The sequence below is a fragment of the Rhipicephalus sanguineus genome, chromosome 4 (assembly GCF_013339695.2).
Source record: "Rhipicephalus sanguineus isolate Rsan-2018 chromosome 4, BIME_Rsan_1.4, whole genome shotgun sequence".
Classification (NCBI taxonomy): Eukaryota; Metazoa; Arthropoda; class Arachnida; order Ixodida; family Ixodidae; genus Rhipicephalus; species Rhipicephalus sanguineus.
The window spans coordinates 175,734,434-175,806,522 of NC_051179.1; the positions used below are offsets into that span (position 1 = coordinate 175,734,434).

The 72,089-nt window shown below is 47.6% G+C and overlaps 1 protein-coding gene across 1 annotated transcript; it reads left to right on the plus strand.

Annotated features, from left to right (window-relative positions):
• The first annotated feature begins 11,436 nt into the window (after nt 1–11,436).
• LOC119389133 (uncharacterized) lies at nt 11,437–41,988 on the plus strand. Its single transcript, XM_037656372.2, has 2 exons — nt 11,437–11,552; nt 40,400–41,988. The coding sequence occupies exon 2, from the start codon at nt 40,402–40,404 to the stop codon at nt 41,902–41,904; it is 1,503 nt and encodes a 500-aa protein (XP_037512300.1). The 5' UTR covers nt 11,437–11,552; nt 40,400–40,401; the 3' UTR covers nt 41,905–41,988.
• The last annotated feature ends 30,101 nt before the right edge of the window (nt 41,989–72,089 follow it).

Consider the following 72,089-nt stretch of genomic DNA (forward strand, 5'->3'; position numbering starts at 1 on the left):
ACGGCGAGTGTGGAACACTCTTTTTCTGCCTGTTGGCGTCACGCAGCACGTGAACTTATTACGAGCTGGCAGCTGACCAATAATCCCTCGCATACTACCTGAAAGCATCAAGTCTGCCAGAACAAGACCCTCGCTATGAATGAAGGAAAGAAGTGTTAATTTCAAGGGCTCGTTTTCTTTGTTATACACAATATTAATGAGAACTAACAGACAATAATGCCAAGGAAAGTATAGGGGATGTTTTTAGTAATAAATGTAAGGTAATTGTGAAGAAAGAAAAGTGGACGAAAAGATAGCTTGCCGCGGGCAGGGACCGAACCTGCGACCTTCGAATAACGCGTCCGATGCTCTACCAACTGAGCTACCGCGGCGGCCATCCCCCCGTCCACTTTATAGGGTATATGTGTGCATTTAAACGTGGGAGCGTCAGTCAGCGCCGCCAGTAGCCATGACGGCGAGTGTGGAACACTCTTTTTCTGCCTGTTGGCGTCACGTAGCACGTGGACTTATTACGAGCTGGCAGCTGACCAATAATCCCTCGCAACTACCTGAAAGCATCAAGTCTGCCAGAACGAGACCCTCGCTATGAATGAAGGAAAAAAGTGTTAATTTCAAGGGCTCGTTTTCTTTGTTATACACAATATAAATGAGAACTCGAGCCTGCGTACGCAGGCTTGAGTTCTCATTTCTCAATTTGAACTCGAGCCTGCGTACGCCATCTCGCATTGCGATAAAGAAAGTAACGCGCAAAAGGAGAAAGGCGTGTTGTGTCTAGATTGCATCAGCAATAATGAAGACTTCAAAATTCGTTAACCAGTAAACTTTACGTAATTTACTGTAATTTACTCGCAGTGATAACCGTCTATCTTCCTCACGAAGGCCTTAGCCCTGACTGTATCCATCCGCACGGCTGTTGCTTCCTCATCGGTCATGCGCTCTTTTGCTATATTTCGTGCACGTGTCGTGATTCATGGAGGCTATAAACGCAGCTGTGAAGAAACTATACTTCGGTGCGGGTTAAGCTTGTGGACCCGAATGCAAGTATGTCTCTGTGTAGCGACTGTCACCCTGACTGACGGTTAGAGTCCCGAAAGATTCTCTGCGGAAAAATTCGCTCCTCAGCCTGCGCGCGGGACGCTCTTGCAACTTCCTTTTTTCTATGCTCGAGGGACCGGCGTGGTTACTTTGATGCGCGATTAGTTTTCTGCGGATTTGCGGATACTGTAAAGCACGGGCTTCTGTCATTTTTGAAGGTAAGTTCATTTTTATTGCATTTGCGCGCTGTATTTTAGAACTATGACAAATGAAAAAGCGTGTTCTATTGCATCACGGGCTGCATGTGCGACATGTTTCAGCAGTACGTGATTGCGGACTTTATTCAGCATACATCATAAAGCTGTCGAAACGTAAATGCAGGTCATGGTTTCCGTTCGCGTTCTAGCGAATGTGATCGAAAACCGTATTTATATTTGTTAAGCTAATTTCAGTACAATGACTATGTCTTTTCTTGGCCGCTTGATGAGGTAGTTTCAAGATATGCATTAGCTTAAGCTACGTGTGCCGCGTGAGACGCAGTTTTAGAATGGGGTACGCAAGGATAGCGTTCGTTGGGCGCCTACGCTGTTTCCGCCACTTAACGCAAGAGGATCGCGTACGATGCATACGCAGTAGCCAGCTTTAAAGTGGGATACGCAAAGATAGCATTTGTTGCGTACGTAGCGTATAACGCATGCGCAATGGCGATGAACGCTAACGCAAAGTTTTGCGCACACAATTTTAAAACTGCATTGTTGGAAGTTACGGCATGTGTCATGTTTTATTGTGTGACTGAAGTTTGTGGATGAGACAACCTTTGCAGGGACAGCGTACTGGTTCATAGTTTCTTCCACAGTACTAGCTGCATGTCACAAGAGGCTGGGCACGCTTTTCTGTTAGTTGCGAATTTCTGAGGGCATGAGACTCAAAGACGCGTTTCATGGGGAGGAGTTCGGCATTTTTTCTCAGTGCTACCTTAATTATCTCGATGCGCTTTCGGACTTGTGATTTATGTCTCCCCTACTCTGTTAACTTCCTCCTTTCTCGGTAAAGCCGGCAGCTCTTAGCAGAACCAAAAGGTTCTTTTGCGCGTCTCTTGTGCCTGGTTAAATATAATAGGCTCGCTCTCTGTCGCCATACGGTGTTATCAAGTTTTCAACTTTTCACACCGTCCTATTTTAGGTATAATATTATTAAGGTAATGATCTTTTTTTCCCTATTTATTGCAGGTGGTACTTGCCCTAGATGTTTATAAACAAAGGCTACACCAGCTAAATTATTACTTTCTTCTATTTGATGGGCTGACTGACAGGTTTCAGTATGAAAAAAAGATGGATGTCCAGAGATGGACATCTTTCTCTTTTCCCTGGAAACTTTAAAAAACAAAAAGTCAGAGTTTGTAAAGCAGTTAACTTTTTTGAGCGTCTGTGTTTGTCGGCATCTTCAAGAAACCTCACTAGGGCAATTGTGCTGAAATATCTTTGACGTGGAACGCTGCCCCATGCTGCTAAAGGCACACCAACTTTCGTGTGTATGCCATTTCTAATGTTCTTAGCAGACTTCCGGAAGTGCCTAGTGATTTCCATCAAGTACCTGTTATGAAGCCATGTGTTCAGACTCATTTGCCACACATTGTGATATTTTAACACTGAGCAATGTGATATACGAAGTGCAAAACGCTGACGTGCCTCTGACAATCCTGAGTTTATAGCTGTGTGCTTATTGAGTGAAAAATGAGGAACAGTCACAATTTCTTTAGCTGATGTGTCTTATCGTTATAGTTGTTCTTTTAGCCTGACATTTTTTAACGCTGGGCATCATAAAAGAAATTCGTTTTTTTTTATCAGGCAGGTCTTTTCATATTCCAAAATTTTTAAATTCATTTTAGTAAGTGGCCCATTCATTGTAATTTCTGTGGTCGTTTCCATTAGTTTTCTGTTCATACATTTTGTTTTCGCGTTACAGTTGGTTTAGTTGTACTTTTTTTATATGTTGCTGTAATTTACAGTGTACATATTTTCTGCTAGCCATGGCACATTTAAAGTTAACTGTGTGCTCTCTAGGGATGTCAAACCATAATTCCTGTGATAAGTTTCGTACGCTGCATTTCGAAGCCTGAAACCGCTACTTCTTTAGTGGGTGCAGTTTTAAACATGGACGCTGCATCCACAAATATTTTTAGCTAACGCCCAAAATGCCGCCTTTTGTTCCGAACCTCTAGTCTTCCTTCCGTAATGATGCCAGAGCTCTTTGCCAACATTTTTTCAGTGAGAAATATTCTAAGAGAGTCGTATGTTGTAAGAAAGTTTGTAAAGTTCCATTTTGTGAGCAATGCACTTCAGCAACAGTGATTTCGTAAGCAATTTACGTTCTTTTTTTATTACGCATTCTTGGTTGGGTGGGCCAAATATATTATTTTGCAGTGTTGTTTTGGTATTAGTGATTTTCACACATTGGAGTCGATTTCCACTAACTGTCGTCCTAAGTAGCTCTACTGAATGATTGTTTTGAAACGAAGGAAGTCACACACCAGGTGCTTGATGCATGCCTCCTTTCCTGCTTAGAATGCTGTGTCGGGGCAAGATGGCGAGTCGGGGCTGTTGGTTTACGTTCATGTTTGGAAAATTAGGTTGAAGCACACTGAAAAAAAAAAAAAACGTGAACAGTTGAAGTGGACAGGAGTAAGCGCAGTCCTGTCCACTTCGACTGTCCTCGTCTTTTTGTTGTGTTGCTGTGTTGGCTGTGGCTCGGTGTAGCGTCTTCTAATTAATTCACCTATCGTACTGGTAGGGCAGATTAATCAATGTGCGACAACCGCAACTGTGTAGAGACTACCGATCATCATTTGTGCCGCTGTCCGCAATTTCAAAAACATCGCCGGACTCTCTAAGGTGCCAATGTGCCTTCAGGAGACTTGATGGTCGGCCTTTTACTGAAGGAAAGAACTTGGGAGTCTGTCTTCATAGCACATCAGCCCAAAAAAACCACACGAGCCCTCCTGTAGTACTTGAAGGCAACAAAATTGAGTGACCGCCTGTGATACCCTCCTCGTGTGTGTCTTGTGAAATGTGTCTCTTTCTATTTTTACTCCATCATTATCCTCCCATGCGTAGGGTAGCAAACTGGACGCTAGTCAACCTCCCTGCCTATCCTCTATTCCTTCTCTCTCTCTTTCGTACAAAAAAAACTTAAGCGTAAGATGAAGCGTTGAGGAAACGTTTCATCATGGACGCTTGTCTTCATCAGGGCCCTGACGGAAACTAGTCCCATTGTCGAGTCGTTGGCTTCAGCGGCATTCCCTTTTCGACAATATTTCTTCACTTCATCCTTGCGTTTCGTTCAGTAAAGCTATTTGAGACGACGCTTACATATTGCAGAGTGGCTGTGCCTGATCCTAAATTTTGTCTAATTGCATTGTTGGTTGTTTGACAACAAATTTGCTAATGATAAATCGTTCAACAAAAAGTGTTCTTGAAGGTTGGATACTATATAGCTGCATTTTGATTACCGCGATATTTTGTGTTCTTTTGCAGCTTCTGAATAATGTTACCTAGTCGCATGCTATATCTCAGTTCGTGGTTTTTACGTTTCTACGCTGTACAGGAATCGTTGCTCTTTTACATAATAATTTACGACATGACCACTTTTGTCTGTGAATCTACTGGGCTCTCACTCTGTAATAGTAATTACAGAATAAAGTAACTGTGTTTACTATAACAGGGAGGGCTTCCTAGAAGCGTGCACTATTATAATTGCATGCATAAAAACAAAACAGCTAAAACAAAAGGGATCCTGCATGACGTCTTAAAAACGTTTAGAAAACGTCTTTTCAAAGACAATGCAATGGGATATTTTAATCCGTTTTATAAAATGGGTTTTTTTGTGACGTTTTTAAAACGTTTTCTAGATGGTCTTAAAAACCTTTTCTAGATGGTCTTAAAACGTTTTCTAGATCATCTTAAAAACTTTTTCTAGATGGTCTGAAATACGAATTCTAGCCGGACATTTGACGAGATATAAGACGTTTTCTAGACCTTTCGCTTCTATTCCGTGACGTTTTCTAAACGTTTTTATCGTCTCGGATAAACGTTTATAAAACGTCAATTATCCGTTTTGTGCTACTTGGGAACGTCCGTCTGGTGTGAGGAGATCGAAGATGCAGTGTCCAGGGGCGTGATCTCATCATAATGCACGTCGCTGAGTTGTCGTAACACTTTACAGGGGCCATTGTAACGGCGGAAAAGCTTCTCTGATAAGCCGACCTGGTGGTATGGTGTCAAGAGGAGGACCAGAAATCCCGGCGGGAAGTGAACGTGTCGGTGGCGACTGTCATAACGGTCTTTTTGGTGCTCTTGCGACAAGGATTGTCGGCCACGGGAAAGCTGACGAGCTGCATGGGCTCGAGCAACGATATCGCTGGCGTATTCAGTAGACAAGGGTGCAGCCGAAGGAAGGAGCGTGTCAAACGTTAACGCTGGATGCCGGCCAAATAGCAAATAAAACGGTGAATAACCAGCGGTGTCATGTCGTGAAGAGTTGTACGCAAAGGTGACAAATTGGAGTGCTCTGTCCCAGTCACGGTGATCTGGTAAGACGTACATTGAGAGCATCTGAGTCAGTGTTCTGTTCAGACGCTCGGTCAGTCCGTTCGTCCGTGGATGATAAGAGGTGGTAAGCTTGTGCTCAGTGGAAGCAGGCACGCTGGATGGCATCCACAACACATAACAGGAAGTACTTCCCTGACCAAAGACATGTCTTGTGGAATAACTTGAGTCAACAGACTGACGTTGAGAAGGGGAATAGTCACTGTATTATTGTCACGGAAACAACATTGTGAGCAAGGGCGACCTCTCGGGCCACCAGTACGTCAACAATAGGAGTCACGAGGTAGTCACCATCGGGCACACCGCGTGAAGATGACAGAGTGACGTATGTAGCAGCTTCTAAACTATATATATATATATATAGTTTAGAACTCTGTGAACTCATCCTTGCTGAGAGAGGGAGAGAAAGAGAGGGAAATAAACAGGCGCTGCGCGTGTGTGCTTATTTTCCGTCCGAGTTGTATTTTGCGCTGTACCAGCCAATTCGAGATGAAGACCAACTAGCCCGGCCGTCAATTCAGTCTGCTTTGTCCAGAAAGCCGTGGTCTCTGGTAGGGTAGATCAAGTTGCGGGAAAAGTTTGAAAACCGGGCTTTCCAATATACTCGAGTCCACTGCTTTATTCCTCGCCTTGTTTCTAGCCGCGGCGATCGCTGCAGGCTACCATGTGATAAGCAAGGCGAAGCAGGTTGATCGGACACTGAACCAGAAATCTTCTTTAGTTCTCCCAATGCGGCTCAACCAAATCACTCAACACTTCTGCACACTCATCGACTCATGGCAAGTTGGATATAGAGCAGCGGTGATGCTATCCCTTTCCTTTTAGACGTTATTAAACTGTGCGAAAAGACAAGGAAACGAGTCAAGAACACACAAAACACCACAAGCGAGTAGTGTGCGTGTTCATTACTCGTGTCGTTGTCTTTTCGCGCAGTTTAGTAACGTCTAAAGGCTATAAACTAGCTAGCCCATCAGAACGTCTTACTGAAGTATATTCCTTTCCGATGATTGAAAATGAAGTTGCTGAAACAGGTAGAGCGGTTTATCGGTCCATAAAACGTTTACTGGTTCCTGCCCGTATTTGAGTAGTCGATTATGCAAATTTCAGATCACGCAGAGCAGAATAAAATCACGACAGATTGATCTAACTTTATAGAGCCCCTACTCAGCTGTAGCTTTCCCTGCAATGCTGTAGCGCAAAGCGCGAAAGCGTTGCATAGGCGGCCTGAACCGCAGAGAACCTACAGTACATGGTCGTGAGACATGGGAGACAATGTCCGCAGCAGAAGCGCAGAAAAATTTGAGTTATAAATAAGTGATTGCCGTGTAGAAGTAAAACCTCCTAATTTTATGGTTTCCCAGTGTGCAGCCGACATTGACCACTGACAGAAGTGGAGGGAAGGGGGGCTCCGCCCCCCTAATTTTTTCAGAGGGGGGCTAGCGCCCCCCTTGCCCCCCCTTCCCCGCTAGATACGCCTATGGGCGCGCGCTATCAGCGAGGCCATCACTAGCAGCTGCTCCTTGGATGTATTCACTTGTTCGAGGGTAAATAGCCTGCTAGCGTTGCAGACTTAACTCTCTGTACTAAATTGAAGATAATCTTGCTTTTCACTGACATTTTTTTCTTTTCACCGCGTCCTTCTGGTGTTCTTTGTTATCGTTTGGATGTGTAACTTATTATTACCGATGTGCACTTTATACCTTGAAACCTTGTATAACTATACGAATGCGTGAAATACTGTTTAAACAAATCTGCGTGCTCTATATTGAAGCGATTTGTTTCACGTTCTAAAAAAAGTTGTTTGTAACTAGTGACCATATTTTGAATTTCATACGATGTACAAACTTTTGTAGTTATATTTGCACCGACACTACTGATATCACATACATATATATGTGTCTGTAATTTGTTTACTCAATACTTTATCATTGTTTTTGCCCTTCCTGTTATAATCCCTCAAGGGATTGACAGTATTTGTAAATAAAATAAATAAATAAATAAATAAATAAATAAATAACTGAAACCCGGACAGCGGCAAGCATTCGCAGTGGCATGATGCGCGCAGTCTAGTTATCGACATTGACAAGCGCGCGGATCCAGTTCGGTAGCACTGCGCATATAACGCGCGCCTGTCCATGGTGATAACAGGACGGCGCGCTATAGCACTGCGAATACTTTTCGCTGTTCGGGTTTCATTTGATGGCGATAGTACGTGAGGCGAGTGCATTGTAACCCGGCGCACAGATGGCTCAACGGCAGCGAACGTTGGGAGAGCGCTTGCGGCGAGGAGGATGTGACGTCAATCCACCAGATGTTCACTGTCCTAAAGCGTATTTCAGGCTATGACATGCCTTAATGTCAGCTGTATCATATGTAATCCTTAGCCTAACCCATTCCACCCCTTTACATGTGTTTTCGGAGTTGGTGTGACCTGGTGTATTCCTTAGGTGAACCTTGTTTTACGAGTGCTTCCGAAGCCACGTAAAAAGAAGCGCTTGGTTGAGATCCGTTGCGTCGGGCGCTGCAACGAGCCCGATCACATGGGTTCCCGAGATGTAATTGCTGTTTATACTAATTAATGGCTCCAATTTTGATTAATGACATATCTTAATATCTACTCTATCATATGGAATTCTTCTTGCCATTCCGTTCTTTTGACTGCATATCTTTTCTTATCTAGAAGGGTTTGGATGCGAGCTCGTTGATACGGATTCATCTCAAAAACACAGCGCTTATTTAGACATGGACAGAAGAAGCATCAAACGAGGACGGGTGCTGACTGCCAACAAAGCTTTTATTGTGCGTGTACAAATAGCTTATGAAAGAAAGGACACCAAGGTACTATGACACCAAGGTGCTTCAAGACACTAAGGTACTACGCAAGTACAATGACAATCGTGCTCGAGAAATTTTCGAGACTTTCACGATGATGCGCAAAGGCTCAGTGTGTGTTAGCGCCCCGTCACTCACCCTGTCTGACAAGGAATACAGTTTCCTACAGCAATCTTAACTATCTACACGCTTGTTTTTAGTACCTCGTGCATCAGCGTCCATCTCCCTCCGTCTATCTCCCCCCCCCCCCTCCCCTTCCTTTATTTCATAAGCTATATATTTGTGCACGCACAGTAAAAGCTTTGTTGGCAGTCAGCGCCCGTCCTCGTTTGATGCTTCTTCTGTCCATGTCTAAATAAGCGCTGTGTTTTTAAGATGAATCTTTTTTTATTTTTGTCAGGGCTTTCGGACAACTCGCACTGGCGCTTGACAAGAAGATAGCAAAGAGTGTCATGCGGTGCTCGTATCACTAATAGGCTTTTTCTTAGCAAGTTACGGTACGGTACAACCGTACCACTCCTCCTTTCTCGCTCATTGTGCCGCTCGCCGATCCAGTGACCGCTCGTCCCCTGAATTTTCAGGTTCCTGGTTAACAATACCAGGCAACAATGAGGCGTGACAGCCCCATAGCAATTTTTGAAAAAAGCAGTTCTGGCGTTGGCCTGTCTTCACTGGAATTAAGAGTGGCCCAACGAGCGAAAAAAGGACAGTACGATGTTACCGTAACTTATGCAAAGACTCTAATAATGGTATCTTCAGGGACAACATCAATTCGAGTGGGCTGTGCTACGGAATTTATTTGTCAAAGTTGCATCACGATCTACACGGATGATAATAAAAGCAAGTTTTTTTTTCTTTGATGTATGTGACTGCTGCCACTTGGAAATATCGACTCAAGTGTTGTCAGGCCCTTGAAAAACGATTGCGCACACTCCCGCTAACTGACGTTCATTGTCACACAATTGTTAATGTCGTTTCACTCATCAATCACAAAGAACGCTTTCTTCAGAATGGAGGAAAGAGCGTGAGTACAGTTTCTTCGCTGTTTCCACCAACTGAGAACGCTGGAATGACGTCGTCCGCGAAATGGTTTCTCGTGAAGCGCTCCACATAGAGCGCACACGCCATCGGCCGCAGGCGGTGCCACTGAGCACTTATCCTTCCAAGCAAAGTAGCGGTTGTACAGCTTCGGGTTGTCAGTGAGGGTCCTGAGATACGCCGCCAGTTCACCAGGATTGGGCATCGTAGAAGAGCTTATTACAGACTTGCGAGGCAATTCAAGCGACCGCTTGGATTCGAGCACCACGGGCACCACGTTGTGCTCGAAGGCGTCGTAAATTAGTTCGGAGGCATTCTGGAAACACTCGGGCATGTCGGAGACGATGATGAAATGGTAGTTCTGCGCTATATACCTGACGCAGTCCTGTCGTGAGTCACACTGGTTCGAGCCGCAAGCCGTCAACAAGTGAACCCGGATGGCACCTTTCGTCTCTTGACTTCCGGCACTGTTAGCCACGAATTTGTCCGAGGCCTTAATGAACGTCTTTCGTTCGCAGTCACCGACAATCCATGCTGCGTCCTTTCTGTCTTTCCACTTCTGCGTATTCACCTCCTGTTTTTCTTGATTGTGGTTGATGCGGCCGGAACTGCCACAGTGCCACGTCTTGTAATCAATGGTGACATCAGCATCGTTCCTGTATCCCATAGTCAAATTGAAGAGTCCGGAAATCTGCGAAATTTTTTCATGCGATTTCAGTGGCGGGAGGTCGGCGCTAGCCCAGAACACCCACATCTGTCCAGAACTTCGATATTTCGGCAGGGACGAAGCCGTTATGTTTTCTTCGTAGAACACCAACGCGTCGCTTTCGTGTGCGCGACGGTGCTGCATGGTCACTTCGCACGCGACTGCTTCACTCGAGCCCAAGGTGCAATGGATGGATCTTGAGCTTCCGAAGTACATGACTGGCTGAGACGCACCCCTTTCCACGGCTGACGGCGCTGGGCTCCAAAGCAAGATCCGCGGAACTCTCGAGTCATTGACGCGTCGGCTCCAAGGCAGCCACGCCGACTTGGGGATTCCCGTGGAAGTTTCGCTGGACAGTGCCTTCCTTAGCACAACAATAAAGATGGCGAGGACGATGCTCAGTGTTATGACAGCACTTGCGATGATAATTCCTTTCCTGGAGCGCCACCAGCGACGGCCACTCTGGACCACGAGATCTGGGCTGCGACTGGGCGACGAGCTGCGTCGTAAACGCGTCATGGGAATTGCAGATGGTGGCATCAAGGCTTCCATGCTTCCAGTTTATGGGAAGTCCTCCTGCAAAACATTACACACCGAGAAACTGAGAAAGGAACGCAGAAGTGTCAGCCTGTTAAAAAGAAAACGAATACGTGGGCGAAAGGGCAAAAGAGAATGGCGGTTAACTAAGGATCTTATGGCTCACATAGTGTAAGACTGATAATCGATAAACGGTGGCAAAGGTGTTCCGTAATATATCTACGAATCGCATCAGTTCTGAGGTAAATAGCGACTATTCCAATGTATCTATAGAAGGAAATTGGACTGACCCGCAGAAGGTTGGCTTGTTCTGGCGACGAGCGGGGTATGCACAGTCTCTTTTAAGGATTTCATAAACGGTGCAAGTAAGATGGGATGACATAATAGTTTAGAACGCAATCGCTGTCTTATAGATTGCGTGGTGTGTCATGCCTATCAAGTGCAGCGTGTCGAAGACGGTAATACCAACAGGAAACGTGACATGTGTCGGCGTCATATGAATAAGGCTGAGTTATTTGTACACACAGTAGTATGTCGCACTCCGTTGCCGCCGCTGCTGCTATCAGTTATCAGTATTAGGATTCAAACATCATGTTTTTTTACAGCACACGAACGCAGCAATGTAATAGCGCCCTTTCTCTTTAATGTTCTTTTTTATGGGGAGGGTAGGTCGCGGCATGGACGGACGGACGTACTAAATTTTCGGGACAGCTCGTGAAACAGTGCTACACGCTGAAGTGCTGGCACAGTCATCTTTGATGGCTATTCATGCATAGGCCTACGAGCAGCATTCTTTTGAGGTTGGTACAATGCCTTAATTCTGTGCTTTCTTTTTGGTGTGGACTTTGTAATATTTGTGTGCTTAAATTGCATGTCGAGAATGTTCTGCGGCATTCGCGAGCACGGTTAGCTATAAATGAGCTTACGAGAACGGATAGCTGGGCTCAGGGGCCTAGCCAGAAATTTTTTCGGGGTTGGTTCAGCCATACTTTATGTATGTTCGGGCGTGCCTTTGTATGTGCGCGTATTATATACGCAAGCAATACTGAAACATTTCGAGGGGGGGGGGGGGTTGAACCCCCCCCCCCTGGCTACGCCCCTGGCTGGGCTAGTTTTTGAGAACTGTTCTGTTCTGTTCTTACTGTTTTGCTGTGGAGAGGTTGAGGTCCATATTTTGTGAGAACTCATGAGTTTGATGTTGGCGATTGTCCCGTGTACTCATTCTTCGCTTGTGTCCGTGTTTCTTTGCGCTACCTGCATTACAAATATAAATGAGCTTTTTTTTACGCTAGGGTCCGCGCTGAACTCCGCCATGGTGGTCTAGTAGCTTCTTAGAAGATCTTGCTGGTCGAGTTGGGGCATGACTTATTGTAGGCTTGCAAGTTCAATTACAGGGTGTAGAAAGAAAGCTCTTACCATTTTCTTCACTGCAAAGACGCACAAGGACTCTGTTCCTTTTTGAACTATTGTCAGCGAGAAGGGGTCCTGGCAGTGCCTAATTAGCCAGTTTCTGCTGAAGCACTTGAGTACGTGCCCTGCATGTTGATGATCCATTTGCTACAAAGAGCATCAGTGAACTAGTTGGTTTTCTGAATTCCAGTGTACAGCCTCCAGCATTTTTAATAATATCGCGCGAGCGTCGACCGCACGCAGTATCAGCGCCTTACAACGGCGATAATCTGCGAGACTGGCAGCAGTACGCGCAGGCGCACGAAGCAGCGCCAGCGCAAGCGTCGTCTGCCAGGCTGTTCCTTTCAGGATGAAACACTCCCTTTCTTTGTTAAAGGCGCAGGAGTGCGCACAATCGCAGATAGAAACGTCACGAAAGTCTTGCTTTTTTCGGTAGATCACGGTTTAAGTTGTGCGCATGGTTTTGTTCACACCGCTTTTGTTTTCCTTGTTTTTATCTAAGGAGACTATCACAGTCATTGTGATAGGGCGTGCATCGTCCTGAAAGGAACAGCGTGGCAGACGACGCTTGCGCTAGCGCTGTTTTGTGCGCCTGCGCGTACTGTTGCCGGTCTCGCAGATTATCGCCGTTGTAAGGCGCTGATACTGCGTGCGGTCGACGCTCGCGCGATATTGTCACGTGGTCGTGACGTCGACGAAGACAGCAGTCGGCGTTTGCAGGATGAAACTGTTTATTTGGCCGAACTTGTGGCCGGAAAATGAGAACCAGAACTACAGCAATACACGCTGTACAATGATAGCGGCGAACAGGGCGTCGTCCTTCGATCAACTGACAAGCGGTCAAGCGCGTCGGCTTTTATACAGGCGCTATGGAACTTTCCAGCAATATCGCTGGTGGCGGCGTTATCTCTCGACAAAGCTGGAACATTCGCGTGCGGCGCGCAATCTTAAAAAAAAACGATCTACTAAAATCGTGAAGCTTCTCGAACAATGCTTCGCGGACAGCGTCGAGCGTTGATTTATTTCTTTACCTTTATTTCTTTATTTATTTCTTTACTACCTTTATTTCTTTTAATGATAATTTCTACATCCAACGCAAAGGAATTTGTATAGGGTCTTGTGTTGCCCCGGTACTTTGTGACATATTTTTAGCCGCCATTGACCAGTCACTAGGGCTTGCACTTTCAAATGAAAGGGTACTTAACACCTTCAGATACGTCGACGATTTTTTAATACTTTTATCACGACAGAGCGCCCGGACTTGCACGGATTCAGTCAGCAGTATTCTAAACCTTCTCAGGCTTCATGGGAAAGGTTTGAAATTGACACACGAGATCCCTTCCGATGGTTCGTTACAATTTTTAGATGTTACCTTGTAAATCGGAAGGCGCCATATTTGCTGGAAATATGCACCGAGAGCGCACAAAGGGATTATACAGTTTAATTCTGCGCGATCAAAGATTGTAAAGAGGGGGATAGCAAGTTCGTGCCTTCATTGCGCTCTAAGTACTAAATCGTGTCCGCATACAATGAATGACAGTTTGGATAATCATGTTAGCAGGCTTCTAGCGGCCGGGTCCCCTTTTGAAGTAATCACAGCAGGGGCTGACACTCTTCTTAAGAAGATAAAAAATGACGGAAGACGTGGTGGCAGTACCGAGTGCCCACCGAAAAAGAAGCCCATCGTTGTGCCGTTTATGCACAAGGTCGGCCATAACATGAAAAAGTGGCAAATCAGTATGGCGTCCATACAATTTTTTTTTGGCACCCAGAAAGCTTGCCGGATTATGTTCAAGGACCGGCGGAAATGAATCCCTGCGCAATGGTTGCGGAATTAAGCATGCTGAAAGTTTTGTGAAATGCGCCACGAAAGTGGTGTATGAAATAACGCTCAAATGTGGAAGGTCCTACGTGGGACAAACGGGACGCTGCATACATGAGCGCGCCAAGGAGCATGCCTTGTCGGTTCGAAATAAAGAAGGAGCGCACCTGCCCGCTCATTCCGGCACATGCTTAGGATGCGAGCCTTTGCTCAAAAAGATAAAGATTAAGCAATAAGTAAGCAATACTTCGGTTAGTCTATATAAGACAGAAGGCACTTTCTTGCGCAGGTTTTGCTTGACATGAGGTGGGCATAAATTGTTTGCATTCTCTCCTTAACACCTTTTCTTGTGACGTTTGAAGAAGCTATGTAAGCTGTTTCGAGAACGAATAAAGCAGTTGATAGTTCGCGCTCCTTCTGTCTACATCGTTTTTCCTGTGTTTGTCCGAGCTTTGCGCACATATCCTACAATAAGTCTAGTGGTTATGGCGCTCGACTGCTGACCCGAAGATCGCGGGACCGTATCCCGGACGCGGCGGCCGCATTTTTGATGGAGGCGACAATGCTTCAGGCCCGTGTACTTGGATTTAGGCGCACGTTAAACAACCCCAGGTGGTCGGAATTTCCGGAGTCCTCCACTGCGGCGTCCCTCATGATGATATCATGGTTTCGGGACGTTAAACCCCAAAGATTATTGGGATCCGCGCTGAATGAAGCATATGAATCTTGACATCAGTTATCGCTTGTTGGCGCGGCCAGCAAATACACCGCAAGCTTAGTGACGTGAAAGGTGATGGTGAGTGAACACGGTCTGCAATCATGGGATGACAGGCTGAACGCTACTGTGTTTCACCTGTTCCCGCCATCCCCGCATAAGGTGGCTGCCACCTACAAGTGGTAGATATTCTGGTCTAGAGCCGGAAATGAAACTGGTTCGACAGTTCCAAGAATGATTTTGGCATTCTTTGACAATCATCTTAGGTTATCTCTGCCTGAATGTACAGTGCAATCCATTTATAAAGATATGAACAAAACCGCAAAATGCGGTCGTTAGAACCAGTTATCCTTATATCTAATCCGGCAAGAAAAAATAAAAAAGAAAAACAGCCGATCGCAGGCCTTGTCGAAATGGCTTTCATGCAAAGCAATCAGCGAGTAATAGTCTGTGCTGTATTTATTTTTTTACTCTGAGCCAAGCGTTACGAGGTGGATCGACGCTTTTTGCAAGTGTAGTTGTGTTCACATCGTGGGCTTACCAGGAACGTGGACTATATTAATGGGTAACTCATAGTCTGACGTAACGTCAGCAGTGGCGTTAGAGCACGGACGTGTGTATTATCGAAACGAAGTGCACTCTACGGTGCGATCATGTATTTATCGCACGTACCATTCGTTAGCGTATTCCTCCGGGGTCGCAACGCTTGAATATAGCTTGCCGACTCATAGGGACACAAATGTAATGTTTGAGACTGATTTGAAAGTGCAGCCAACTCTTGAACTACTATTGACGTTAACCCGCCATGACGCCTATATCATAGGAGACTTAGGAGTACATATGTAATGTTTATTGCGTTGTTATAAAATTAGACAGCCAGCAGTGCAACATGAGTTGACGCTGCACCGACATTACGCCTGCATAGGGTCTTTTTCCAAAGCCGTTTCAAGACGTGGCGTGGCTCTGTGACAGGGCACCTGACTGCCACGCAGAATGCTTGGGTTGGATTTCCGATGGGATAGTGATTTTTAGGGGCGAAGCTCCTTAAGGCGGCACCCGTTCGTCCGTCGTAGTCGTAGTAGCGCGTAACCAGTCGTAACGCTAGTACCAGATCTTGACCTCCAAGGTGGTGCCGGTGGGAGATTTTTCCTGTGCGTTGTTGAACAATAAAAAATTCGCAGCGTGCGCGTTAACTAAAAGCCGAATTCTTCTGTCTCTCATTCCCCATTAGCAGCCATTGGCATGTTCCAGTAGGAAACGTTAGAAGAAGTAGAAGTGTAAGTGTTAGCTAAAAGCCGACTTCTGTCTCTCATTCCCATTAGCAGCCATTGTTTACCTCCAAGGTAGTGCCTGGTGAGATTTCTCCTGTGCGTGATTAAACAATAAAAATTTTGTTCAAAACGCCGTTGATTGATGAAATAAACCAACGATAGACGCGAGATGTTTTCTAAAAGCAAAACGAAAGAACGCCAGATGTTTCTAAAGCAAAACGAAAAGACGCCAGCTGCTTAACGAAAGACGCCAGATGTTTTCTAAAGCAATGGTTTTCTAAACAATGAAAATTCACAGCGTACATGTAAAATTAAAGTGAGCTGCAAGTCGTCATAACTCATCGAACCTTTAGTATAAACGCGCCCGATCTCACGTCGGTGATCACGTACTGGGCATAATTCACGGAAGATTCACGGTTTACCGATGAACCTCCGCAGCTTCGCCCACTCATCATCATTCACTCCGTGGATATGCTGTGATTTTTATGCTTTGCATTCGGCGGGTCAGCGCTGCTGATGTCGGTCTTCTTTACGCCCTCGCATTTAAATTATCAATGTCTGTTCTCGCCGTTCCTGGGAAGATATTGTCACGCTCTTTATATGGCCCGACTTGTGGACGGGAAACAGAAAGTCAAACTGTAAGGAAGCGATGCACGCTGTATACTGATAGCGGCGAACAGAGCGTCGGAAATATCGCCTTGCGCTGATTCTACGTAATATTTCACGTACGCGCAAACGGGTTGGAAACTCTTGCTAGAAACCGTTGCCAGGCGTTGCGGAGCTGCGGCGAAAGGAAGCTCTTCCCATCCTCTCTCCAGCCAGTGATTGCGATGATACTAGCGCGACGGTGCCGCATAGAGCGCCCCCTCACAGATTTCTCCACGGCGGGCTGTCTGCGGCATATGTAACTACATTTCACGTCATTCTCTTTTAAGTACTTTATTTTTATCAAACTTGCAGACAAATTTTAACACGAAAGCGTTTTTCGCCGGGGTCCACCAAGACTTTCAAGAAGTACTTCCGTCGCGGAAGTACGTCAGCAAAATGAACGCCATGAAATGGCAAAGAAAAAAGCTATACAAAAAAGTTCCGTTGACGGGAGTCGAACCCATGACGTCTCGGTCCGCGTCGATGGCTGGTGGGCGTTCAGCCCATTGAGCTACCGCTAAACTGTTCTTTTCTTTCATAGTATTTATTACACTGAGTATTACAATGCACAATAAGAGCACAAATAAAGCAAACAAAAGTAGAATCACACAGCGACAATAAGCGATCAAGCGTTACTGAGGACACACTCGATGGCTAACACAACGTGCAGTAGAACAGGAAGAGTTCTTCACATCGTGTTGTATACAAAAGGTGGTGAGGCCGAGCACGTCACCAAGAGGGGGTACCAGTCCGGTCTAAAGAGTAGGTCGTCATAAATGTCCTTTAGGTGAATAGCCATTCGAATGAAGTGTATGCTTGAAGAAATGGTGGGTTCTGCATTACGGTCTTGCATACGTGCCTTCCATAAGCTATGCATACCCATGAGGAAAAACATATCATATGACACTTCATCAAGCGATGTTGGTATAAGATAACGTAGGTTGTGAGAATTAATGACAAATCTTTTCTTCAGTGCTCTCTGAAGGACATCCCAGAACAGAATGGCGTCTTTGCAGCTAATAAAGCAATAAGCACATTGCGGAGGCTACATGAACGCGCCTTTTATCTTTCACACTTTCCTCTTACAGTGCTCTTGGATGGATGGATGCTATGAGCGTCCCCTTTACAACGGGGCGGTGACATCTGTGCCAGCAGGATCGAAAAAAGAAAAAAAAACGCGCTGTTGCTACAACTGTCCGATTCGGTGCGTTTCCAATCCAAGTTTAATTTCTTCATCGCTTTAACACACCGTGAGGTGGCGGCTTTAGGCCAAGCCTCGCCCATAGCATCCTTCCATATCAAAAAGTAGCTCTCCAACGCTCGCCTGGCTGTCGCACCGCGTTCCCCGCTCGCCCTGTGAGAAGTAACGGCCAGGCTAGAGGGAAGACACGACGCGCGTAGCGTTTCTCTTCACATTTGACGACGCTTTGAAGGAGTGCATATCGAGTATCAGTGTTTATTATGTGCGTGTTGATGCCCTTTGCGCGTGATTCACCATATGCGGAGTCCATGTAATGTTAAGAACTTCAGCTACCGCAAGGGTCAAATCATTATCATGGGCATTGGTCGTCGTCGGTACGGAGATGTGCCACTAGGCGTCAACGTGAGTGCGATGCGTCCACATCAAGCGGTGCTGTATCTACCAAACAGTAGAAATTGTACAAGCTCTCATGTACGAAAGCACTATAAACAATAAACTACTTCTGTGACGACACGTTTGATTTTCGTGTCATACCGATTCCAATGACGGAGGAATCAGCCATCTTTTAACACGAAAGTGTTTTATGCTGCGGTCCACCACGGCTCCACTGACGCATCTCCGTCACGGATACGACGTTGTAAAATATATAGACTAACATATGGCAAAGAAAAAACTATAAGAAAAAATCCGGCAGATCCCACGTACCGTGGGAGTCGATGTTATGCGAAGCATGCGGCGGGTAGGAGATTGTGGCGTAACTTTTTTTTACTGAGCGACACGTTACAAAATGACGCTAAAGATTTCAATAAATCTTAAACGCACACATATATATGTTGAAGAGCCGCATATGTGTTATATAACCAGTTGTTTACGGTTGGGTAACGCTGCCAATGGCAACGTGCGTATCGCCAACACCAGAAGCGGTAAGCTGATATGTAGTGCTCATGCGTGTCCCGAGAACGCACGCACCTTTCACGAACCCGTGTGCATGTGCGCAAGAAGTTGTTCGCAGTTCTTGAACAAGGGCATCATCACCGTGATCAGTGAGCACCAGCAGCTGGTCATGACTTGTTATAGGATCCGGTCGTGATCGTGGTGACGAGGGGTCCATGTGTAGTGAAGTATGTGGTATAGTAGAGCTGGTGGAATTCGTGGATGCCTCGGTCATTTCGTCGACAAATTGTCTGTCGACCGAGCCGGCGACATGTCGGAACCTGAAGCCACCGTTCGCGTTGGTGAGGTATAGGCCGTCGAGGCTGGCAGGCCAGGATAGTGCTACGTAGACCAACATCAGTGGATGGTGTTTGTCGTATTCGTAGACTACCTGGGCGTATGTGGCCTACGTAGCTTAGTCTACAAAGCGGCTGTCAATCAATCTGGCATCATCCTCGGTCAGCATGAGGCCATCGCCCAGCCTCGTAAGAAATGAAGAGCACACTGCGTCGTTCTGTCGGACGAAGTGCACTTTACGCTGCGGTGATGTCGATATCATATGTAACTTTCGTTAATGTATTCCTCCAGGGTCGAGCAATGCTTCAATATAGCTTGCTGAATCATAGGAATGCTAACGTAATGTTTATTAGACTGCTATAAAAGCGGAGCCAAGACTGGAACTACACACGTTAATCTGATATGACGCCTGTATCGTAGGAGTGCACATCGTAGGAGCATCATGTAGTGTTTATTTCTTTCTTGTGAAATTAGATAGCCAGCACCACAACCACAATTGACGTTGCACCGATATTACGCCTGCGTAGGCTGTTTTTCCAAACCAGTTTATAGACCTGGCGTGGCTCAGTGGTAGAATACCTGATTGCCACGCAGAATGCTTGGGTTCGATTCCTGCTGGGATCCTAATTTTCATTCTCTCCATTCGGCAAGTCAACGCTGCCGATGTTGGTTTTTCTTAACGCTCTCGCATTTACGTAAGTTACCAATGTCTGTTCTCGCCGTTCCTGGGTAGATACTGTCAATCACCTGTGGCGCATACCCGTACACCGCGGCCCGTGGTAAACGGGTATGTGCCGCAGGTGTATAGTGGAAAGGGTTTGACGACGTACGTGACAGGATTTTAACGTTATTCATGTCATGACCAGGCAATGATATTCGTGAAATCCTCTTACCCTCCCATGCAAATTTTGGTCTACACCAAGTTAAGGAGGCGATCATGAGAGCACCCAGACGTAGGCGGCTAGATAGATAGATAGATAGATAGATACGTAGATAGAAACGCTCAAAGTGCCAGAGGTTCGCTAAGAAATGCTTCGCATTTAAAAGTTCCGTCACCAGGAATGTTCTCTGGTGCATGTTCTCTGCTATGCTAACGGCGAGCTATTTATGTACACCATTTGCCGGTGCCGGTACTCAGACATCGGTAGTACAGTGCTTTCGTTATCACTAGCGAGATGGTGCGAAGGGCTCGAAGAGCGCGCTTTCACAGTCGTCTCCCACGCGGATTAGCGCGCGCCTCGACAGGGCGTGGTCGCTCGTGTGGGCGCTTATCTCGTGATCTCGGTGCTTTGTACGTCTTGCGCTCTGCCCGCAAGTTCCCATTGAGAGCACGGAGGTCACCTCGCTCACTGCAGCGGCCGCTTTTGTGAAAGGAGCGCGCTGCTCACACAAATGTTACAACTGCGACAGTTTGCGCTCATCCTGTGTACGTTTGTTCCGCGCGTCCTTTCTGCTTGAGCAGCGCATTGCAAGTTTCGAGCGGCTTGCCGTTCTTCGCGTAACATTACAACTTGATCCTGTAGCATTCATTCCTTCGCGCTTGGGGCGAAAGAATGCACAACAAACGCTAAACTACGTCTGTGAAGACACGTTTCACTTTCGTGTAATACCGATTCCCATGACAGAGGGATCAGCCATGTTTTTGTAGTAAGCACCTTCCACCTGGCCGCAATTCTATTGTTGTATCCGGTACGTCGCCCATAATTTTATCGTTATTATTGTTTGCATTTACGTGGAGGCAATGGTAAAATTGAGAAATCTGAAATCAAGGCTTCGACGGACACACGTCGAATCGGGAAGAATCAATCAATAAATTTTATTGTGAGCAAGGCTCCCGTTGTGGGGGCCGAAACGTCAATGCATTTTCATTCTCTTGTGGTCGGCGTCCTCTTCCTTTGATTCAATTGAGAAATCTGAAGAATGCGATCGTTGTATACGATATATCACCATAAGTGGTTCAGCACTGCATTAAAGCTCAGCACGTTTGCGACCGACCCATAATTTTGGTAAATAGCTGGACGGAAAGCTCTTTAGACTAGGTCAAAAATCATGTTCGCATAAACTCACAATCAAAATTTTCATGCCCTTACGTAACAGCTTCCTTGTAAAGTTATATATGCAAGGGACATGCACAGGCGTCATCACAACGCACATGCTACCAAATCACCGCAATATGCGGACTATTTTGATGCAAGATGGCTGTTTGAGCTGGTTGGTAATGAGTATTTGATAAGGACAGTATTTTTTAATGCTAAGAACGTTTGAGGAAAACAGTGAGTGCACTCTGTTCTTTCCCTCAAACGTTCTGCGCATTGAAGAAAGGTTTTACTTGTGAAATACTATCTTAACATTTTTCGTCCAGCGGCGTTCTGCAAGCTGTGAAATAGTCAGTCCGGAGTCTTCCGCTATTGCGTGCCTTATAATCATATCGCAATGTTGGCATGTAAAGCCCCAAAGTTTAAGTTTGCCTATATCTTTTTGAGGTCGGTTGAGGCACATGTTGTGAAAGGTATCTGAGATATCGTGTCATTTTCTGCCAAAGTTAGGAAACAAGCTTTACTGAGCGAAAAAAATAAAACAAAATCATGGAAGCCTACGAAGCCTCTTGGCTAAATACAATGAAATCAGAATTACCGCAGGAGCCACGAAACGATGATTGTGAAATTTATGCGCCTAGCATTTGATCACTACGCACAAACACCACTAACCCTGGGAAGAACACCCTGCGCTGTAAACCACTTTGCCCGCTTAAAATGATTTCCAGCAAGCAAAACACTCGTCTGCCTAATAAGAATCTGCAAAAATGGGCTTGTTCGGCTGTTTTGCTTTCCCAATAGCCTTTTGGACTGCGTAAAAGTTCACGTTTGATATAAAACACCCTTTGGGAGCTAAGGAAAGAAGTGGAAATTTTAAGGGCTCGTTTTTCTTTGTTATACACAATATTGATGAGAACTAACAGACAATAATGCCAAGGAAAGTATAGGGGACGTTATTAGTAGTAAATGTAATGTAAATGTGCAGAAAGAAAAGTGGACGAAAAGATAGCTTGCCGCGGGCAGGGACCGAACCTGCGACCTTCGAATCTCAAAACACCATTAGCTTCAGGAGCTATGGGTGTTATGGTATATTGAAACACCTATGTCCCATACGACAGAGGTCATAATTGGAACTCGCCACTTAAAAAAAAAAGCATTGTATAACAGGCGAGTTGAGATGAAGAAATATGTCTGTTTCAGAGCTACGTACATCATGAATTCACGCGTATTCTCGGAAGATGTGTTGTTAACGTTATGCAGAACAGGGAATACCACACCCCCCCGGCATTGAATGGCGGCTCAGGATACCATGGCTATACAGGGTGTTTCAGCTAAAAAGCAACCAAGCATTAAAAAAGTAAGCATAGGCGCTACGCGTCTCCAATTGGCGTAGTATTATTCTGAGTCATAAAGAGCACGCCAGAATATTTTTTCCAATCCGCCAAGCTCGACAATCAACACAGATTGCTTAATGAACCTTTTAAATAGACACTCTAGAGAAACATGTTCAATACGAAAGTTGCAGCGCTTCTTCAGAAACATCGAATTTTTCAACCTATGTTAACATAACTCCCCTGCTTACTGATTACTGGCCTTTCATTAAAGCGTGCGAATTAAAAAAATACCACGTGACTGCCGCCTAACGCGCGGCGCTTTTAGTGCCCTCAAATGTGAGTTGAACGAATTATCAAAGGCATCTTCGCGCACGGACGTTGACTGAACAGGCTATCAGTGGATATATATATATATATATATATATATATATATATTGTAACGAAGAGGAAGTACTCTGGCGCAAACGCTCTTTATTAAAATGCGGTTCAATATATCTAATCTCACCAAATTGTTCTGATCAGGGTAATACGGCTGTCTGAAATACGAGCGCAATAGCATATTTTTTGAAGTATTAATTTGATGTCTTATTTATTATTACCATTTCTACTCTTAATTTTTTTTTAACCATTTTACATTCTTCGAATAACATTTTAAGCTTCAACTACATATTCTTGGCCCATCCCCCAGAGTGGGTACGTGCCATAGAAAAGAAGGCAAAACAAAACAAAACAAAAACAAAACAGAGGCAGCATCATCGAGTGTGCAGCAGAGGCTCGAGCTAGCGAACTGCTCTCGGTGCATTGCGCGACCAGCGACCAGCTACACACTCAATAAATCGCCTTTATATTTGGTGGAGCCGTGCTGGGTAACGTTCCCTCTACCGTCCCCCTACCATCCTGGATCTCCGTTCTCGGCGGCTACCTTCTGCTATGCCGGACGCCAACCAGCAGACGCTTGCATCGCCACCTGCCACCTGTCCTGGCACTGTTCCGCAGCGAGAGCCTCCAATCTTCAGCGGAACAGACGACAACGACGTTGAAGATTGGCTGTCGACCTTTGAACGGGTGAGCGCTCTAAACAAATGGACGGACGCGGACAAGTTGACACGCGTGTCGTTCTATCTCGCGGGCGTGGCCAGTCTTTGGTTCAAGAACCACGAGGGAGACGTCAGAACATGGCCGCTGTTCAAAACGTCAATTACGGCAGTATTCGACCGACCCGCCGTCCGAAAACTCCGAGCCGAGCAGCGTTTGCGCACACGCGCACAAGAGACAGGTGAAACGTTCACCAGCTATATCGAAGACGTTGTCGACCTGTGCAGACGCGTGAACGCTGCCATGACGGAAACTGACAAAATCAAGCACATAATGAAAGGGATTGATGATGACGCTTTTCAGATGCTGCTGGCGAAGAACCCGATCACAGTCAACGACGTTATTAGCTTGTGCCAGAGCTATGATGAATTGCGGAAGCAGCGAGCTCTGACAAGACGTCCTCCCGCACACGATTTGGCATCACTGTCGAGTCTGACCAACGGCCACGACAACACTTCGCTGATAGCTGAAATCAAAGCCTTTGTCCGCGAAGAAGTCGCGCGACAGCTCTCTCTGGTGCCCTTCACTCAGGAACCTACCACGACACTACCATCGTCGCTCCGTGGCGTTATTCAAGGAGAGGTCGCTGAGGCGCTGCCAGCTGCCCGCGAGCAAAACCTTGTGGCTGCTCCACTCACATACGCTGCGGTTGCTGCCATGCCCACTCGCAAAACACCTGCACCACCATTCCAGCATCCTCTGAACTACCACCCACCTCCTGCTCACTGGGTCAGTACAGCCGCCGCCAACCCGTGGCGTACGCTCGACAATCGTCCGATATGCTTCGCATGTAGATGCCCCGGACACGTCGCAAGGTACTGCCGCCGCCGGGTTCAAGCCACTGATGACAACCCCCGAGAGCCCTACTTCCAATTTGACTCGAACTCGCATTACGCTCCCTCCGCACCAGCGCAAGCTCGCTACCAGGCTGATCGCCGCGCCAGAATGGAACATCTTCGCTCGCCCTCTCCCCGCCGCCGCTCGCTTTCTCCTATGCGTCGACGGCCCGCACCTACCGACGAGGGAAACTAGACGACGCAGTTCCCGAGGCAAGAACTGCGCAAGTTTCGGTTTGCCCAAGTCCTCATACTTGTCCTGCCAATGTTATTGATGTATTTGTCGAAGATGTCGCTACAGTCGCTCTTGTAGATACCGGTGCTGCTGTTTCTGTCATCGATGCTGGATTTTGCCGCACAATTCGTAAAGTCACGATGCCTCTCTCCGGACTGTCGCTTCGTACAGCCAGCGCTCAGCCCATTCAACCGACCGCAGTCTGTACAGCCCGTGTGACCATTCAGGACGTTCTGTACACAATAGAGTTCATCGTTCTTCCATCGTGCTCCCATGCCATTATCTTAGGATGGGACTTTCTGTCGCGCCACAACGCCGTAATCGACTGTGCTCGGGCTGAGGTTGAATTATGCTTACTCGATGACACAGCCTCCGTTGACCCTCAATCTACCGCTAAACTTGTCGTGCATGACGACACCTACATCCCTCCGGGCTCTTCGGCATTGGTACCAGTCTCGTGCAGCGCCATATCCGACGGGACGGTCTTCTTCACGCCATCCCACATCTTCGTTACCCGACGAGACCTTCCGTTGCCTTTTGCTGCTCTTGACCTTGTCGAAGGTTTCACCACGATGCCCATTTATAATCATCACTCATCACCGCTGTCCTTGTTTTGTCACGAATGCCTTGGCCACGTCGAGACGGTCAACTCCTCACGAATCATTCCCGTCCCCGACGAGGTGTCTTCTACGGCCGTCTGTGAACTGGGTGCCCTCTCCGCGCCTGACCCAGCATCTACAGATGTATTTCGACCATTCATCGCCGAAGATTTGACACCTTCGCAGCGATCACAGCTTCTCACCATCCTTCACCACTACCGCCCTTCTTTCGACGTTGCACAAACATCTCTAGGTCGTGCCGTAGCAGTCGAACACCACATCAACACTGGTTCTCACTCACCGCTGCGGCAACGTCCATATCGCGTCTCCGCTACGGAACGCCGCGTCATTGCCGACCATGTCGATGACATGCTCCACCGAGGCGTCATTCGACCTTCACAGAGCCTATGGGCGTCTCCGGTAGTACTCGTCACAAAGAAAGACGGTTCTATCCGTTTTTGTGTCGATTTCCGGCGATTGAACAAGATCACGCTGAAGGATGTCTATCCACTACCGCGCATTGACGATGCTCTGGACTGTTTACAGGGTGCCGAATTCTTTTCCTCGTTAGATTTGCGGTCAGGCTACTGGCAGGTGCCGATGGCGGAGGCCGATCGCCCAAAAACCGCTTTTGTTACGCCAGACGGATTGTATGAATTCACCGTCATGCCTTTCGGACTTTGTAACGCGCCTGCTACGTTCGAAAGAATGATGGACAACGTTCTGCGTGGTCTCAAATGGAAGATCTGCCTGTGCTACCTCGATGACATCGTGGTCTTCGCCCCTGACTTCGAAACACACTTGCGCCGCCTTCAGCAAGTCCTTACTTGCTTGACCAACGCCGGTTTGCAATTAAACCTTAAAAAATGTCGATTTGCCATGCGTCAACTCACCATTCTAGGCCACGTTGTATCCAAGGACGGCATTCTCCCGGATCCCGAGAAATTGCGCGCTGTCACTGCGTTTCCTAAACCTACTACAATCAAAGAGCTGCGCAGTTTCATTGGCTTATGCTCTTATTTCCGGCGATTCGTTCGAAACTTTGCCTCCATCATATCACCTCTCACACAACTCCTCGGCGACAGTAAAGATCTATCATCGTGGTCCCCTGCCTGCGACGAAGCTTTCACCACCTTGCGACGGCTTCTCACGACGCCACCCATTCTTCGCCATTTCGACCCTCAAGCTCCAACTGAGCTCCATACCGATGCCAGCGGTGTAGGCCTGGGTGCTGTGCTCGCACAGCGTCAACCTGGTCACACAGAGTACGTTGTGGCATACGCGAGTCGCACACTTAACAAGGCAGAGACCAACTACAGCGTCACAGAAAAGGAGTATTTGGCCATCGTATGGGCGCTTGGCAAGTTTCGCCCATATTTATATGGCCGTTCTTTTGACGTCGTGACCGACCACCATGCGCTGTGCTGGCTTTCGACGTTAAAAGACCCCTCTGGCCGCCTTGCTCGCTGGGCGTTGAAAATCCAAGACTATGACATACGCGTGGTTTATCGTTCAGGACGGAAGCATGCTGACGCGGACGCGCTTTCCCGTTCCCCTCTCTCCCTGACGGCCACTGCTGACTCCGCATGTGAGAGCACATTGTCATCTCTTGACTTCGACAACATTGCTGTGGAGCAACGCAATGACCCGTGGACATCGTCTCTTCTCGACCTTCTTTCCGACCCCTCTAAAGTCCCGACATCACGAACGCTCCGGCGCCAAGTTCCGCACTTTGCGATTCGCGACAAGCTCCTCTATCGACGCAACTATGCACTAGAAGGTCGCAAGTGGCTGCTCGTCGTCCCGCGAGCCTTGAGGTCGGAGATCTGTTCCTCTTTTCACGCTGACCCACAGTGTGGCCACGCAGGAGTCTTCAAAACGTACGAAAGACTGCGACACCGTTACTACTGGCGTGGCATGTATACCTTCGTCCGCAACTTCGTCCGCTCTTGCCGCGAATGTCAGCGCCGAAAATCTCCACCGCACGTCTCCGCCGGTGAACTACAGCCTCTGCCATGCCCTTCCCAACCTTTCGATCGGGTCGGTATAGATTTTTATGGGCCGCTTCAATTGACTCCTACCGGCAACAGGTGGATAATAGCTGCAGTCGACCACTTGACACGCTATGCCGAGACTGCTGCTCTTCAAAGTGCTACAGCACAGGATGTCGCCACTTTCATACTGCGCCGTTTTGTGCTGCGTCATGGAGGTCCTCGAGAACTCCTCAGCGACCGTGGCCGTGCCTTCTTATCCGAGGTCGTTGAAAAACTGCTCGCTGAGTGTGCTATTGTACATCGCACATGCACCGCTTATCATCCCCAAACAAATGGCATTACTGAGCGCTTTAATAGAACTCTTGGTGACATGCTCGCTATGTACGTCACACCTGATCACTCTAATTGGGACCTAGTTCTTCCATTCATAACCTACGCCTACAATACCGCGACGCAAGCTACGACTGGTTTCTCCCCTTTTTACCTCCTCTACGGTCGTCACCCTTCCCACACCATTGACACCATTCTGCCCTATCGACCGGACACGTCCGAATGCCCGCCGATCTTGGACGCCGCCAGACACGCAGAAGAGTGTCGCCAGCTGGCCCGCCGCTTTACCTCCGATGACCAGAACCGCCAAAAAGCAATCCACGATGCCCAGAACTCGACTCCCGTTTTTCTTCCGGGTGCCCTTGTGTGGCTTTCAGTGCCGCATCGCACACCAGGGCTCTCTTCCAAACTTCTTCCTAAGTACGATGGGCCATACCGCGTTTTAGAACAGACTTCTCCAGTGAACTACCTTATTGAGCCTCTCACGCCGCCGTCTGACCTGCGACGTCGTAACCGCGAGGTTGTACACGTTCAGAGACTCAAGCCGTATCATGGTTCTACGGTCCCTGCAGACGACTAGTCGCCAGGATGGCTCCTTTTTTTTCACCGGGGCAATTGTAACGAAGAGGAAGTACTCTGGCGCAGAGGCAGCATCATCGAGTGTGCAGCAGAGGCTCGAGCTAGCGAACTGCTCTCGGTGCATTGCGCGACCAGCGACCAGCTACACACTCAATAAATCGCCTTTATAATATATATATATATATATATATATATATATATATATATATATATATATATATATATATATATATATATATATATATATATATATATATATATATATATATATATATATTGTAATGAACAGAGACGGACACAGCACCCGTTCCTGGGCCAGCTGTTCTATTGTCTGCCTCTTCCTCTTCGCTCTCCAGCCCGTGCCCCGCAGCTGCCGTGCCGCTCTTCATTACCATATATATATATATATATATATATATATATAGCCGCGAGTCTTATATTTCATGAATTGAAGCTTCACTCACAAAGACTGTGGGCAACGCGCTGCGAAGGCCTCGCCGTGATGTGTAGGAAGCTTCGCGATTGTTTTGGAACAATCCCTTAAGATTGCGCGCCGCACGAGAATGTACCAGCTTTGTCGAGAGATAACGCCGCCAACAGCAATATCGCTGGAAAGTTCGATAGCGCCTGTATAAAAGCCGACGCGCTTGACTGCTTGTCAGTTGATCGACGGTCGACGCTCTGCTCGCCGCTATCAGTGTATTGCTTTTAAGTTTCCCGGCCACAAGTTCGGCCAAATAAAAAGTTTCATCCCAAATACGCTGTCTGCTGCCTTCGTCGACGTCACGACCACGTGACAATATATATATATATATATATATATATATATATATATATATATATATATATATATATATATATATATATATATATATATATATATATATATATATATATTGTGACGTTGCAGTTCACACGTCTTTAATGTGCCTTGAAGACGAGGCACACAACGATCTCAAGGTGTGTCCCCACAATCGAAGATGATGCAGAACACACCATGTGATGATGATAATGCGCAGATGATGAAGTGCCTGATAAATGCCGACAAGGCGTTCCCCGCACTTAAAGGTGTGGGGAACGCCTTGGAAAAGGCTTCATACGAGAGACATGCACAGTCTCGGTACCGCGACGGCGCCGGTCAGTTGTAGCAATAACAGATTCGACGCGATAATTTACGGGAGATGTCTGCTCCAAGACTGTGTATGGGCCAAGAAACCAAAACTTTGACAAAGACTTTGACAAAGTCTGGTCCACCAGACGAAACTTTAGTGAAAATATACAGTGCCAAACCAACGAAAGTCGTAGTTTCTTCCTTCATTCCTGATTCTATAGGGGTCCGCGTGATTCATTTCCCACTATATATATATATATATATATATATATAAAGTATATATGGGACGAAGACAGCCATGAGCAGGTCGGACCGCAAGCGATATCCCCGCGTCCTACCATTATAACGGAAATATTTCCGGTAAAGAGTTTGGGGCAATAAAGATGTTGGCCATCAATGCAGAGACAGTCATCAAGCAAGCCGACAAAGATGGCGCTATTGTAGTTATGAATAAAAAATACTACTTACCTGAGTTATACATACCGTTACGTGATGAAACTTTCTACAGACGCTTGGAAAATGACCTAACAACTGAATAAATATTGCTGCCAAAGAAGAAATTGAACAACTCGTGGTAGGTACAATATTACCAGGTAAAGGCATTACTTTTTGGCTCCCGCTGACGCAGTCCTGTGGCGGAAAGGTTCTATCTGTTCCCGAAAATTCACTAGGTATAGGCAGTCCCGGGAAACCAATGGTGGCTGCTATATTGGTTCCGTAACTTAAAAAAAAAAGTTGTTTTGTTGATACCCTCATTAGCCATATTGCGGGAGCTTTCTCCTCGTACATTAAAGATTCCGGCTATTTCTTACGCGACATTGCAGACTAAAGCGTTCATGAAGTCGCTTTAGATCGGTGTTCCCTCTACACTATCATTCCCCATGCGGATAGAACCGATCTGTTCGTCAGGAATATGAGCGTTCAAGCTCTGACCGCTCCACTGATGGCGCAACGCTAGCCACATATATATAATACGTAGGCCGAACCGAAACTAGGTTCCGTCTGCGTTTCTACGATCACAAGGCGCCTGCTACTTCTCTTCCTAATATACCATTATCGAAAGACATGGCACTTCGAGGTCGTTCCTTAAGCAAAATAAAAGCTACAACTTTAGAATCAGGTTTGAAGTTTCATTTTGGCAGAGAAGTTGGATAATCATATCTCATCCACAAATTTAAGACCATAAGTTATTGGCTTAATGAAAGTCCCGGTACTTCAAGGTTCCTGCGTGCTTAACGTGCCGCGCACATTGGTGTCCTATAAATAATCTTGTTGTTCGTATGCGTATTTTTTCCCTTTTGTTTCTGCATTGTAATTCTAGGTCTGTAGTATCTACTTTGTATTTGTACAAACAGGGGCATATGTCAACCGGCAGAGCCTTCAGTGGTATCATGCGCCGTCAACTGCTCAACTGCTGTTCTTTTTTTTTTCTTTTCCTTGTTTTGAGTGTGTGTGTGTGGTGTGTGTGATTGCGATGAGCCTTGGCCATTATATATATATATATATATATATATATATATATATATATATATATATATATATTTGTGGCGAAGCAACTGGTACTGTTTAACGGTTGCGCTCTCCAGCGGCTCCTAGTGGGTCGTCCTGTTCTAAACGCCGCTCGCGCTCGGAGCCCGTGCTTTCGCATTGACTGTCGCCATAGTGCATTGTCGCTGAGTGCCGTCCAATAAACAGCTTAACAAATTGGTGGAGGTGCTGTGCTCCCATTCAATGACCCTGGAGCTTCGTTCCCGTACTCTGCCATCTACCATGCCTCGAGACGCCGCTCAGCAAACGCCGCCTCCCACACCGACCACATGTCCCGGTGCCCCACGCATCCGCGATCCACCTATCTTCACTGGCGCCGATGGCACCGACGTGGAGGACTGGCTCGCAATTTACGAGCGCGTGAGCGTACCCAACAAATGGGACGAAGCAGGCAAGTTCAGCAACGTGGTCTTCTACCTCGCGGGAGTAGCAAGCTTGTGGTACAACAACCACGCGTCCGATTTTGCTACTTGGATTACAAGACCGCCGTCATCAACGTTTTTGGCCGCCCTGCAGTTCGTAAGCTGCAAGCAGAACAGCGCTTACGCGAACGAGCTCTGCAGGCCGGTGAATCTTTCATCAGTTATATCGAAGACGTCCTGGACTTGTGTAAGAAAGCCAACGGCACCATGTCCGAGTCTGACAAGATCCGGAACATTATGAAGGGCATTGACGACGATGCCTTCACCATGTTGCTCGCTAAAAGCCCTTCCACCGTGGCCGAGGTCATAACACTGTGCCAGAGCTACGAGGAGCTCCGCCGGCAACGTTCGATGACCCGTCGCTCTCCATCACGCGACGAAGAGCTTGCTGGCTTGGCGGCCACACCTGACCAGGCCACGCTGCTGGCAGAAATGAAGGCATTCGTGCGCGAGGAAATCGCACGCCAGTTCTCTCTCCTGGCCTTCGCCAACCCGCCGCACGTTCAACAGTCGTCGACGACCCTTCTTCCTCCCATCCGCCGAGCGATTGAGCAGGAAATCGCGGAGGTGATGCCTGACTACCACCCGCAACCTCCGGCTCCTGCGCCACAGAGTTACGCTCAAGTTGTCGCCAGGACGCACCAGGCAATCCCTGCGGCTGCACCGTTGAGTTACGCCGAAGCAGCCGCTAGACCTCCGTCCTTCGAAGTGGGCGTGCCGGCTGCGTATCCTGCCGTCATCCCTAGGCCCCGACTGCAACCCACCTTGCAGTCATTTCAGCAGCCGCCCCGTCAATCGCATCCTGCGACGTGGGCAAGACCTGCCCCGGCGAACCGATGGCGCACACCCGACAATCAGCCCATCTGCTTTGCATGCGGTTATGCCGGTCACGTGGCCCGTTACTGCCATCGCGTGCAGCCGCCTCGAGTCGCGTCAACCACCACCAGCCAGTCCAGCCGTGCATTCTACGACCCGCCTATGTCGCCGACGTCACGCCCAGCTCCATCCACTCGCCGCTCTCCGTCTCCACGCCGTCGCTCACTGCCACCAATGCGGCCACGTTCTGTCGCACGAGAGCAGGAAAACTAGTCGTCGCAGTCCACGAGGCGAGGGCTGCGACGCTATCGAACTGTAAAAGCCCTCAGCGAAGTCCATCGAATGTCATAGACGTGTTTGTGGACGGTGTTCACGCATCTGCCCTTGTCGACACTGGAGCCGCCGTATCCGTTATGGACGCAAAACTTAGCCGCTTACTTCGAAAAGTGACGACGCCACTTTCTGGGTTGTCCCTCCGTACCGCCAGCTCCCAGAGTATTAGGCCTACATCAGTATGCACTTCTCGCGTCGTCATTCAGGACGTTCTGTACGACGCCGAGTGCATCATAATTGCTGCATGCTCCCACGACGTCATCCTGGGATGGGATTTTCTCTCCCGCCACGACGCCATAATTCACTGCGCACCAGCCGTCCTCGAACTCTCACCGTTCTCACATTTGACGCCGGCAGACAGTCCATCGGCATTCACCAAGACCCTCGTCAAAGACGATACCAAAGTTCCTCCAAACTCGTCGACGGCTGTGCCAGTTTACTGCGCCGGTCTCTGCGACACAATTGCACTCCTTTCGCCATCTGACCGCGTTTGCACTAGGAAAGGGTTGCTGGTACCTTTCGCGACCGTGCAAGTCACTCAGGGTAGCACCGCTATTTTTGTTACCAACCCATCCCCGCACATTGTTACGTTGGTGCGAGGGGAATGTCTCGGCAGAGTGGAGCCCCTCGAAGACGCACAAGTTCTGGACGCACCCGATGACTCGTACTGCACCAGTTCCCGTACCATCAGTGCCGTTTCCACGTCTGATTCCTCACCCGCGGATGTATTTGGTCCCTCCATTGCTGACAACCTTACGTCGGTCCAGCGTTCCCAGCTTCTGTGCCTGTTGGAAGAATTTCGTTCTTCTTTCGATGTCGGGCAAACTTCTCTCGGCCGCACGTCCGCTGTTACGCATCGCATCGACACTGGCGCCCAACCACCACTGCGGCAACGTCCATATCGCGTGTCTCCCACAGAACGTCGGGTAATTATTGAGCAAGTGGACGATATGCTTCGGCGCGACGTTATTCGACCCTCGGACAGCCCGCGGGCGTCTCCTGTTGTTCTCGTTGCCAAGAAGGACGGTTCTGTGCGCTTCTGTGTGGACTACCGAAGGCTCAACAAGATCACTCGGAAGGATGTTCATCCACTGCCGCGAATCGACGATGCGATTGACAGCCTCCAAGGAGCAGAATACTTGTCATCTCTTGATTTGCGCTCGGGGCACTGGCAAGTACCCATGGCTGATGACGCTCGATCCAAGACAGCCTTTGTCACGCCCGACGGCTTGTACGAGTTCAAAGTCATGCCGTTTGGTCTGTGCACCCGCGACCTTCGAGCGCATGATGGACACCGTTCTGCGCAACTTGAAATGGCACACGTGCTTGTGTTACCTGGACGACGTCGTCGTTTTCGCTCCGGACTTCTCCACGCATCTTCAACGTCTGCGGCATGTTTTGACGCGTTTGACCAACGCCGGCCTCCAACTGAACCTGAAGAAGTGCCGATTTGCAGCACGGCAGCTGACAATCCTAGGCTACGTCGTGTCCAAGGACGGAATCCTTCCCGATCCGGCCAAGCTTCGGGCCGTGGCCGAATTTCCCAAACCTACGTCCGTCAAAGAACTGCGCAGTTTCGTAGGACTGTGCTCCTATTTTCGACGTTTCATACGCAACTTTGCCACCATCATATCGCCGCTGACGAAGCTCCTTGGAAGTAACGGGCCCCTACATTCGTGGTCGTCCGAATGCGACGACGCGTTCGCAAAGCTCCGTCGTTTGTTGACGTCTCCTCCCATACTACGCCACTACGACCCTACGGCCCCAACGGAGGTACACACGGACGCCAGCGGTGTAGGCCTCGGTGCTGTTCTTGCGCAACGCAAAGCAGGGTTCCCCGAATATGTCGTCGCCTACGCAAGTCGTACGCTTACTAGAGCCGAGACGAATTACACTGTCACGGAAAAAGACTGCCTGGCGATCATCTGGGCCCTTACAAAATTCCGACCTTATTTGTATGGTCGCCCATTTGATGTCGTCACCGATCACCACGCACTATGCTGGCTGTCGTCATTGAAGGATCCCTCGGGCCGTCTCGCCCGTTGGGCACTTCGCCTGCAAGACTACGACATCCGCGTGCTGTACCGCAACGGACGTCAGCATGCTGACGCCGACGCCCTCTCGCGCTCCCCCTTGCCTGACGACAATGCCTCCTGCTCAGTGTCTCACACTGCTGTTTCTTCTATCGATGTTCACACCATCGCTACCGAGCAGTGCAAGGATAAATAGATCGCTTAGCTAATAGACTTGCTCACTGATCCGTCGACAACACCAACCACTCGCGCGTTGCGTCGTCAAGCCCACCATTTCGCCATTCGTGACGACCTACTGCACCGACGCAATTACAACGCCGACGGCCGCCAGTGGCTACTTGTGATACCCCGAAGTCTGCGTGCTGAAATATGCGAGTCCTTCCACTCTGATCCGCAATGCGCGCACTCTGGGGTATCCAAAACTTACCACCGCATTCGACAACGATACTTCTGGCGAGGGATGTACCGCTACGTGCAGAAGTTCGTCCGCTCCTGCCTCGAATTCAACGCCGAAAACCTTCAACGCACGTGTCACCAGTCGGTCTACAACCATTACCTTGCCCTAACCGTCCGTTTGGGCGCGTGGGCATCGATTTGTATTGACCACTTCCTCTGACGTCGGCTGGTAACCGTTGGGCCATCGTCGCCGTTGACTATCTAACGCGATACGCCGAAACCGCTGCCCTCCCAGCGGCCACAGCGCGTGATGTTGCCTCCTTCCTGCTACACCGATTCATGCTGCGTCACGGTCCACCCCAGGAGCTTCTCAGCGATCGAGGCCGTGTCTTCTTTTCGGAAGTCGTCGAAGCCATTCTCAAAGAGTGCCATGCTGTTCATCGCAAAACTACTGCTTACCACCCGCAGACGAATGGCCTAACCGAACGCTTCAACCGCACGCTCGGCGACATGCTCTCAATGTACATCGCCGCCGATCACACAAATTGGGATGCCATTCTGCCCTTCGTCACCTACGCCTATATTACCGCCCCTCAGAGCACTACTGGGGTTTTTCACCCTGCTTCCTCCTGTACGGAAGGCACCCGTTGCACACCATTGACACGATACTACCCTACAAGCCGGATCCATCTGATTGTGCGCCTATTTCTGACACAGCCAGGCTTGCTGAAGAGTGTCGCGAGCTTGCAAAGGCCTTTACAACGCACGAACAAGAGCGGCAGAAGAGCCTTCGCGGTGGCACCACCACTGCTGAGTCCAGCGGCTCCTAGTGGGTCGTCCTCTTCTAAACGCCGCTCGCGCTCGGAGCCCGTGCTTTTGCCGTGCTTTTGTCGCCATAGTGCATTGTCGCCGAGTGCCGTCCAATAAACAGCTTAACAATATATATATATATATATATATATATATATATATATATATATATATATGTGTGTGTGTGTGTGTGTGTGTGTGTGGTGTGTGTCTGAAAAGTCTGTCTCCCAACCGAAAAAGTTAGTGTGCTTCGTAAGGCAGGAAAATTGGTATTGTGATAGTGTAAATTAAGTGTCTGGGAGTGCACTGCGAACATTGGGGCATGTGCATAAATCCTGGCCCCACCATGGGCACCAATACGTTAACACTGCAGAGTTCATGGCCACCACGTAATGCGCGCGGTCATCGGCACAGTTGGGCTGAATGGAGTCGAGGTCTTGAGGGAAGCCGGTCTGGCCGGGTGGTAACATCCTAAAAATTAAGAGGGACACCGACCATAAAAAAGAATACGCAGAAATTCGGCAGATCCCACACATTCTGGGAAACGATCATGAGCTTACCAGGCACGCCGACTACACTTGCGGGCAAAGGGCAGCTCATGGTCGAACGTAAGGACGGCACTCTCGTAAGGCAGAGACGTCAGTTTTATCGCCACGAAGAGCACGCCATGGTGGCATGATGTGCATTTCAGGAATGATGGTGGTCAGCCAATTCGAGTAACGCGTCACTATGGCACGCGGAATCATAGGTACACATATGTAATATTTTATTACATTGTTATAAAAGCGAATTTCGAAAACGGCAAACGCAGTTGGCGCTGCCCCGACATGAATCATGCATACAATCTTTTTCCCGAAGCACGTTGAAACAATGGGGTGGCTCCGTGGTACAATGCTTGACTGCCATGCAGAATGCCTGGGTTCGATTTCCGCTTGAGCCGTGATTTTTATTCTTTGCTTCCATCGTAGTTATTTGCTGATCGACAAGGCCGCCGACGCCGGCACCGCATTTTTTGAAACACGGGCTCTTAAGCTATCGCGTTAAAATTTCCAGCCTATTCTTGCTGTTCCTTGTTTGATATAGACTGTGAATCACCTGTGGCGCATACCCGCATAACACGGGCCACAGTAGGTGGGTATGTGCTACACATGGCTGGTGGAAAGGGTTTCATGACGTACGCGGCGGGCAAGTCACTTTATTAAATGCGAAGCATTTCTTAGCGAACCTCTGGCACTTTGAGCGTTTCTATCTATCTATCTATCTATCTATCTATCTATCTATCTATCTATCTATCTATCTATCTATCTATCTATCTATCTATCTATCTATCTATCTATCTATCTATCTATCTATCTATCTATCTATCTATCTATCTATCTATCTATCTATCTATCTATCTATCTATCTATCTATCTAGCCGCCTACGTCTGGGTGCTCTCGTGATCGCCTCCTTAACTTGGTGTAGACCAAAATTTGCATGGGAGGGTAAGAGGATTTGACGAATACGATTGCCGGGCCGTGACATCGATAACGTTAAAATCCTGTCGCGTACGTCGTCAAACCCTTTCCACTAGACACGTGTGGCACATACCCGTTTACCACGGGCCGCGGTGTACGGGTATGCGCCACAGGTGATTGACAGTTTATATCTACCCAGGAACGGCGAGAACAGACATTGGTCACTTAAATGCTAGAGCGTTAAGGAAAACCGACATCGGCAGCGTTGACTCAACGAATGGAAAAAAATGAAAATTAGGATCTTAGCAGGAATCGAACCCAAGTATTCCGCGTGGTAATCAGGCATTCGACCACTGAGCCACGCCATGTCTATGAACTGGTTTGGAAAAACCGCCTACGCAGGCTTAATATCGCTGCAACGTCAATTGTAGTTGTGGGGCTGGCTATCTAACTTTACAAGAAAGGAATAAACACTACATGATGCTCCTACGATGTGTACTCCTACGATACAGGCGTCATATGAGATTAACGTCTGTAGTTTCAGTGTTGGCTCCACTTTTATAGCAGTCTAATAAACGTTACGTTTGTATTCTTATGATTTAGCAAGATATATTGAAGCATTGCTCGACCCCGGAGGAATACATTAACGAAAGTTTCATATGATATCCACATCACCGCACCGTAAAGTGCATTTTGTCCACCATAACGACGCAGTGTCCTCTACATTTCTTACGAGGCTGGGCGATGGCCTCATGCTGACCGAGGATGATGCCAGATTGATTGACAGCCGCTTTGTAGACTAGGCTACGTAGTCCACGTACGCCCAGGTAGTCTACGAATACGACATACACCATCCACTGATGTTGGTCTACGTAGCACTATCCAGGCCCAGCAGCCTCGACGGCCTATACCTCACCAACGCGAAGGGTGGCTTCAGGTTCCGACATGTCGCCGGCTCTGTCGACAGACAATTTTCGACGAAATAACCGAGGCGTCCACGAATTCCAACAGCTCTACTATACCACATACTTCACTACACACGGACCCCTCGTCACCATGATCACGACTGGATCCTATAACAAGTCATGACCAGCTGCTGGTGCTCACTGATCTCGGTGATTATGCCCTTTCAAGAACTGTCAAGGACGTCTTGCACACATGCACAGGGGTTCGTGAAACGTGCGTGCGTTCTCGGAACACGTATAAGCTCTACATATCAGCTTACCGCTTCTGGTGTTGGTAATACCCACGTTGCCATTGGCAGCGTTGCCCAACCGTAAACAACTGGTTATATAACACATATGCGGCTCTTCAACATATATATATGTGCGTATAAAATTTATACAAATCTTTAGCGTCATTTTGTAACGCGTCGCTCAGTAAGAAAAAGTTACGCCACAGTCACCTACCCGCCGCATGCTTCGCATAACATTGACTCCCACGGTGCGTGGGATCTGCCGAATTTTTTTCATGTCAAAATCTGTAAGTAGCGTTCGTCACACCCTCATCTCCTCTTCTACCAATTTTTGTACATACCGAGTTAATGAGGTGAGCACGAGAGCGTCCGGAAGTATAGGCGGTTAGATTATTAGATAGATGAACAGAAACGGTTGAAATGCCTGTGGTTCGCTAAGAAATGCTTCGCAATTAAAAGGACGTTTCGGCTCCCTTGACGGGAGACTTGTTCACAATCGATGTTTACAATTGATTGTGAACAAGGCTCCCGTCAGGGTAGCCGAAACGTCCTTTTTCGTATTCTGTTTCACTGTCGGTGTCCTTTTTTAATTTTTGTGAAGCTCGACTGAATGCATCGGGTATTGAAGCACGAGTATTTCATTGACGTCCCTGTCGGCCCACAGCAGCATAATTTAGTCGCACATTTTAACAGTTACAGTGGCACACCGCCCAGCGTACTTTACCAAGAAAGGGCTGGCGGCGATTGCAGCACTTACGCTTTAAAAAAAATAGCGCGTAAAAAGGGTGTCATTTTGTCCCTCAACTATGCTCACCATCTGGCTTACGTTTCTTTTCTTGAAAAGTCTGCGAGATTGCCAATAACGCGCATGCCATTCGTCATCAGCATCATTATTATTATTTGACTTGCATACACAAATACCTAAGAACACAGAGGAAAGAGGGAGATCGCAGGCTGACGACTGCCACCTAGAGGGGCACAACGCCTGCCTACTCTTTCGGGAGGAGGGAAGAGATGGAGGAAACGAACATAGGAGGAAAGAAAGAGGAAATAAGCTGCAAAGTAAAGAAAAAAAATTGCGAATACTTGGACAAAAATAAGTAATGACGCGAAAAAAAAAACGAAAAAAAAACCGTCTATGAAGGGGTGACCAAGTCTGATTTGACTTAGAAGTACCCGGCATGCGCCAATTATGCAAGGAAAGAAACGATTATTGTTGTGGGACAAAATACACGCTTTTAGCGCTTTTTTATTGTACCTATACGTCTTATCGCCACGTCGAAGCTTACAAATAGTTTCGCGATCCACGAAATCCCACAGCCTAGGCTGGTTGTGCGTGCAGTGCGTTTTAATGAGCGCAATTCATACTTTCGTGCTGTGTAAAGAGGATAAGAATGTAATTTTTTTCGTGGTTAAGGGTATGTGGTTTGCCGTATGTTAAAAGCAATGTCCGTTATAGCATTAATGTACTGTTTTCTCGCCCAGTATCCACCTGATTTTTCGAAAGCGGTGTTCATAGCAACTGGACTGTACTCGTGGCGTTGCTCCTGATGGGAAGGTCTTGGTTGTATGCGACGAATAAAGGCCGCTTGGCATTGCAGTATTGAATCTGAGCAACGTCACTTCATTACTTTAGCGACGGTTTAATATGGTTTTTGCGCACACCAATGTCAACCAGCGCCCGAACTCCTATAGACAAAGTTGCGACTTTCTAGATATATTTAATTGATTCCAGATCGAAGATCTGAATATTTCAGACTGAAACAGTGGCTGCAAAAAATATGGCGGCGCGTGAGGCCTTTAGAAGCAGCGGTCTCTCTTTGAATAGTATATCTTGCTAAGGCGCCTTACGAACGCTCTCTGAGAGCTCCTAAATTTATCGGACGTATTATAATACGTAGCTCAAGTGCCACTTATCATCGCGTGACAAATGCGCGTGAGACCGCATTTTCTGTCATTTCCTAGTGATGTGCTGTAATGACGCTAGCAGAAGACGTGCGAAGTGCTATAGCGCGTTGGCCAGAGTTCAGTCTTATAGCTTGACGTTATTCCACTTTCATTTGTCTGTTGAAAGCACGTCGCAATCTTCTTTCCGTCTCTGTTCTTCTTATAACAAGTGCAGAGATTACATATACTGAAATCTCGCTGTTCACTTCATCTACTGACTGAGTTTCCTTGCAACGTTTGCAGGCATGGCGGAAGCATATTCGCACACCGACTCGACGTCCTCTCACGAAGACGCCCCTGAAGCTAACGATGGACCAGACAGCCAGGCAATTTCTTCGACCAATGCACACGATGTGGCTGCAGCATTGCGGGGAAGCGCGAATAGTTTGGAGGATTCGCACGAGCTCATACACATGGAAGACATACCACTTGTAGACTACGAAACACCACGAGGGGAAGCACAGCCGCAGGGCTCACCAGAATCAACGGACAGGTGGACAGCGCTCGTCGGCTTACCCAAACTTACTCGTCATTTCGCGTGTCACATCGTCAACCATTGGACTAAATACACGTGTCTGTCCATTGTGATAATCGCCGTCTTCTTGTGTTATCCTGCAGCGATATTATACAGGCATTTAGCCCAAGTACATTGGGACGCTACGCTGCCGACAGAACAGCCGAACGCTGCGTTTGTGGTGCCGTGGCGTGATCGGAAACACGACAGCGGGCATCCGCGGATTCTGGTGTGGGACAACACCGAATTGGGCCACTGGTGGACACGCGATAGCGCTGTATGTGCTACTGATGACGAACACTCCGTTAAGTGCGATGTAACCGAAGACGCGCACCACCTGCTGACCAGTGACGCCGTTGTTTTTCTTGCCGAGCAATTGGAAGCTCTCGGATTGCCTCAATTACGCACGGCGGCTCAGTTCTGGGTTTTTTGGGCCAGGACTCGCTTGCCTTCCCATGGTGACACCGTCAATGAAAATGAACGACTCCCCTTTGCCGCCCACTTATTCAACTGGACAATGGCGCACAGGGATGACGCAGATATTGCTTTAGCTTACAATACATGGCGGTGCGTCTCCGACAGTAGTACAAAGAAGCCTACCTATACCATGTCTCGTGAAATGAAGAAAGACGTTGCCTGGGTTGCCGGTAGCTGCGAGCTGCGTCGCTTGTCAGATGGCATACGCGCTAGGCGGGAGAAGAAGGATCTCACTCGGAATAGCTTGGGAGGCAAGGTGGTCATGCAACTGTTTCAAAACTGCGGAGAAGACCAGTGCTCGTCGCCACATAAGTGCATCCCGCATATCGCCAACAACTACCACTTTGTACTAGTGTCACTGAAGCCCGACTGCTTCCAGAGCCCCTACGAACTCATATACAACGCGTTCCAATACGACGTGGTGCCCGTCGTGCTGGCGCCACCGAACACTACCCTCAACGTTCCAGCCCATTCGGTCGTCAGCACGTCAGACCTGCAGGACGTGGAAGAACTTGCTGCACGCCTGCGAGACCTCTTGCACGACCGTGGCTTGTATGAAAACTACTTTGCCTGGAAGCAGAACTGTTCCTGGTCGCCATCCGAGGACGAATTGTGTCCTCTGTGCCGTGCACTTTGGAAAACACCGGCCTACTACCGGCACTGCCACCCAGACGTTCAAGAGTGGTGGTCTAATGGCTCGCAGTGTAAGGACGTATCGTTGTATGGGCTGGACAACGGATTCACGATAAAGCCCTGATATTATCATTAATGAAAGTCCGCTTTCTGCGATCACAAGCGGCTCGGCTGTGTATTTCTCACGTACAGCCGCCCAATTTTATGGCGATAGCCTTTAATAGACAGTTTTAGTTTCACGTACGCAGGGACTTCACGTACGCAAAGGTGAAAAGTCCACGTACGTTACGTGCACGCCATCTGAAACGCTTTTAGCTAAACGTACGCGACGCGCGCCAAGAGGGACCACGTAGCTCTACCTGTCGCGAGATGACGAACAAGACAAGTGATCTCGCTAAAACTCAGCTCGAAGCTGTCTACGTGCGCAAGAAACGCACGCAAAGGATCGAATATCACGTACGTCCGTGAGACCAGCGCGCAGCCGCTATGTTCTGCGCATACACGTAGAAGCTCTACGCACGCAAAGCCTCTACGTACGTGAAACTAAAGCTAGGGTCTCATACTCGCGGCGTCCTTCCGTGCCCTGGAACGGTGCCAGCTGTGGCCTCCCCTCACTCTCTCAGGAATCACGTGATGGCACAGCGGCGCATAGCAAGAGTTGCACCACCACAGCTGTGGCCTCTCCCCCCTACACACTCTCAGGAATCACGTGATGGCACTGCGGCGCGCGCAGCAACGCTCCTTCGTCAGACGTCTAGCTGAAGCAGTCGAGCTAGTCGGATGGCTCCCAAGCAGCCCGGTGATGATTCCACGGCAGGCAGTTCGGAGAAGCGCTTCAAGAATGTGGATTCCCCCGATACCAAACGCCAGAAGGAGAATGAGCGAATGTGCATGCGGCGGGCTAACATGTAACCAAGGCCAGGCAAGCGGTTTGGGCGACACCCTCAGAGTAATGGGCACAGGCTTTCGCCGAACACACTTTGGAAATTACAAAGTGCCCTTCAATTTTTTAGATGCGAAGCATTCCTTGCTCTGGGGTATGTTCCGCGGCGTCGGCCTTGGCGTCCGCACTCACTACGCATGCGCAACTCTCCTCCTTCTCTCTCTCCAACAGCTGCGCGTTACTCTCTCCACTTCACTCCCAGCACCTGCTTGCGCTTCTCCTGCGTTCTCGCTTCTGCTCTCGCGGCGCATGCGCTACTCCCCCCCTCTAGTCTCCTGTCCTTCAAGTGTGAATATAAAGCGGGTAGAGCGCTGCGCGCGTTGTCCAGCGCTTGCTTCGGTTGACTCCTCTGAAATGCGTGCTCGACATGCCGAAATCCTCTCCTGCGTAACGCCATGATGAGCGCCAGCGCATGCGCGTCCCCTCCCCCTCTCTCTCCTCTCCTACGCTGCCCTCCTCTTGCACGCCTTTCAACCGCGTTCCCCGCTCGCCCTGTGAGAATTAACGGCCAGGCTAGAGGGAAGACACGACGGGCGTAGTGTTCCTCTTCGCGTTCCACAACGCGAGGTCGGTAGCATGCCCAACGAACGCCAACGGAACGCGATCGCGCAAGTGCTCCGGCTTCGCATCGCCTCATGGTCCCCTTTAGCGGGAGATGGTGTAATTTTTTTTTACCTGAAAGCGCGAGCGTCGACAGCCGAGTCGATAACTTGGCTGTCGTCATTGCCAGACGTCATTGCCTATTTTCAGTTACTAGCTTATTTATGATGTTCCAGTGAAGAGAACTGCCATGTATCCGTTTTGCCTTTCTGTACACTCTGTATGCCATGTTTTCCAAGGCTTGGGGTACGGACCCTGTCAAGCCTGATCTACGGCTTTTTGTCTGTACCCACCAAGCTCCATTGAATGTTTTTGAAGCTGAAAATAAATTGATTGATTAAGCGCCGTATGGTGGAGCACAGCGGCGAAATGAGCGAAAATACGCGCATGCGCGCAGTGATCAGTCCGGTGCAACTTTCGTCTGCCAGGCTGTTATGCGAAACCGACCCAGCCCCACCTGCTTTTTTGTCCTGCTTTTGACTTGCAGTGGCAGATGTCTTCCTTGCCCCAGGAAAGTGCTGCGTGAACCACAGAAAAAAAATGCTGATACGCACTTAGTAGTATCAGTTGGTGTATATTACATCGCATCCGTCTCAAGCGCGACCACTTGACCCTTTCTTTATTACTTGATGACAGCGTTTAGAGAAGAAAACAGGATGTGGGGGGGGGGGGGGGGGACGATAACGGTGCTCAAAAGAAGCGGGGATGATACCCGGTTATTGGAACAGCCTAACATAACATATCTGTGCGGGATTGACGATCACACGAACGCGCGTATTCTCGTCCATTTCGCTGCTCGCTTCGTTAAGCGGCGCTTATCGACTGGGTGGCCGACACTCGCGCGTTCTGGTTTAAAAAAGAATGGGCGGGTGTATATCGGGCTACTGGACAGCGTAATGTGGAGCTGCGTTTACGTCAACAGAAGGTGCAGTTCCTCTCACGCGTATAGCATTTGTTTACTGTGCTTCACTTGAATCACGGATACACCTCCGCATTTCTTGCCTGGAGCGTATACCTTATAAATAAAAGCTCTGACATTATATTATGAATATTATAATAATATATGTCAGAGTATTATAAATAAATAAATACTCTGACAATTGCTAGTGTTCTTGTGAGTAGACTATCACGGGGTGATGGCGGTGAATAATGCAGCAACCATACCGCCAAAACACTGATAGCTTTATTGGGTGAACTTGAGCCTGGCAAAACAAATCATTGCCAGTTGAGTTGGTACTGCGGGCACGGTAATTGAAACTTTGATCCTACGGAGAAACACGATGGCCGTCGTACTTTCCAGCGTTATTGCTTAAGCAGCTTAAGCTCGTGCATTTGCTAGAGTGTACTGAACCGTGCGCGCCATCTGTACAACTTGAGTAAACATTAAAAAATACCCAAGAAGATGCCGATACATTCAGGCGCGGCCGTCGCCTATTTACAACACATGTAACACCTTTAGCAGCTGAAACCTGGTCAAGACAAAGGAAAAAGAAAAAAGAAATCACGCCATATCCATGAAGTGATTGATGATTGAGGAGCGTGCTCGAAGATAATCGGGTAAAGCGTGAATGCTCCGTACAATTATTCTACTGTCATATAAAGACGTCACACGTTGTTATAGTAGCGATTGTGGTTAGTTTGTTATCGAATCACAAGCTGTGGCCGAACGTGTGGTCGAGGAAATGTGGTTTTGCCTGCGGTAATGTCATCATCAAGGCGATCGAAGAACAAGAGGAAGAAGACTTCTCTTTCGCGTGAGCTGCGCCTGTAGCGGTCGCCTCTGGAACCAAGGTTACGCTCACGGCGCGGGACATTGCCCCAGCTTAAGAACCGGCGAGCCAGCTCCTAAAAATCGGGAATGTGGGTCAATATAGAAGAGACCGCTGAGGCTACAATTTGTGGGGCTGATCTCGCGTTATTTGAAGCTCGTATTTTTTGAACGGTGAGCGACACGACTTAACCTTCCCGACAGGCAGTCGGTAATTTCGGCACAAGATCTGTAAACCTACGCAAGTATCTGAGCAGCCCACGTAAGAGCCTGTCGGGTAGAAACAGAGAATTCTGGGGGACGAAGAACGGAAGCATAATCTACTTATGGCGTATCCGCTTTCCGAATCCCCCTTTCACTTGATCTGGTCGCAGCATAAATGTGTAGCACGTGCATAAATGACGGAGTTGCTCATGTTGCAACTGTTTTGTGGTAGCATGATACGGATTTAGTTGGCACAAGGAACACGGAATAGCTAAAATGACTGTGCTATATACGACAACGGCAGCGCAGATTGCAACGCTGCTTTTGCGGCCTGCTCTGTCGCCGCGTTCGCTCTACTCCGCTGCAGCAGACACAGAGGCGCCCAAAGCCGACCGGCGAAATCTCACACTCGGAGATGAGGCTGAGTGGGCGTGGCTGAACAGCTGATCTCAATAACTAAAAAAAAAAAAAAACACTCTGATGCTTTCTAGCCGGCGTGAGATGACACAAGTTGACAGCCGATTTCACCATTTATTTATTGCTGTCAGGAACAGTAGCAAGCGCGAGTTCGGATAGTGTTGCCATGCTGATTTGTAACCACAGTTACTGGCGGTTGCAGATACAAAAATAAAGGCATACGAGTAAATGCAAACTAGAACACACGTATCGCTGTGCCGTAGTGCGTGCCAAAGAAATGCGAGTGTCTGAACATTGCCAACTTTTAGGCAGTTACATCTAGAACTATGTTTTGCTGCGCAAGCAAGCGCATGTGACTTGCTTACACGGTACGGCTACGGCCACTTAACTGGCTCGAGGCTAGTCACGATCATGTGATCAAACATTGCCGCTCGCCGCTGCGGAAAATCGTGTATACTTACTTTAGTGCGAAAGAGCCTTGTATTTGGTAGTTCACAGATAAGCGAGACCTTCTGTGGTTGCGCCTTGTGTTAGCTTAAAGGACAGGAACGAAACTATTGCCGTCGAGATTATCAGCCTATTTAAAGCTTCGGTGCTGAAACTGGTTGACACAACCTTGTTTTCAGAGAGAAACTAGCGGAAAGAAAATGAATTTAATGCGTTCTCCACAAGGTTCCGCGTCCAGCGGCTAAACCGTGAACTAGAGGACATAACGTTTACCGCACCGGTAACAGGCGTGCCAACCATTCCACCCATCGCCCGCATCTCTCAACCCGCTCCGCTCCCACTGTGATCCCTAGAATCAGTACCGAGGGCATCGGCAGTGAACCATCCTCCCAAATGGGGCACGCTAAAAAAAGAAAAGAAAAGAAACGGACATGAATCTTCTACACACGTAACTGCCGGCACGGTAAAGCAATTTGCTTGCCAGAAAATCGCCTAGCACACTGCTTAACAACCACAGGGAGTGTCACAAAACGCGCGTTCGTGGATCATCATCATCATCATCATCATCATCAGCCTGTCTACGCCCACTGCAGGGCAAAGGACTCTCCCGTGTTCCGCCAATTAACCCGGTCCTGTGCTTTCTGCTGCCACGTAATACCTGCAAACTTCTTAATCTCATCTACCTACCTAATTTTCTGTCTCCCCCTCACGCGTTTGCCATCTCTTGGAATCCAGTCAGTTACCCTTAATGACCACCGGTTATCCTGCCGACGTGCTACGTGCCCGGCCCATATCCATTTCTTCTTCTTGATTTCAACTATGATATCCTTAACCCCCGTTTGTTCCCTGACCCACTCTGCTCTCTTCCTGTCTCTTAAGGTTACACCTGTCATTTTCCTTTCCATCGCTCGCTGCGTCGTCCTCAATTTAAGTTGAACCCTCTTTGTAAGTCTCCAGGTTTCTGTTTCTGCTCCGTAGGTAAGTACCGGTAAGATGCAGCTGTTATATACCTTCCTCTTGAGGGATAGTGGTAGATTACCACTCATGATTTGATAATGCTTGCCGAATGTGCCCCAACCCATCCTTATTCTTCTAGTTATTTCACTCTCATGGTTCGGCTCCGCGGTTACTACCTGTCCTAAGTAGACGTACTCCTTTACAACTTCCAGTGTCTCGCCACCTATCGCAAAGCGCTGTTCTCTGCCAAGATTGTTCCACATTACTTTAGTTTTATGCATATTAATTTTCAGACCTACTCTTCTACTTTCCGTATCCAGTTCAGTAATCATGAGCTGCAATTCGTCTCCCGCGTTACTCATCAATGCAATGTCATCAGCGAATCGTAGGTTACTGAGATACTCTCCATTAACTCTTATCCCTAACTCTTCCCAATCTAGGGCCCTGAAAACCTCCTGTAAACACGCGGTGAATAACATTGGAGAGATCGTGTCTCCCTGCCGTACGCCCTTCTTTATTGGGATTCTGTCGCTTTCTTTATGGAGGACTATAGTGGCTGTGGATCCGCAGTAGATTTCTTCCATTATGTTTACATAGGCTTCGTCGATGCCTTGATTCCGCAGTGCCTGCATGACTGCTGATGTCTCCACCGAATCAAATGCCTTCTCGTAATCTATGAAGGCTATTATAAGGGTTGGTTGTATTCCGCGCATTTCTCTATCACCTGATTGATAGTATGAGTATGGTCTATTGTTGAGAATCCTGTACGAAATCCTGCCTGGTCCCTTGGTGGATTGAACTCTAATGTCGTATTAATTCTGTTAGCAATTACTTTTGTAAATAGCTTGTAGACAACGGACAGTAAGCTTAATAAGGTTTAATAAGAGGTACAAGATCAAGTTGGTACAGGCCTACGCGCCTACATCCAGCCATGATGATCAACTGGTTGAACGCTTGTACGAAGACGTAGAATCAGCAATGAGTAAGGTAAAGACACAGTATACTGTACTGATGGGCGACTTTAATGCAAAGGTAGGCAAGAAGCAGGCCGGAGATCATGCAGTTGGGGAATATGGCATATGACACGTCCTATGCTATCGTGGCTTAGCTGACAGAAGAGAACTAGGAGTGGGGTTCCTTATTCATAAAGATATAGCTGGCAATATAGAGGAATACTATAGCATTAATGAGAGGGTGATATGTATCGTGGATCATTGCAACGCCAAAAAGCAGGCGTACCCGCGAGCCTCGTATACAGCTAGCTGCATCGCAGCAGCGGAGGATACGCGGTTGGTTCGTTGCGCCACTTGCGGCAAACACAGGAACAGACGCGAGGAATTCAAACGCTGGGAGACGCTGTCATTGAGCATGCCGTAAAGGCAGTGTTGTCAGGCCCGGAAACTCTGTCCTAGTTTCTGTTTCAAGGGCCGTGCGCGATTGTAGCGGTTGTAAAGTAAAGGCAGATGTGGCAGATGTGGAAAGTAAATAAAGGCAGATGTGAATGTTCCCGTTTTTTTTGTTCACTCTCAGGATTTCAGAAATAAACGAATTTGAATGAAAGGCGAGGAGCTCTTCGTCCTGTATCATCATTTTTTCTTGATCTTTTTGAGAATTTTACATCGGCCGAAGCGCGGCAAGTGGATGGCATGGAGCATCCGTCGAGGTTGCATCTGCCCACCCTTGCCACTCGCTTAGCGATATCGCGATATCGATATGAATGCAGGTTACGGCGCGGGACTTCGCCCCAGCTTAATAACCTGGCGAGCCAGCTCATAAAACCTTCCAGGTAGGACTGCACATGCAATATGCGTCCGTCCACAGGTCTCCGCGATGCATTGAACGTTGGACTTACCCACGCCCTCTCAGGCGCTGGCCTTGCACAACCAGGAAATTTGCTGCTCTTTGGAGCTTGATTGAAGCGTACAGACACGGGCGTACAACAGTGAACAACGTTTATTGGGAGCGAGGCTTTTTATGCCTCTGAATGGTATGCGCATACAACGTGCGCAGTGGCAGTGACATGTGCCATATGACGGTGCATCAGCCTTCTCTCCCCTTAAGGATGGTAGTGATCCGGCGGGCGTCGGTTTCTGGCGGACCTGCGTAACATAGTTTCGTCACGATCGAACTCTTTATTGCCACCAGATTGCGGGCCGCTGACGTCATTTCCAACCTGGTTGCCATGCGTATTTGGTCGCCTGTCCGCGTCTGGCGCACCTGGACTCTGGGGTCCTTCTCTTGAGGTCACTGGTGCACCGGTTCCGCCAGCTTCCGTCTGCGGTGCCTCAACCCCGGGCTCCTGCTTGACTTCTGCTTCACCGGCGGCGAGTCCCGCGCTGTCGGTTTTCCTTGCTCTCAGCTGGTCATAATGCCGGCGATGATGTTCGCCGTCTGCGGCCTTGATGGTTACTATGCGGTAGCCTTCGGGGGCCTGTACAACGCCAGCCTTCCGCCTGGCTCCTGTCCCGTAGTTCCTGTACCAAACAGTCTCCGACTTGGCGAGTGGTTCCGGGGTGCTCAGTAACTGCGTGAGAAAATGGGCCTTTGACAAGGCGCTTCGTTGCTTCAACAGCGGCCTCTTGTCTTGCTCCATACTGCCAAAGGGCGTTTTTAGGGGCGAAGCTCCTTAAAGCGGCACCCGTTCGTCCCTCGTAGTCGTAGTGCGTAACCAGTCGTAACGCTAGTACCAGATCTTGACCTCCAAGGTAGTGCCGGTGGGAGATTTTTCCTGTGCGTTGTTGAACAATAAAAAATTCGAAGCGTGCGCGTTAACTAAAAGCCGAATTCTTCTGTCTCTCATTCCCCATTAGCAGCCATTGGCATGTTCCAGTAGGAAACGTTAGTAGAAGTAGAAGTGTAAGTGTTAGCTAAAAGCCGACTTATTCTGTCTCTCATTCCCATTAGCAGCCATTGTTTACCTCCAAGGTAGTGCCTGGTGAGATTTCTCCTGTGCGTGATTAAACAATAAAAATTTTGTTCAAAACGCCGTTGATTGATGAAATAAACCAACGAAAGACGCCAGATGTTTTCTAAAAGCAAAACGAAAGAACGCCAGATGTTTCTAAAGCAAAACGAAAAGACGCCACCTGTTTAACGAAAGACGTCAGATGTTTTCTAAAGCAATGATTTTCTAAACAATGAAAATTCACAGCGTACATGTAAAATTAAAGTGAGCTGCAAGTCGTCATAACTCTCATCGATCCTTTAGTATAAACGCGCCCGATCTCACGTCGGTGATGATGCACTGGGTAGAATTCACGGAAGGTTCACGGTTTACCGATGAACCTCCACAGCTTCGCCTACTCATCATCATTCACTCCGTGGATATGCTGTGATTTTTTTTCTTTAATAGTTCATACAACGGCGCGAGAACAGTGGACAAGTTGCCAAGGAATGCATGGTAATACGTCACAAAGCCGATGAATGTCCGCAGCTCCGACAAACATGTAGGCCTTGGCATTCCTGATACTGCTTCAATGTTCTCCGCTTTTGGCAAAAGGCTGTCTGCGCATATGCGGTGCCCAAGGTACTCAACTTCTTTCATTCGTATTTTGCATTTGCTTGGATGAAGCTGCACACCGTAGTCCCGCAAACTCTGCAAGACTTCGCGCAATTTTTCGCAGTTGTCTTGCTTCTCTGCGACTACCAGGTCTTCCAAGTAAACTTGAACGCCCGGTATTCTTTGAAGGATGGCTTCCACGCGTCTCTGGAAAATTGCTGGGGCGGACGTCACACCGAAAGGGAGCCGGTTGAAGCATAGTAGTCCTTTTTGCCTGTTAACGACCAAAAGCTGGTTTGCGTGCTCATCTAGAGGTAGCTGACTGTAAGCGTCCTTCAGATTGATTATAGAGAGCACTTCGCCTCCACTTAGGCTAGCAAAGATGTCTTGGATTTTGGGCAACGGATATTTTTCCGTGTGGTAAGCAGCGTTGACTGTTACTTTGAAGTCACTGCAAAGTCGCATGGACCCATTTTCCGGAACAAGAGGCGTTGCCCAGTCAGTGCAAGCAACTGGTGTCAAGATTCCTGTCTGACCGAGATGATCTATCTCTTGGTTAACTGCTTCTCTCATCGCGTAAGGCACGGCACGTGTCTTAAAGAAACGAGGTACGACTCCTTCGCGCAAGCGTAACTCAACGGGTGGCCCTTTGATTAACCCTAGCTCTTCCGAGAACAAGTTCCGAAACTCGTCCAATAACTGCTGCACTTGTAAATCGCCCTCTGTAGAGGATGGCTTACCGAGGGCAGCCTTCACTCCTACGGTGAGAACCTGCCTTCCGTTCTGTTCGAAGGCTTTGATGACGTCCCGCCCACACAGATTCGGTCCAGAGCGCCCCAGCACCACCAAGGTAGCTTCCAGTATGGTCCCGCCGTATGTCACCGAGATATTGAGCTGACCCTTAACGGGAAGTTGACCGAGGAAACAGGTCAGTTGCAAGGTAGTCTTCTGAAGCACAGGCCAAAGGTGACGGTATTTGGTGTAGGTAGGCCATGCGATTATTGTTACGGGGGAACCTGTGTCTACTTGCATTCGCAGAGCCACGCCATCCCATTCTATGGTGCGATAAATTGGCTGAACCATATTAACCGATGCCGCTTGCAAGTTGAGCCGAAATTTTTCGTAGTTGTCAGTATCAGACCACTGGCTTTCACAGTGGAATACTTTGTTTTGCCGACACTGGTGCTGCTAGCATACACGGGCTAGGTGCCCGTGTATGCTAGCAAGTGAATCATTGTAGTGGAACTTGCATTTCTCCGCTGTATGACCAGGCTCCAAGTTCCTCACGCAGTTACTGAGCACCCCGGAACCACTCGCCAAGTGGGAGACTGTTTGGTACAGGAACTACGGGACAGGAGCCTGGTGGAAGGCTGGCGTTGTACAGGGCCCCGAAGGCCACCGCATGGTAACCACCAAGGCCGCAGACGGCGAACATTATCACCAGCATTATGACCAGCTGAGAGCAAGGAAAACCGACAGCGCGGGACTCATCGCCGGTGAAGCAGAAGTCAAGCAAGAAGCCGGGGTTGAGGCACCGCAGACGGAAGCTGGCGAAACCGGTGCACCAGTGACCCCAAGAGAAGGACCCTAGAGCCCAGGTGCGCCAGACGCGGACAGCCGACCAAATACGCATGACAACCAGGTTGGAAATGATGTATGCGCATACAATGTGCGCAGTGGCAGTGACATGTGCCAATAACGATGCATCATTGATGGTGACGTAGGCGAAACGCGCCAGCACGGACGTCTGCCTGGGTGGGGACGAGACGCGCAGAGCTTCGACAGCGTGTGTGTGTGTGTGTGTGTGTGTGTGTGCCTGTGTGCATGTGCAGGGCGGGTGAAAGAACGTAAACCCGGCATAATGGAAGAATCGGCAAACACGAATAGTGTCCTGAGCAGTGCGGACGTATTTCACCTTTAATAATTGGTGGAAGAAATCGTTTGTGGTTGTTAGTCACCGAACTGCTTACTTTTGTGGACAGGATAGGAGTGTCTGTCCTGTCCAAAACGTCTCTTCCTTTGCTGTGTTCTTACCAGGCAGCATGGCCCAAGCTTGTGTATCCAGGTGCCTACTCGTCGCTGCTCGGACCACCGTCGATTTCAGAATCGCTTCTTTGCAGAGGACGGAAGCGAGAATGATTCACGACGTTGCGAATTGCAGCGATTTCTATTACCTCTATCCCTATCCGGCTTTCTCAACATTGGCGACGAGCAACAACAGGACCCTGTTCTTCATAACGCTATGGATCGCGTGAGCTACGCGCCCACCGACCCTTCTCTCCGGATGTTCGCCTTGCGTGATGGGATTTGATACCGCCGCAACGTTCAGCCCCGTGGCCCTGAGCTGCTACTAGTCGTTCCCAAGCATCTGCGACTGGCCATGCTCCAGGAACTTCACGACGCTCCTACGGCTGGTCATATGGGCATCACTCGGACTTACGATCGCGTGAGGCGCCGCTTCTTCTGGCCCGGCCTCTATCGCTGTGTGCATCGCCATTGCTTTTTGTGACCTGTGCCAGCGCCGGAAGACGCCTGCCTTGCCTCCTGCTGGTTTGCTTCAGCCTATTGAAGTCCCTAGAGAGCCATTCCTCCGTGTGGGCCTCGACCTACTTGGCCCGTTCCCTATTTCTACCAAAGGAAACAAGTGGATTGCCGTCGCAACAGATTATGCAACAAGATATGCCATTGCGCGAATGATACCGACCAGCTGCGCTACAGATGTTGCCGACTTCTTACACTACGACGTCATCCTACACCATTTCGCCCCTCGCCAGTTACTAACGGATTGAGGCCGTTTCATTTTGTCGAAGGTCGTCGATGACCTGCTCCACGCCTGTTCTACCGAACACAAGATCGCTACCGCGTACCACCCTCAAACGAATGGGCTCACCGAGCGCCTGAACCGCACTCTAACTGACATGCTTGCCATGTACGTTTCCAACAATCACCGTGACTGGGACGCCGCTTTACCGTACATTACTTTTGCTTATAATTCGTCCCGTCACTACACCGCTGGATTTTCGCAATTCTACCTTTTGTATGGCCGCGACCCTCTCTTGCCCTTCGACACGTTGCTACCCTCTGACATAACAATTCTCAGCGATAGATTACGCCCGCGATGCAATCACCTTGACCGCCCATGCCCGAAATGTCGCTTGTCATCGCCTCACAGCGTCGCAAGCTTCTCAAAAGCAACGCTACGATCATCGGCACCGAAAAACACACTTTTCTCCTGGCTCCCTTGTTCTCCTCTGGTACGCCCTGTCGTCGTGTTGGCTTAGCGGAAAAACTCCTTCCTCGTTACTCTGGTCCGTACAAGATCTTGCGTCAACTGTCTGACGTGACGTACGGAATCGCACCAGCCGACGTGTCTTTGCTACCTCACGTCACCAGCGATATTGTTTACGTCGCCAGGCTCAAGCCTTATATACACACATTAAGTGATGCGCCATGATTTGCACCGGGACGGAGCTAAACCTGCCGGGATGATTATGTGGCGGTGAAAAGAACGAGGAAGCTGACTGAGATTAGAGGAAGACGACGTCTCTTACCTCCGCTTGGGCACCAGCTATACTGTAAGTACACCGACTCTGCACTCGTGTGCCTGCTTTATTCGGGCAGCAATATAATAATATCTGGGGTTTAACGTCCCAAAACCACGATATGATAATGAGAGACGCCGTAGTAGAAGGCTCCGGAAATTTCGACTACCTGGCGTTCTTTAACGTGCGCCGAAATCTAAGTACACGGGCCTAAAACAGTTTCGCCTTCATCGAAAACGCGGCCGCCGCGGCCGGGATTCGATCCCGCGACCTTCGGGCCAGCAGTCGAGCGCCATAACCACTAGACCACCGTGCCGGGGCGTTCCTCGCTAGAAGAGGGGCCCTGTAGCGCACTAGCGCGGGCTACAAGTGTCTGACCAGGAAAAGACGACGACGACGAAGCAACCAGCACGAGACGGTAGCGCGTGTTCTTGTTCGCGTCTGTGTAAAAAATCACAGCATATCCACGGAGTGAATGATGATGAGTGGGCGAAGCTGCGCAGGTTCATCGGTAACCCGTGAATCTTCCATGAATTCTGCCCAGTACATCATCACCGACGTGAGATCGGGCGCGTTTATACTAAAGGTTCGATGAGTTATGACGACTTGCAGCTCACATTAATTTTACATGTACGCTGTGAATTTTCATTGTTTAGAAAACCATTGCTTTAGAAACGATCTGGCGTCTTTCGTTAAGCAGCTGGCGTCTTTTCGTTTTGCTTTAGAAGCATCTGGCGTTCTTTCGTTTTGCTTTTAGAAAACACCTGGCGTCTTTCGTTGGTTTATTTCATCAATCAACGGCGTGTTGAACAAAATTTTTATTGTTTAATCACGCACAGGAGAAATCTCACCAGGCACTACCTTGCAGGTAAACAATGGCTGCTAATGGGAATGAGAGACAGAAGAAGTCGGCTTTTAGCTAACACTTACACTTCTACTTCTACTAACGTTTCCTACTGGAACATGCCAATGGCTGCTAATGGGGAATGAGAGACAGAAGAATTCGGCTTTTATTTAACGCGCACACTGCGAATTTTTTATTGTTCAACAACGCACAGGAAAAATCTCCCACCGGCACCACCTTGGAGGTCAAGATCTGGTACTAGCGTTACGACTGGTTACGCACTACGACTACTACGACTACGAGGGACGAACGGGTGCCGCCTTAAGGAGCTTCGCCCCTAAAAGGCTTCTGACGAAATATCTATTTTGTGGTCTCACTGCATCGACATCTGTCTGCCTGTTTCCACAGTAGCTTCAATGGAAACCTTGCAGTGAAAGCACAGGATGTACAAAACTACCCCTCAAAAGATAATCTTGCAAGCACGGTCGACCACGCGTTGTATGTCAAAGTACATGTCGGAGGCGCATATCCCAACGCCTGTGAATCACTAGATAGTTTCGGTATTGGGGACCCAAGAAATTTGCGAGCCGCCACGACGCATGCGCAGAAGGCAAGCCACTCTTGGACTCTTGCGCTCGCGTCATCCCAAGACTCTGCAGCGCCTTCCTTTGGGCGGCGAACAAAACCGCATAACGCGCGACCTCAAGAGAAGAAAATAAAGACGGCACTTGGCAGTGGCACGTGAAGCCACCGCTCGCGTTCCCTGCGGTTGTCGATTCTGGCCACTAAAATAAAACTTCATTTGGGTCTGATTGGTACATGTTCCTGAGGCTAGAATTACAGCGCAAACGCAGTTCCTTGTCCGGCTTACTTTACTTATTTGTCCCAGCACCCATCTGAATATGATTTCATGTCTTCCCGTATCCAATACACTATCATTCTTATTACACACATTGGTTTAGAGGTATTGTTGTGTGCGCATGTGCGGTACAGTTACGTTGGGCTTATATTGTAGCGTATTGAAGAGGGGAAACACAAACACTCGTTTATTGTAGGCGAACGTGTGCCCAGATAACTAGGTGCAAAATCAAGGAGTCCGCTATAGTGTGCCACACATAAAAGTGTCCGTTCGACGAACGCACTTCTTCTTCTGGCCCGCAGGTCAACCCACTGTCTCGTGACCGTGCGCGAGAGGCATGTGTTGCGCGGCCACATGAAGCACGAGCAGGCGCGAGACGTTGCGGACGCTACTAGACCCTGTGGCCCGCTGGCTTCTTGGTAGAGAAAACTTATTGTCGGCAGTCTCTGCGGCAATATATGCCCTAGCGTATGAAAGAATAAAACATTTTTAAAGACGATAGTCTTTCTTGGGGAACTTAAACGCAGAAATTTTGGTCTGTCTGTCTTTCTGCTTGTCTGTCTGTTTGTCACCCGCTTCAGCCACTCGGCCGAAGTTTAAACACTCGCGGAACGCCCAGCCATCTTTAACTGGTACCTCCATTCATACTTTTGAACATTGTCGGTCAAAAAGCAAGTGTTGCGCTTATCTGAGGTGCGACATCAATACATAAGTATTAGGTAGTGTGTTCAATTACTAGAAAATACATAGACACGTAATTCTAAAGACCCTAGTGTTTCTCAGGCTGCGTGGAAAATGCTAGTGGTTTTTGGGCTGCACTGCAAATGCGACGCTGTGAGCCAGATGCGGCGATTCAACATAGAGGAGGAGGACTCTTGCAGTGGCCGGCAGACGACTATCGTCTTTCGACGACATTTGCAGCGAAGCACGCAGATACGCTGTCAATTTTTTAGATGCGAAGCATCTTATAGCGCAGTTCAAACCGGTGGTGGTGGTGTGCGGCGTGACCACCCTTACTGCGCATGCGCATACCCTCTCCACACACCTCCGCTCCACTCCCCCTCACCCATTCCCCTCACCAATCCTCCTCTCCACTTCCGCTCTCCCCGATCTCCCACTCCCCCTCTCCACTTTCTCTCTCCCCTTTCCCCTCTCCACTTTCCCCTCCCCCTCTCCATCCTTCCTCTGAAACGCGGGCTAGACATGCCAAAATTTTCTCCTGCGCAACGCCGCGATGAGCGCCAGCGCATGCGCGTCCCCTCCCCCTCTCTCTTCTCTTGTATGCTGCCCCCCTCTCGCATGCCTGTCGTGCGCGTTCCACGCTCGCCCTGTGAGAATTAATGGCCAGGCTAGAGGAAAGACAAGAGGCGCGTAGCGTTCCTCTTCGCGTTCCACGACGCGAGGTTGGTAGCATGCCCAATGAACGCCAACGGAACGCGATCGTGCAAGTGCCGGCTTCGCATCGCCTCATGGTCCTCTTTAGCGGGAAATGGTGTAATTTTTAGTCAGCGATTGTGTCGTACGTTTGTTTTCTTCGTGAGTGTCTTGCGTGTTTGCGCTGTAATTTTAGCCTCAGGATTCTGGTCACTGTGTAAGAAATATACTGCGATTCTGGCTCAGAGGTCTCGTTTCTTCTCTCCTGTAGTATAAGCCTACAAGAGCCATACCGCTCCCACTAGCTCGCGCCACCACGAGGCGCGGGACGCTCTCCTCTTTCCCTGGCCGACTGGCCACAAGTGGCGCGGCGCTAGAACACCAAAATGGAAAACTAGCGTAAATCGCCAGCGATACGACACGAATGCAGCACGGGCAACGATGCATCATGGCCCACGTCTCGCATAATTTTAATTTCCACATGTGGCATCCCATGCGTTTCACCCGACGACGCGTGCGTTTGTTCTCTGCGTATTATCATGGAGAACGAATGATGCAGGCGCACCAGCCTCAGAGCAGGGCCTGGTAGCACTATGGACGAGAAAGATGTGGACAATCTGTGTTCAGTTGTGAGCGAGACCGCTCCGCCGGGCGGCCCCGGAGGTGTCTAGCGTTGTGCTAGACGTGCTAAGTAAGTGCCATGCTCCGGGGCTACCTCACCCGCGGTGTTAAAATGGCTCCTGAAGCATTCCTTAGGTTTGCTACTCTGAATGTAAGGGGCTTTGCTTCTACAAAGAAGCAAAGCCAAGTGTCTCGGTTGTTGTTGGAGGAAAACCTGGATGTATTAGCCGTACAGGAGAAGTGGAGGGCGAGGAGACTGGGAGCATGGTGCGCAAGTTATATTTTGTCATTGCGGGCCATGCTGTAGGTAGATGGCGGATGTGTTATTTTTGTTAGAAAACTGCTTGATGTGGTTGGGCAAAATGTATTGTCGTGTCCTTCAGGCCGATTTGTATTGTGCGACACTGCTTATTGTGACAGTAAATGGCACGTTGTTCCCGTCTATGCCCAACTACAATGCAGGAACGCTTCGATTTTCCTTTCCAATGTTCGGCAGCACATGTGCAATGAGAAAAAGCTCGTATCGATAGAGAATTTTGATTGTGTATTGTGTACAGATCAAGCAGTCGCAAGTTTAAAGACAAAATCAGTGACGTCCTGGTGGAAGTGATGGTGGATGGTGAGTTGGTTGATATTGCACAGTGTCTGAGAAGTTACTGGACAGTTAAGTATACCCACGTTCAAGGTACAAGCAATGCCCCATTAGACCAACTATACATATCAGTTAGGGGCGTGCGAATGTTCGAAAATTTCGAATAACGAATCGAATAGCATTCTATTCGATTCGAGTAAAGAATAGAATAGTACACATTAGAAATACCGAATATTTTTCGAATAGTTTTCGAATAATCAGCCCCGAAGGGACAACCCCAAAACAAACAAAACCTTGGAAGAGCTAAAAGGTGATTTTTCTTTCAATCCATAAATTATTCTACATGCAGCGCAAGATTTTATGAGACTACCGACGCTATATTGATTACCGGATGAAGGCGTTTCTTCTGGAAATTGCACTCTTGCTCACACTTTACTATGCTGAAGCTGTATTGCATTATTCACTTCCTGTCCACATCCTGTAATAACTGAAGGTGGGGACTACGACTGCATTCAGCTTCCTCATTAACAACAGACGAAAGTTTTGTGTTTCCGTAAATTGTTCTTGCGGATATAGCTTTCAACACTGCTATTTACATGCTTTCGGTGCCGAGGCCCATGTGATGACAGGTTTATCTTTTCCATTACATCTTTAGTTGTATCCACGGTGTTCGGTTCAAAATTGTTTTGTTTTTATGTCGCAGTTTTATTTACAAGCAGCCGACAAAGTGTCGCCTTGATTACTGCAGTGACTGCTGTATTTCAACCTACAGTTGCAAAATATTATGAAGGGCCTGCTGTATACGAGCTTTACCTTAGTTTTCATAATTGCGGTATTTTGAGTCAATTTAAGATAACCGTAATATTCTTTGGTGAATGTTTGTAAATATTTGTTTTAGATAAGATGTTGTGGAGTTCTAAGAGCATATTGAAAATGCTTGTCTTGCTATTCGAAAGCTATTCGAACAGTATTCGATTATTATTCGTATTCGAATCGGTGTCATCACTATTCGATTCGTATTCGATTCTGTTCCAAAATTCACTATTCGCACACCCTTAATATCAGTAGACACAATAGCACAATGTAGCAGCTATTGCGCTGTGCCGGTCGCCTTGTTTGATCATTGCCTCGTAAAGTATCAGATAAGTTCAAAGAAAGAAAGCAATAGTATTTCGTGGGAATGGTGAAAAATTAATTCACATGTTTTACGTGAGGAGTCCTTTAACGTAGCAGTGGTGAATGAGATTACAGAAATTAGGGAAGCTCATGTGAAAAAAAATAGGAAAAGAGTGGGAACTTTTAAAGCAACGGGTCAAAATAAAAGTAGGGGTGTGCGAATATTCGAAAATTTCGAATATTCGTGGAATATTACATTCGAAATATTCGTATTCGATTCGAAACTCGTGTATTCGAAAAGTTTCGAATATTTGATAACTTCGAATATTCGAAAAATTCGAATATGCGATTCGATGATAATGCATAAAATAACTCGTCTTCCACGTTTCTGCTGCGTTCGTATAGCTAAAAACGTTGCCGAGAGGAGCGATAAACATCTTAAGTGCACGGAGGCACGATATCTGCCTGCGACGAGCGTCCCAATACATATGATTTATTGCTGGTGCATCTCCGACGTGCAGCGCTGTTGGCGATCATGGAACCATACATTTTCAATATTATGCGGCCATAACGTGCCGCACTACCACTCGTTCACTATGCGGCACCACTTCTGAAGGAAGACAGTGACCCATGTGACTGGTGGTGGACTGTAGCACCTTCAGATACCCCAGTCTGGCAAAGCTTTGCCCCATGTACCTCCCTATACCAGCCACTTCTGTTCCAAGCGAGCGTGCCTTTTCAGTGGCAGGGGGGGGGTGTCTCTGTTAGAAGGGAGCACCTGCTGCCTGATCATGTGAAGCAACTCATATTTCTTCATGATAACTTCTAGTCATTACTTTCCTTGTGCCGTGATATTTGCTTGTGTTGTGATGTGCATTGTGTAGCCTGGACATTGTGTTCTGGAGATAGCAGTGTATGTTGTGTTGCCAGTCAGCCTGTTAATGTTTTTTTTTCACATAGCTACATGTTAACTAAAATATTGTTACTGTGGAGGCATTTTTCCTTTGATATTCGATTCGATATTCGAAGGTGGATATTCGTATTCGATTCGTATCCGAAAAATTTGATATTCGCACACCCCTAAATAAAAGCGATTGAGAGATCCAGTATCCTTTCATTTCATTTATTTTACCACTTCGCAGAGCAGAGGGCATGGGAAGAAAAAGCTCATCAGAGCTTGACTAGGCTTCCCAGCCTGTTAGGCTTCCCATCCTTTCTTTTGAATCGAAAAAGAAAGAGAGAGAGCTAAAATTGATGCTAGTGAAGCTGACAGCACAGGAATATGAAAAACGTGAAATTTGCGTAATGTCAAACAGAAACTTGAGATTTATAATGAAGAACGCAATCGAGGAGCACTAGTACGAACCAGAACTATGGAAATGACCTTACATGAGAAGCCAACGAAACGTGCTTTTGGCTAGAGAAGAGTCACGCCTGGCAGAACCATATAGAAGTTATCGAAGTCAATGGCGTAGAGCGTGCAGGCAATGACAGCATCGGACAGGCGTTTTTTAAACACTACGAAGCACTTTCCGCTACTATACCCGTTGACGTGGAGGTATTTAAATAGGTGTTTCTTAGTAGAATGCTGCGGTTGTCCGAGGACATCAAAGCAGCATTAGAACTACCTATATCACGAATGAAAGTAGAAAAGGCGATAGATAAGCTAAATCCTGGTAAATCACCAGTGCCTGACAGCCTGAGTGCTGTGTTTTACAGGTCATTTATATGCGAATTATCCGGACTGTTAACAGAGGCCTTCAACGAGTCATATGAACAAGGTCCTTTAGTGAGGCACACACTATTTTGATACCAAAGACCAAACAGACGGAGAAGTTAAAACTAGTTTCGTCATATAGGCCCGTATCATTAACTAATAGTGATTACAAAATTTTGATGAAAGTACTAGCGCGGCAACTCCAGGGTGTCATCAAAGAATTAGTCAGGCCACACCAAACACGCGGGATTAAGGGACGTTTCATTGTGACTGATACACACAAATTGTGATGCGTGCTTGATGTTGCGACGCCAGTCAACGTGGTACGGCGATTCTGCAGCTCGATCTCGAAAGGAACTGCGTATCTCATGTTCTGTTGCTCGCCATACTAGACCATGTAAATGTCGGTTCTAATATCAGAGATGGGGTAGCTTTGCATTCCGCAACTGCACGATACGCTTAGTGGTTAACAAGACATTGGGTGCCCCATTAACATAAAGCGTTCCGTCCGTGCCCCCATTGTTCATCATCTATATAGAATATCTGTGCTTGGCAATAAGTGAAAACAGCAGCATTTACGGCTTTCCGTTGCAGGGATCAGAAGTCAAAATACTGGCATACACGGAGTGATGTCGCGGTTTGTTGCTCCGACAAAGAAAGTGTTGCACAGGTTATCACTGTAGTTTCGCCAATGCAGCTGCTAGTCCGGAAAGCTCGAGAAAGTGCTTGGGTTTTTGGCATGGAGAGTGGGTCACCTAGATTTCGTCAATATTAATATTAAGTGGGAGACGACACCTGCCAAATATCTAGGTGTACCTCTAGAATACTACAATGACAATGATAACTACTGGCAAGAACAGGCAAGAGAAATTCAGTAGAAAGCGAATACAGTGTAATTATCTATCAATGTTCTCAAGATTTACGGTTTGAAATTTATCCTTCGTCTCGAAACTGTGGTACGTGATGCATATATTGCATTGTTCACGGGCAAATATACAGAAATTTCATCGTTTCTTCGCAGTTTTCGTGTGGGCCTCGAGTTGGGAACGATGCAGTTGAACCAATCTGTTTAGACGAGTAAAGATACGAGGTCTGGAACTATAATATTACAGCGAAAGCTGTTATGAGATCATTTCGCCGGCCGTTTTTGGCGCCGTAGTTGTTCGCCGCCGCCGCCGGTATCCGTAACCACTATCGCTCGAAATAAGAAAAGCTAATTATAGGATGGAACGAGGTTCGAACCTGGGCCCTCTGCGTGGGAGCCCTGTATGCAACCTCTGAGCTATGCCGGTGCTTGAAACTACTTTGCAAAAAGGTCCTATACAGGCTTCATGTCGGGAAGGAACCACATTAACATATGCAATATAGCGTGGTAGAAGAGTGAAATAAACACCAAGCGTCGCACAACGCGAATACTGTAATCAGGCGTCACACAATGCGAATTACGCAACGAGAACCTTGTTGAATGCTTCCAACCCATTACAAAGGGCTCCGCCATAATTATTCATCGTCACCAGGCACAACATCAACAAAGTGCGCATAATGCCTTACATGCGTTTAGCAGGTACCACGGCTCTCCGTAGAATGACGAAAAATGGCATAATGCCTGCTTTCCTACTTCTAAAAAATTACAATGATTTATAGCATAGTGGGTTCCTCGCAAGTGCACTTGTATTAGTTGCCAAGGAAGCCTATAAGCGCATGATCCATTTCCTCGGGGTCTCAGTAAAGTTCTTCGCCCCCCTCTCCCCGCCTCTCTCTCCCACGTCAACGTATGTTATACAGCATGGCGGGAGAGGGACATAGCGACCGGCGCGTCACCTAATGCAGATTACATAACTGGTGGGCCGTTTAAAGCGTCCAACCCATTACAAAGGGTTGAGCCATAATTCTTCATCGTCATCAGTTGTCGCGTCAACAAAGTGCACATAATACTTACAGACGTGTAGCTGGTGCCTCGCTTCGCAGAATGACGGATAATGGCTTAGTAGGTGCTTCGGAACTTCACAAAAATTGTGATTTATGGCGTAGTGGGTACCTTGGTAGTGTACTTGTATTTGTAGCCCCAAGAGAGCTTACAACGGTATTTTAGAAACGCTGCTCTTCCCGCTTTCGCTGTGACTGTGCTGCGGTTTCAGCGCAGGCCTGGCGTTTTCTTTCCATACGGCAAATCATAAATAGGTTCTTCTTTTTCCATAGCGTGAATGACCCTTTCCTGCACACGGTGTGCCATCTGAGGCTAATGAGGGCTTTACCTGGATATGTATTTGGTACAGATCACATGAATGGCGCAGTCTCCGGGTATCTCAAGGAGGTGATCTTAAGTATACGCTTTCTGTCTGTTAGATTTTCTAATGAGTGCCTGTTTTCAGTGACCCGTAAAAAGCTGTACAAAGATGTGTCTGATGCAATTTTACCTGTCCCTCTCTAGAGGGCTATGCACAGTGGAGGTCAAGGGCAGGACGCGCTAAAAAAGGGTTAAAAGAATGCAAGTGGCTCCCGCGACGAAGTCCTTTTTTTTGGGCTTCACACAGGTACATTGCATGTCAAGGTATTTTAGAGGAGCGTAGTTATTTCTTACCTTGGGGCTCAGACTGCCTTATCTGCAATAAGCCAGAAAATATTGACCACGTTTTCTTACATTGCTGGGAGGGCTTGAACTTTTGGGTTGTACTGCAAAGGACAATGAACAAGGAAGTCCCGTTGGATCTACATGATGACACATTTCTCCCAATAGATAATGAGGATGGATTGCCGCTACACTTATAAATGTTGACTGGCCTCCGCTGTCTATGGCGGGGCCGTATGACGGGATATCACCGCGGTCCGGATGCAACGCCAGCAAAAATGTACTTTCGAGAGTGCATGTAAAAATTCGTTGAAGTACAGAAAGCGCAGGAATTTGCAAATGAGTGCTGGTCGAGTGTGGAACCCTTGACGGTGCTCAAGGAATTTTAATGTCCGTCCAGTAGGACTGATACTATTTGCTGTTATTACCTCTATGTGCTTGTTGATGTACTTCATGCCTGGAAACAGGCAGTAAAGGAAAAAAAAAAGACCCATGGCGTAATTGTCTGAGGCAAGAAGCGATAATTAGCGCAACACGAGGACGAGAAGGGAGGACACAACACGTGCACTAACTTTCACTACGCGATGCATTAGAGAGCTTATGGGTGCGCTCCGTTTTTTGAGAACACCAAGGTGTTATCCCACAACCGTGATGAATTAACGAGATTATTAGTAGAAGCAGCCAAAATTCCAAAGTTGGGTAGTGTTTGTGTAAGCACGCCGTCCCTGTCCCTGTCTTATAAAGAATTTTGTTTCTTGAACACGAAACAGTTAGTGGTGTGTTTCGCATGTCTTGGAAAAAATATAGCACAGAAAAAATGCACTTCTCTGCGCATGACTTCTGGGTGCAGCGTGGGAGCACCACCACTGTATATATTCGTGCTTCGGTTGCAATAAACCATTTTGTTGAAAGTTAGCGCACGTGTTGTGTCCTCCCTTCTCGTCCTTGTGTTACTTTGCGCTAAATATCGCTTCATGTCTTACCAACAAGGCCGAATTTCTCCCCTTGTGTCGGAGGCAGCGCCCTGCGGAGCGAGGGGACGCAGGTTCGAGTCCCCACTCGCGCGCTTGGAAAATTTTTTCTTCTGAATTAGTTTTATCTGTGCCTTTTATGTATATATACATGCATATACATATCCGGGACATGACGGCGACGGCGAAAATCCGTCGAGAGTGTTCGTATTATTGCTATCGCCATAAAAGAAAAAACTACGTACAAATTACGGCACACAAAAACTAATGTGTCAGATTCCGCATTTTCTAAACTGACATCCCTTTGTAGCTGCTCTGATCGAGGATACCGGCTTATATTGCATTTTTGAAAGAAAGATAAACTCATACTATCTACACATAAATAATAATCATCATCATAATAATTGCTTTTTACTCTCTAAAGTATTTGTGTTCTTGAAACTTTATGTCGTATGTTAGTCATGTAAATCACATTAATGTTTTGCTTATGTTCTCTAAACTTTGCGACAATTGCGAAACACCTATATTACTTCTTGACGTCATTGCCTGGGGTAATTTTGCCATCTGTTTGCTTTTTTTTATACACATGTGACTTACATGTTATCTCTCATTTATGCTTATTTTTATACATCTTACGTTTTATACGTGTTGTACATTTTATAGCACTGTTAACTATAAGAATTAGCATTGTACCATTTGACGGGATTTTGGGTTAACAAGGGCCAAGTGTCCTGTGAGGTTTTTTTGCCTTTTCACTGGTCCCCTAGTCAAATTTGTACTTTGTTTCTGCATGAAATAAACTTCACGATTAAAACAACTCTTTTGACGCGGTCGCTTAAGTGTAGTATAATGGTAGCCCAGTATAGACGTTGTGAGGGAAGATATTAGAAGTAACGACAAAGACAGGGTCAGTATAGTAGGGCACGCATTTGTGCTGGTTGGTTCATAATTACGAGTGGAAAAACTGTGCTAAAAAGACAGGACAAGAAAGGACACATACTTGTCCTGTCTCTTTAACGCTGTTTTAGAGGGGAAGCTCCTCTTAGTCTAACCTTGTCACGTCTCCGTTGTCCGGCGTAACCACCTTTGCAAAGCGCCCACTACTTCGTCTTTGCGAACCTCCCACTACGACCCATCACCGATCCTTTGCACACTGCCCACTACTTCGTCTTTGCAAACATCCCACTACGATCCATCACCGATCCATTACTTCACCGACCATAAAGCCGTTATAATGAAGGGGGAATGGAAGCCACGTCTAGCTACCACTTACGATTAATACAATTTTTTGTATAAATATATACAGCGTTTGTCACGTCTTTGATGATGTACAGGGCTATCGCTTTGATTACTGCTGGGCGAAACCGCTGAAGATTTCACAGTGTAACCATGATTGCTTCAGGAGCTTCGCCCAAGCTCTTCATCATTCACCCGTGTATATGCTATGAATTTTTTTTCAGTCGTGGCCAATATAGGTTATACGGCCATATCTACGTGTGATATGGTCAACTAAAAGGTGGCTTCGTGGTATAGCATAACAATAGTGTGCTGCGCAGTTGGGCCACATGCACGGAGCGTGCACATTAACAGGTGTTTTGGCGAGACAAGTGAGAAAGAAAACAGGCTGAGGAGAAGTGGAGTGGTTGTCTTGAAGTAACGATATCGATTGCAGCTAATGTTCTTGAGGACCCTAGCGGTCAAGAGGAAACGAGCGAGCCAGGCAACCTCGCATTCTTCTAGAGAATTCCTCCTTCATGGCATACACAAGCGAAGCTAAAAATGACCGTAAAGATAAGAACTACATTCCAGTGTTTTGCGGCGTTGTATCACGGACGCTCTCCGCGCTTGACGACTTGTGCTCTGAAATTGGGAGAGACAGTGATCGAAATTAAAACGCATTGCTGTACATCAGCTGTATAGATTTACTATTGTATTTGATAGACCCACACAATATAGAATTTGCAAAAGCTTTTATTCATTTGGCGAGATATAAAGACTCGCTTTGGCTATGGAGTTTGTGATTTTCATAGAGTTCCTGAATCGTGACAACTCCGCGATCGCCCTTGGCAATATGCATGGCCGAATAATAGCAGGCTGAATAATGCGCATAGCGCTGACAGCATGCGGTAAAGGTTGTCATACGAGCCCATGCTGTCTCGGAATGCACCTGAAATTTGGAAAAAATGGCATGCGTAAGCACATTACCAACCTCAGCTGTTGGACAGTCCTGCTCGGTAAGGACCCACAACTGCTAACCTCGCAATTATGAACTGATCGTCCTAAATTTTGCTTAGTGGACCTCTCACGTCCACTAAGCAAGCACCTCATTACTCTACTGTACCCAGCGAGAAATTTTTGGAAGCAGAACTGCTTAAAGAAATGATCTAGGACTGTTGACAAAGGTTTATTACATGCAAAGCGTTTTCTTTTGGCGAATCGTATCTATCTATCTATCTATCTATCTATCTATCTATCTATCTATCTATCTATCTATCTATCTATCTATCTATCTATCTATCTATCTATCTATCTATCTATCTATCTATCTATCTATCTATCTATCTATCTATCTATCTATCTATCTATCTATCTATCTATCTATCTATCTATCTATCTATCTATCTATCTATCTATCTATCTATCTATCTACGTTTTGGTGATCGCGTGGTCGTTTTACTAACTTACTCCCGTATATACCAGAAGTGCCACGGCATGACACGAATGTGTGACGCGCATAAGAAAAAACGTCATAACATGAATATCATGTATATAACAAGTTGTTGGTATGCTCGTGGTGCTGGTGATGCCAGGTGATGGCAGGTGATGCCAAGAATATCTTGCGTCGCGTGTCATGTACGTCGTGACGTACATTACAACGTGTTGACGCAAGCCTGGTTGTTTCATTAACTTCATGTATACCTAAATTGTCATGGTATTCGATTTCTCATTTCATTTCATTTGTTGTACCCTCAGGGCCAAACAAAGCATTACAGAGGAGAGTGGGCTACAGGTTACTATGAAAAGTTGTACTACACCAGTAACATAATGCAGTAAGGATATAATACTATGAGTGAAAACTCTAAGAAGCTATACAAGGTATGAAGTGAAGGAAGATATACAAGAAATACAAATATAAACATGCAATAAAAACAAGACATAAAGGATATACGGGTAAATAAAATGGCATTCTAATTAAGGATGTTGTTTAAGGCATCACAAAACAAAGAGTTATCCCTAATAGATGCAATGTTTTCGGGAAGGCGGTTCCACTCTAATGGCGTCCGGGGAAGGAATAATTGGCAAAATGTGTTTGCGCTGCTAGAAGGAACATGAACCATCAAAGAACGATTGATGCGACGCGATACATAGTGCGGAGTATGAGTAAACATGTCATGCCATGTTGTATGGTGAAATATTTTATGAGACAATGATAAACGGGAGATTTTACGCCGATCTGCAAGAGCTGAAAGTGATAGGCTAGTTTTCATAGCTCTTACGCTGGAAGCTCTGTTATAATTGGAAAGAATAAAACGGGCAGCGTTATTCTGAACTAATTCAAGTGCGTTAATTAGGTTAGTGTTGCGAGGGTCCCAGACTGATGAAGTATATTCTTATATAGGTTGTATTGAAGTTTTGTAAAGTAATAGTCTTCAAGGGTTGGGAGTATCAAAAAAGTTCCGCCTGGGGTAGCCAAGGGTTCGGTTAGTATTGCTATTACATAGGGAACGTAGGTTACCCAAGGAAGGTTGAATGCGATATTAATTCCTAAGTATTTTTACGAGGTTACCTGGTCTAAAGGAAGGTTACTTAAGTAGTATACCCAAGAGGAGTTAGGTGTCCTAGATAGACGCACAGCTTTACACTTGTTAACATTTAATTCTATTAGCCATAAACTGCACCAGTTAAATAATACGTTGACATCAGATTGTAGGCGACTACAGTCATCGTCTGAAGTAATTTCTGTGAAAATAACGCCATCGTCGGCGAAAAGTAGTTCACCCGAAGAGTAGTAGTTGTGGTAAGATTTGCAACCAGGACATCCCGCGATGCATTTTAGACTGCAGCTAAGAAAACAAGGCTAAATACGAGTCACCTTTCTTTAGAGCATAATGATCCCATCTATGTCAATGAGCATCTCTGCTTAGAAAATAAGATTCTGTTAAGGAAAGCTCGTGAGGGGAAAGCAGAAAATAAATGGAAGATTGCATGGATATTTCAGCACCGGATTCTAATGAGGAAAGCTGAAAACTCGACGGTTGAATAGATTCAGTCTCTTGCCAACCTTGCCGAGATTGTGTAGATGTTCGTATTGAGTCAAGCTCTGTACTGATAAATATGCTTAATCTTTCATATATATAAAAAAAAACAGAACTGTAATAAGTTCTCGGTTTTCCACTGTAAAGTGCGAAGTTTATGCAGGAATTTAAACAATTTGGTCACCTATATAGCACGGCTAGATTCTGTTTTCGATATTATTGCTTTGAGTGAAACATGCTTGAAGGCTGATGAAACAGCGAGCATGCAGGGTTTCAGGCTACTAGCGCAAGCACGCAACTCGCGAGGAGGTGAAATTGCCTTGTTTGTAAGGGACAATACTGCGTGCAATGTCTTGCTTGATGCATCTGTTACCAACACAACTATAGAAACGCTGTTTATCAAAATTGAAAGAGGGCCAGTTATTGGTGTTGTATACCGCCCGCCTGGATCTTCGATCAAGGCGTTCCTGAAGGAATTTGAATCTGTGCTCACGAGAGTTTCCTGCGTGCATTACAATAATATTGTAGTTGTTGGGGACTTTAATATTGACCTGTCTTCCAATACCTCGAATGAATACACGTTCTTCTTGAAATCCTTTAGCTTGCGTAATGTCATAAATGAACCAACGCGTATCACTAGCACGTCATGTATCTTACTGACCATGCCCTTTGAAACGTTGCAAATGCTGTGCATGCTGGTGTGCTTCCTGTTCTGATTGCCGACCACTTGCCTATTTTTCTTACCCTAAAAATTGATCCTCTCAATACCAAACTTTCTAGGGAAAAAGAAACTACAAAGATTGACTATACGTTACTACGAGACAAAATAAGTCAAATCAATTTTTGCGGTATGTATGATGCGGACGTAATTACAGAATACAGTAATTTCATGTGCTCTGTTAAAAATGCCGCGTAACTAAGTACCACACAACTAGTACCAAATATGCCAAGCCTCTACGCCCTTGAATGACACCTAGTGTTCTAGAAATATTGCAACAGAAATCAGGAGTTCCTTGTACGAATACAACCGATGAGCGAAGCTCCTATGACACGGGGCGCAAACGACTATGTACGTTTTGAAACTGTTTATTGCGCCGCGTGCCTTGTTTTTTGCGCAACGCGCGGCGTTTGGCGCGCGTGCCTTGCGCCGCGCGCCTTTTTTTTTATTGCGGTATCAAATATATGGACAGTCTCAACTGGTTTTCGCCGTCGCCGTCATGTCCTGTACGCATTCCTAATTGCAAAGATTCCCCGCGCATTGTATGTTCTACCCCGGGTAAAAGCGCGCGAGCGGGGGTGACGAACGCGGCCGAAGCAGAGATAAAACGAGCCGGTCCATTTCCGTCGCTCGGAGGGTGCATGCAATACGATCAGCCCGCTCGGGAGGCGTGCGGTCGAAGCAGACACGAAACGCCCGCCCCACCCTTCTTTAACGACCATGGAAAGACGCGAGGGGGGAGGGGTGTCGCGCGAGCAGCAACTTTGAACCTTGAATATATGGGGGCGGTCGCGATCGCTGGCACGCGCGCTATCTCGACAGCCATCACAGCGGGCGACTCGTATAAACTTCTACGTGCTGCGCTCTCAACGCTAATGACTATGCGGACAGAGCATCTCTCCCTGGAGCGGCCATTTCTACCAGCGTTTTGGAGTTACGTGAGATCGGATACAAGACAGTTAGCTGCCAGCCTCACTTCGTATAACGCTACAATTTGTTGTTATCGCATTCATTGCTTTGCCCTTACGGTGAGACTATGACTTTTTGTTTTGCGCCGCGCGCGGCGTTTCATTAGAGAGTTTTAGTGCTGGGTTCCCGCGGGCTTGGGGGCGCGCGGGCCCTTGCGCTCTTTTGTATTCTCGGTGGATGCGGCTGGGAGTACAAAGGAACGCAAGAGCGTGCGTACGCAGGTGGCTTGGGGTCCCCAGTGCTAAAACTCTCTATTGTCTTTTTGCGCCGGCGCCGCCTCTATGTTGCAGGGAGCTTCGACGGCGACGGCGGGGTGCATGCCTAAGAAGCTTCGCTCCTAAAGAGACCATTGGTACCACAAGTGGAAGCAGCAGAGAAGGAATGCCTATTACTAAAATCAATTCGAATATTACAGGAATACGTCAGGTCTCGTTGATGAGGAAACGAAAAAAAGAATACTATGCTAAGCTTATCGAAGAGACTGAGGGCAACACCAAGAGAACTTGAAAGATAGCAAAAGCCGCAGTCGGCCTTGACTCGGACAAACGTGTACTGCCTGATGATATAACTCAACACACGGTGGATAGCCTTAACAATCATTTTGTAGACGTCGGGCGTGCTTTGGCTGCTCAGTTTCCCGACACTAAAGATCACATGCGTCCCAAAAGACCAGTTTCGGATAGTTTCGCCATGTTTGAGATAACAATGCCCCATATCGTGTCGATAGTAAAAAATTACACCATTTCCCGCTAAAGGGGACCATGAGGCGATGCGAAGCCGGAACACTTGCACGATCGCGTTCCGTTGGCGTTCGTTGGGCATGCTACCGACCTCGCGTCGTGGAACGCGAAGAGGAAAGCTACGCGCGTCTTGTCTTCCCTCTAGCCTGGCCGTTAATTCTCACAGGGCGAGCGGGGAACGCGGTCGACAGGCGTGCGAGAGGGGGGCAGCGTAGGAGAGGAGAGAGAGGGGGAGGGGACGCGCATGTGCTGGCGCTCATCGCGGCGTTGCGCAGGAAAGAATCTCGGCATGTCTAGCCCGCGGTTCAGAGGAAGTGTGGAAAGGGGGAGGATAGCTGGGAAGTGGAGAAGGGTAGGGAGGAGGGGAGAAGGTAAGTGGAGAGGGTGAGTGGAGAGGCGGAGAGGGTGAGTGAAAGGGAAGAGGGTAAGTGGAGAGGGGAGAGGGTGAGTGGGGAAGGAGAGATGGGATGTGGACAGGAGTGGTGAGGGAAGTGGAGAGGAGGTGTGTGGAGAGGGTATGCGCATGCGCAGTAAGGGTGATCACGCCGCACACCACCACCACCACCACCGGTTTACACTCCGCTAT

Bases quoted from the DNA above. Each gene is read 5' to 3' on its own strand.
- LOC119389133 (XM_037656372.2), top strand. From the start codon at position 40,402: ATGGCGGAAGCATATTCGCACACCGACTCGACGTCCTCTCACGAAGAC.